Consider the following 72,089-nt stretch of genomic DNA (forward strand, 5'->3'; position numbering starts at 1 on the left):
ATTAATAACTTAAAACCATTCCAAAGGGTGTTACCGCCACAATCGTCACAAGCGATGATTGCACAGGCTAACAAAAACTCTAACTAAAGGCAAGTTTAAACAAACTACATCCGAACTTGGGGACTAACACCCCGGTCCATCACCAACAAAAACATCCAACAAAAACTAATTTCCAAAGTTTAATCAAACATATCAGGATAAGAGTTTAGACTACAACTAGCTCTCTAAGCTAACACTAGTCTAACTCGATCGCGCTCAAGATCTGGGCCCACCTGAAAGGGGTTAACAAACAAGCAAATAGAAAACAAACCGTTAGCACGAATGCTAAGTATAACGCCACTCAACCCTGTAAAATACTATAGAATATACTTTTGGAAAACATTTGACACGTACACTTAGATCAAGTATTCTCAATCACTTTAAACAACAACTCAAACATACTCAATAATAATTCTATATGCTTACAACCTAATTATCAAATAGGCATGCTTTTCCAACATTTAACTCATCAACAGTCTCATGCTTTCACAGATATATCTAATCATGGTGAAATACTCTACTCAAACTCAAGCTGGTAAATATAGAAATTCTTAAACTTTAACAAGCAAAATCATGCTAGCTATCAAGTTAAGCGATAAACAACAATATAAAGTCATACTTCTTCTCATACTTTCATGCAAAACGTGCAACTCATATAATCATGCAACAAGATCATCATGATGCTTTATGTATAAGTATATAGATATATATATATATATATATATATATATATATATATATATATATATATATATATATATATATATATATATATACTCGCTCTTTTGTAAAAAGGAACACTTTTTCTGTGTAGGTTTCTTAGAGTCGCAATGACTCGCTTTTCTCTTCTTTCTCTTGAGTCTCTTGACTCGCTTTCTTTCTTTCTTTCTTTCTTTACTCATGGGTGAGGTAGGAACTTCACCACAATGTGAACGGACCTATCTGGGCTCGGCATCTAGCCGGCCTAATACTCATCTCGCCCACAGAACCACTCTCTTGGTTCTTTTCTCAAACTCTATGAAATCAGGTATCGTACTTGTCAGTGTGCACCCCCTGACCGAGATTCCAAGCCCGGCGGCTAGTATCCAAACTAGTACCGTGGAAATACGCCGTGTTACTTCACATCAGATCGCAATGTCCGTTTCTTTCTTTACTTTCTCTTTTCTTCCGAAAGGACATAGTCCTAACGGGCCTCCAAAATCACGGTTTACTCACACTAGATACATATAGATATAGCTCATGCATTTCTTTCTCATGCAACAAATTAACTTATGCAAGCTCATGCACATAGTTTCTCAACAACTTCTCTTTCCCCACAAATTGGAAATCAAGTATCATGCAACTTCTTAATGCAACTAGATAATGGTTTTCCAAAACAGATATAGGTTTTTGAAAGAATACTTGGGCTTACTTAGAGCCAATGATGCACTTTAAATCATGAAATGCTAAGCATGCTCTTTTAATGTAAAAGTAATCTCAAATGCTCTTTCACTATGAATCAAGGAAACAAAATGCTACTTCATGCTTATAACTCAATACTTTGCAAAACTTCTTTCAAATACTTAACAAGTATTGATCATGCTCTTTAAACTCAAGATAAATACTTAACAAGTATTGATCATGCTCTTTAAACTCAAGATAAACTTTATACTCTTGTAAATTCCATTTACTGTAATGCTAAGAAATCAAACACTGGATATCTCAAATTCTCACATTCTTGGCATGCTACTCAATAAATCATAACAAATACTTAGGCATGCTATTCAAGCAAAACTTATCAAATACTGATCATGCTTCTCATTCAAATAGCTAAACTCAACAACTTATATTTTCCCTTCTCTGTAAACCAATTACTACCGTAAACAACAAGAATAAACCTCAACACAATTTCTACTGTAAAACAAGCATTTCAACTCCAAATTCAACGAAATCAACTTCCACTAGTGCGTTGTAACGAACCCGAGTGTCCTAGCCTTAAGGGCCCACGAGTCTCGGTCTGAACGACACGTAGCTGAGCCACAGAGGGCTCGACCAGTAGGCTTTTTGGCCTGGCGGAGCTTGGTGGCGGGGATCTTCTCCGCTAAGCGGCGGCCTTGGGCAACAGTTCTACCTGAGATCCGTGCCCAAGAGCCGGCTCTCCACAGGACTAGCCAGCGGTCCCTGACTAGGACCGTTGGCTAGTTTCGTGAACCTGTCTGGTGCACAAATAGTGTGCACCAGTGGGTTCCTTCTTCACCTGCAACAAACTCAGAGCAATCCAACACTCCCAAATCCTCAAGAACACAATCATAGATCAACAATAACTCACTAATAGCTCAACCAGAACTATAATCTAACATTTATAAGCATTTACACCACAAACTAGACTTCACAGAGTCAAATAAATAGTTGGGAGTCCATGGGTTATACCTTTGTTGCCTCTTCTTCTTGTAGGGATTCCTCTTTGTTCCCAAGTTAGCCACTACCCCCTTCACCACCTAAATACCTCAAACAAACCACACAACAACCCTTAAAAACAAGAACCTCAAAGATAGATAGCTAAAGAAGGGAAGCTAGATAGAAATTGATGAATGGATGAGGATAAGCATAAGAAACTTAGGGGGCGTTTACTAACAGGAAATTTTCAAGAATTTCCGAAAACTGAAAATTGAAAACAAGCAAAGTGTTTACTAGGGCCTGTTCCCATTTTCAAAACTGAGAATTAATTTCCCTTTTTGCAAGAATTTTGAAACACAATGCAAAGTTGTTTTCAAAAGTGAAAACTAACGGGTGAACAGTAACTTCTTCAACCATTGAATCCTAGCAGGTTCATTTTTCTTCTTTCATCCTTTTCTTCTTTCTTCTCTACTTTAATGTCCATCCAACAACCCCCATTTTCCTTCTTTACAGCAAATGTTGTCCGTGACAATAGCCACGGTTGTTGTAAATTTTTTACAGCAACCATGGTTTTTTTTTTTTTTTTTTTTTTTTTTTTTTGTTATTTTAAAAAGCAATTTTAAGACATTTTATGCAATTAATATATTTTCTAATGACATTTTAATTAGTCACGAAATAACTTATAAATATATGTATGTAGTACATTTTTAATTTAGTAAATGGAGAATCAATTTCGAAAATAAGTACAGGTAAACAAGTTTTCAATTTCAGTTTTCGAAAACAGAGAATAATTTTCTGTTAATAAACATGCCCTTACTGTTTTCTTCTTGGTTTTCTTGTAGAGTTCTGGCTGGGAAAACAAGGATGGAATCAGGATTAAATGGCTGCTAACTATTCATTTTATAGTGGCCCAAAACCCTAGGAAGATCAACAATGATTGGTGGAGGGCAAAGTGGTCTTTTGGTTGTGGTAGGGAATACTCCGACCGACATGCCTTTGTCATTTTCTTCTTGTCTTTGCAGGTTGCAGGTCGGGTTTCTTGTGAAGAACCCGGTCGGTTCCCGACCGGGTAGTGCTGGATTGGCGTTGCCGACCACCGAGCGGTAGCCCTTTAGCGAGAGACACGTGGCGACTCTACGCGTTGACAGGAAGGGCACCCGGGAAGGCGACACGTGGTTGCTACGTGGGCGACATGCCGGACGGCCGGATTTGTGTCTCCGGCTCCGCGGCTATAAATACCCGCGATAGCGCCAGTGTGAGGGACTTTTGGACGATCGATAGGTTGTTGTTAGAGAATCCCGACCGCAGTCAGTCGGTACTCAGAGCAACCATTTAGATTGTACTTAGGGCCTTCACCTTGATCATAAAAGATTTAATTTCTTTATTTGGTCTTGTGTTTATTTAGTTACCGCATTACGTGGCAATTAACACTATCATTTTGGCGCCGTCTGTGGGGACCCGTGCAAGCAAGCCAACGTTTGACGAGCACCCGGTCTCTTGGCAATCATGTACCCGTGGGCACAAAACCTCTGCGGCGACGATCAAGCGGATGCGGCCAGCTCATCCGATCATCAGCCGACCCAGCAACAAGGTCAGACAATGGACCTTAATCTCAACCTCTCACCACCCCATCTATCAAATACATACCCGGCCGCCCAACAGCCGGTCAACTACATCCAGCCGGGATATCCTCCGCCCGGTCAACAATTTCCGCAGCAGATCCAGCAGATCCAGTACCCCGGCCAATACGCATATCCGACTCCACCTCAACCGTACGGGTACTGGCCCGGTCAACCGATATACTATACACCACCGGTTGGCTACCCACCCTACACGCCTGCGTACACGGATCCAGCCGCCGCCCCTCCAGTATACCCGACTGCTCATATAGAGCCGCAGCATCAGCCCACTTCCCGGGCTCGACGCTCGGCTCGTTCGCGGTTGGTGTCGGGGGGTGCTGATGCGATGGAGGTACCACGGCAGGCCCCTGAAGCACAACCGGAGGTTCCGGACCAAGCGGAGGACCCCGAGGAAGTCAATCGAGCGGTGGCTTTTGATCGTCTCCGACCGGCGTTGCGACAACGTTTGGGACCTCAAGACCCGAGCCGCCAACCGGGAGACGTGCAGATGCAGGAAGCCAGCTAGGAGGCCTCGTCCAGGCATAGCGGGTCAAGATCACACCGTCGACGACGCGCTCGGGAATCAGCCCAAGCCGCCCAGACGGCCGAACTCAAGGAGACCCGAGGATTGCTCTACAACCTCCAGGCAGAATTCGCTCGGTTCCGGAATGAGAACCCCGTAACACCCCCGATTGACCAATCTTCCTTGCTGAGAACACCCTTTACAGCGGAGGTAATGGCTCAGCCATACCCGCTCGACTTGAAGGTCTTCGGGGAGAAGAGTTATGATGGCCGTACGGACCCTGAGGTCCACGTCAACGAATTTTACGGCAAAATGATGATGAAGGGCGTGATAGACGCCGTAATGTGCAGGGCTTTCTATTCCACGCTCACCGGTCGGGCCGCGGAATGGTTCCGAACTTTGCAGTCGGGCTCAATTGCTGATTTTAACGCCCTGGCGATCAAGTTCGTGAGGAAGTTCATCACCTCCAAGGTGGTGAGAAAGCCATATATGTACTTGGAGAAGGCCAAGCAACTCGAAGGGGAGAGCTTGACCGACTTCCTTATCAAGTGGAAGGTAGCGGTTGGGGAAGTCGAGCCAATGGACGACGCCACCGCCACCCACATGCTTCACTATTCTCTCCGGGCGGGTTATCTATATCAGGATTTCATCCTCCACCCCCCGGCCACGTATGAAGAGGCCCTTCGAAGGGTCACAGATTATGCCAACACCGGCGAGGCGAACGCTATGAAACGCTCGCAAGAGGTCGGGTCTTCGTCCCGTAAACCGGCCGGCCGGGCGGAACATTGATCGGGTGATGATCATCCTCGATCCCGCACCAGGCCTGGTGAGTTTACGGCCCTGAACCGGTTCGCGGCGGAGGCCATGTAGTACGCCCAGTCCTACAATCTCATCAAACTCCCCCATCCCGATCAAGACGGCCATGACAAGAGTAAGCATTATGCTTACCATCGATGTGCCGGGCATGACACTAAGGAGTGTACCCACTTGCGCCAACTGTTGGAAGATCTGCTCAATCTTGGGAAGTTGGACAAGTGTGTGGGGAAGAGAGAAGAAACCAAGAAGAATACCGATCGGAGGGATCATCGGCGTTCTCATCACCGCTCTGATCGTTCTGATCGTGAGGGACGCTCCGATCGGTCGGGTCAGGACCGAAGAAATGACCGTCGAGACGACCGACGGGACCCTGACCTTCCATCTAGCAGCCGACTAGTAGGAAAGCCGACCATCCACGTTATCTTTGGTGGATTGGATGACGCTTCCCGACCGAGGAATAATTGCCCGGTCGCCATAGTGGATTCCCGAGACACCGGGAAACGACAAAAAATGGAGCCCATAACCTTCTCCCTTGAAGATCAATCCAGCAGCGGTGACCACGGCATGGAGGCACTCGTAGTCATGATTGACGTGAAAGGGACGGACGTCCAGAGGTTTATGGTGGATACTGGGAGCAGTGTCAACGTCCTTTATTTGGACGTGTTTGAGAAACTTGGACTCGACAAGAGGGAGCTGACTCCAGTCGGTGTACCATTGTCGGGATTTACCGGGGCCCTTATCTACCTCGAGGGGAAAATCACGCTCCCAGTTGAGATCGGCACCTCCTCGAAGTCGATCCATACCGAGTTGGAGTTCGTTGTGGTTAATTTGCATTGCGTCCACAACATTATCTTGGGCCGACCCGCGATCATGAAGATTGGTGGGATAATTTCAATGCCCCACCTGTGCATGAAATTCCCCACCCCCAATGGGGCCGGTGTGGTCCGTGGCGATGTCCAATCCGCCCGGAAGTGTTACACCCGAGCGGTCAATAGGCGTGACTCTGGTCCGTCTTCCCGGGTGAACACGATCGCCAGGGAGGAATCTAAAAATTGGAAGGAACAACCTGAGCCTTCCAAGGAAGTTGAAGAAGTTCCCCTGTCCGAGGACCGACCAGATAGGAAGATAAAGATTGGCCGGGCCCTTACCCCCAAGCTCCGAGCGGAAGTTGTGGCAATACTCCGAGAGTTTGCCAACATCTTTGCATGGGGGCCCAAAGATATGCCCGGGATCGACCGAACGGTCATTTGTCATAAGTTAGGAGTCGATCCCGCAGCTAAGCCGGTCGTGCAAAAGACCCGGCACCTATCATCCGATCGCCGCGAGTTCGTCAGAGAAGAGGTCAAGAAAATGGCGGCAATTGAGCACATCCGACCGGTGATCTATCCCGAGTGGGTGGCCAATATTGTCCTTGTTCCTAAGCCCCCAGCTTGGAGGATGTGCATTGACTTCACCGACCTCAATAAGGCCTGTCCGCTCGATCCGTACCCGCTACCAAGTATTCACCAGATGGTCGACGAGACGGCCGGGGCCGAGTTGATGAGTTTCATGGATGCATTCAAGGGATATCACCAAATAATGATGCACCATGAAGACGAGAGCAAAACAACCTTCGTGACCCCGAACAGGCTGTATTGCTACCGAGTGATGCCGTTCGGCCTCCGCAATGCGGGAGCGACCTATCAGAGGATGGTCAATATGCTCTTCGCCGATCTGTTAGGCCGAACGATGGAGGCGTATATTGATGATATGCTGGTCAAGAGTCAGGACCGATCCGACCACACTCGGGATCTCCGGGAGTGCTTCCAGATCATGAGGAAGTACCAGTTGAGGCTGAACCCAACCAAGTGCACATTTGCGGTTCAGACCGGGAAGTTCCTCGGCTACACGATGACCAGGAGGGGAATCGAGCCCAACCCGGCCAAAGTTAAGGCAACCACCTTCAACCGTTCGGGAGGTCCAGCAATTGATCGGTCGGTTGGCAGCTCTCAGCCGGTTCCTCTCCAAATTAGCCGAGCGCGCTCTACCTTTCTTCAAGGTATTGCGGAAAGTTAATGGGTTCGTTTGGGATGACGAATGACGAGCGGCTTTCGACGAGCTGAAGGAGTATCTCATGTCACCAATTGTGCTGTCGAAGCCTGAGCTCGGGGAAGAGTTAGACGTGTACCTCGCCGTGTCCGATCGAGCAGTAAGCGCAGTATTGTACCGAACCGATCCGGAAGGGGTCCAGCGACCGGTGTACTATGTAAGCCACGCGCTACATGGTCCCGAGCTCCGGTACTCCCGGCTTGAGAAGATCATCTATGCCCTGTACATTGCCGCGAAGAAGTTAGCTCCCTACTTTCAGGGTCGAGCGATTCGCGTGTAAATCGATCAGCCGATCGGGCCAGTCCTCCGAACTGCTTCATCATCCGGTCTCCTAGTCAAGTGGGCGTTAATGCTGACCCAGTACGCGATTGAATACCGACCGAGGCCGGCCATCAAAGGCCAGACCCTTGCAGATTTCTTGGTCGAGTGCACCGCCTGGGACACCCGACCCCCCGAGGTCGCAGACCCTGAGGCCGAGTGGTGGTCGCTGGCTACTGATGGGTCGAGCAGCAAGAAAGGGGCAGGAGGAGGAGTGGTAGTCACGAGCCCGGAGGGATTCAAGGTCTACTTCGCCCTTATGTATCAGTTCCATCCGACCAACAATGAAGCCGAATACGAATCCTTTGTCAATGGCTTGCAATGTGCTCGGGACTTGGGGGCTGAATATATTCGGGCTCAAACGGATTCCGCGCTCGTGGTCGGGCAGGTCCTCGGTGATTATGAAGTGAACGGAGAACGACTGTAGCTATACCGAGATCTAGCCATGGAGAAGCTTGCCCAGTTCCGGGGGTATACCGTCCGGCACATACCCCGATTGGACAATGCCAATGCAGACATCTTGTCCAAATTGGCCCAAGACGCCCCGGAGCATATGTCGAAGATTGCTCGGATTTTGGTGATCCCGAGACACAGTATCCACCGATTGCCGGTCAATCCTATCCAACCGGTAGAGGACAATTGGATCACCGATCTGAAGGAGTTCCTTGAGCACGGTCAACTCCCAGACGACCCTCAGCGTGCTCGGAAGGCCAAGCTTAGAGCCCCGAGGTTCCAAGTCTTGGACGATCGTCTCTATAGACGATTGTATGGAGGCCCTCTTATGTGCTGCTTGACCGCATTTGAGGCCGATCTTGTCATGAAGGAATTGCACTCGGGCATCTGTTCGTCACATCAAGGAGGCCGATCCTTAGCTCAACGAATCATGCTGATCGGGTATTATTGGCCGTCCCTCCAGCTGGACAGTGAAAAACTCGCTCGGGAATGTGAGACATGCCAATTGTTTGCCCGGATGCCCGGACGACCGACCACCTTCTATCAACCGGTCACGACTGCAATTCCCTTCGCAAGGTGGGGGGTGGACATTTTGGGACCCTTCCCTCAGCTTTCCGGCCGAAGAAAGTTCGTTATTGTCGCAATCGATTACTTCTCAAAATGGATCGAGGCCGAGCCCTTAGCTACGATCACATCTCAGCAATGTGCTCGGTTCTTATGGCGCAATGTAATTTCCCGCTTTGGTGTGCCCGTGCATCTCATCAGTGACAACGGCCGCCAATTCGTAAGCCAATATTTTCAGAATTTCTTGGCCACGATCGAGACGACTCACGTCCGGTCGTCGGTGGCTTACTCGCAGGGAAATGGACAAGTGGAGAACGCTAATCGGACAATCTTGGAAGGTCTGTAGAAGAAGCTATACTCAGCTGGTCGAAGTTGGGCCGATGAGTTGCCTTATGTCTTGTGGACTTATCGGACGACCCCGAGAGAGGCTACTTTGGAGACCCCATTCGCCCTTGTTTATGGAGCAGAAGTCCGACTCCCGATCGAGGTATGGATCCCGACCGACCGAGAACGAACCTACAATGCCGAGGAGAACGAACACTCGATGGTCGTGGATCTCGATGGGGTCGAGGAGAAGATAGAGCTAGCCGCTCGGCATATGGCCGAATATCAGAAGAGAGTCAAGAGTACGAAGGATGTTCGGGTAAACCCTCGATACATTCAGGTGGGATATTATGTCCTACGTCGACGGGAAGCCAGTCAACCTTTGGAAGGTGGGAGGCTATTTCAGAATTGGGAAGAGCCGTACATCATCAGCGCTGTAGTGCGGCCGGGAACATACCGACTGGAGACAATAACCGGTCGGGTAATCGAGGGGACTTGGAATTCCGAGCACCTCGTTATGTTTAGGCATTAGTTTATTTATTGTAATTTTAGACAAAGTTGGGGCTCGGCCTGTGAGTCGGCCTCGTTCGTCATTTTTTTATAACTTGCGAATATTTTCTTAACCGCCTGCGAGCGGGAATGCTCAATGTATATACGATCGGTGATTGCTCGACCGTTTGCACACGGCGGCCCGATCGATTTTTTCCTTACCTTCGGTAAACGCAGGTTAGGTCATCACCATGCTATCTCGACCGGGCGAATCCATTGACCGGTTAAATGTGCTCCTCTTCGGCGGACATCTGGGTCACGCCACCGATCGGGAAAGCTAGAGCTCCCAGCATAATTCCCCGATCCGTCCAGCTTCTTTCCACTATCGCACCCACTCGTGCCTCGAGCGCACGATAGTGTGGGGGCTAGGATGAAGGAAGTGTTATAGGTCCGTCATTCGGGAACACCCCGATCGAAGAGGCTTACCAGTTTTCAAAAAATCGACAAGGCCAAAAGGTCGGGTAAACCCGATCGGGCAGGTCAACAGAACGTCGATGCTCCGATCGAAAGATGCACGACCGGGCCATAAGGCCGAGAGGTCGGGCATTAAGGGGGTGGAAAGATGCATGACCAGGCTATAAGGCCGCGAGGTCGAGCATTGGGTGTTCGGCGCATGCGTAATTGAAAATATAAATGCAACGAGAACGAGCTACACAAGTTGGACAAAAAATAAGTTTTATTAATATAAGAGGTGCTTGGTACAAACTCAGGACCGGGCTCCCGATCAAGTCCATTACAAAAGAAGAAGTTAAGTCTACTTCTTCGAAGGCTCCGCTTCGCTCGGGGTGGCCGCTGCAGTCCCGCTCGGCTCAGCCGTCTTCTCTTTCGGGTCGAACGGCGCTGGCCCGGGGTCGGGAAGATCTGGAGGAAGTGTGGTTAGGACCAGCTGAAGGTCTTCTCCTTGGAGCGCCTGTTCCATAATTTTCTGAGTCTTCTCGCGCATCTTCCTCTGGCCGGTTTTAAAGGCCCATCGGCCGAACGACCAGATTAATTCGTCCCCGACCGTTGTATCCCGGGCCGCCCGGAGGAACCGCGTGCCCGACTCTGGGTCCCGAAAGAGGAACCGGGCTAGCTCGCCCGGATTGTTCAACCGGGCTTTTAGTTCCGCAACCTCCCCGGTCGCCTGTTGGGCCACCGTCTTCAGCTCGGCGACCTCTCTGATCGCCTGTTGCGCGACCATCTCGGATAGTTCTCGGTCCTCCCGGCTCTTGTTTAGATCCTCCTGGGCTTTTGTCAGCTCCGCCTGGAGGTCCTTCACTTCTTGTAGTCGCCGATCGGCGACCTTTTTCAAAGCGGCGGCCTCGTTAGCCTGCAGGGCCCGTCGTTGCAGAAGTTGGGTCGCTCGGGAGATCTGCAATGCACATACGATCGGAATTAGCTTGAGTGGGGCTACTTGCGTATAAAGATTAAAGGAAAGAAATGTGTACCTCGGCCAAGTCGTAGCCGATCTTCTCGGCCACCTGGGTCGGGGTCATCTTGCTCAAGTCTTCCTTGGCTGGCCCGGCGTTGCCGATCCGGGCGAGAATGGACGAGCCGTCCTTGCTTCCCCCGATCGAGGGGCTCGGGCTGCGCTGTTCCCGCCGGCGCTTCAGTGCGCCACTATCAGTTGCCCTCTTCTCGGGCACCTTTTCTTTGCCCTTGGCGACCGCCACTCGGGCAACCAGGACGTCGGACGCGTCGACTACGTAGCCTTCCGGCGTAGTGATGGTCGAGGCGCCCATTGGTCAGGCAATCGGGATCTCATTCTCCCCGGCCGGCTTAGTCTTTGGCTTCTTCTTGCCAAGCACGATCTTGGTCACCGGGGGTAGAGGAGCGTCGTCATCACCAAAACCGGCCATCTTTGCAAGCAAATAAAAGAAGACAGTTAGATCGGGAATAAAGGGCGTTCGGGGTGTTAAGGTCGGGGAAGAATGGTTAGTGTTAGACCTTTTCCTTTCCTTTTGACCCGAGCGGGCGCCTTTGCGATTGTTACGCCCATTGGCTCGGGCTTGTACTTCTCGGTCAGATCGTAGACCGGCTCGGGTAGTTGGGCCGCTTCGTAGCTCTCGGCCGTCTTGAAGATCCTGTACTCGTAGATCTCGCCCCAGATCTTGGTGACCGCGTCCTTGAGGGCCTTTGTCTCGACCGGAATGACTTGTTTTCGGAAACGCTGGCTCCAAACCCTCTCAACCAGGAGGATCCATGGGTCGTACTTGACCGAGAATATCCGGTTCTTCCACCCCCGGTTATTCCCGGGTATGCCCTCGATCGAGCACATATCCGCCCGGGATTGGGTCATCAGGAACCCGCCCCCGTATGAAGCTGCCAGGACCTTCACCTGGTAGATAAAATTGAATAGCTCCATTGTGCAGGCCACGTTGTGCCGACCGCATATCTGAGGGAAGCACGCGATCATCCGGTGCGCGTTCGGGCAGATCTGTCCGGGCACGACCTGGTAGTAGCCCAGGAACGCGGTGAGAAGGCCCGAGAAGGGGAAAGTGATCGGGGCCATCAGGGAGTCGTAGTGCATCCCGATCCACTTTCCCCGGTGACGGTCGATTATGTTCCCGAGCTGGCGGCTGGTGTCGAACTCGACCCAACCAGCGAGTGTTGCAGCGATTTTAGCTGCCTCTCCCTTCGTCAGTAGGCTCGTCTGACTCTCGACGCTCTCGCTGTTGAGGAACTCGAACCCGTCCCCGCCCGGCGCCGCCTGCTCGGCCGGGTCTTCCTCGATCGGTTCCGCTGCGTCTCCTTGATCGCCCTCTTGGGGCTCGGCCTGAGGGTAATCCCCAATTACCCTAACAGGCGTTTCCCGAACGCCTTCGGCCGGGGAATTTCGTCCGCTCGTGGACGTCTCCCCGCTTTCACCTCTCGTGCTTCCCGATCCGCTGGAGCTCGACCCCGATGTCCCAAACGAGCTCGATGACCTTTGTTGCTCGGGGGCTCACTCGGGAGTTTGCTGTGGTCGTTGAACGACCTCCGGCGAGTAGGACATTATGTCCACATCCTCGCTGATTTGCTCGACCTCATCGTCATAATCTGCGACTAACGCGTTCTGGCTGTCCGAATCTGACATTCTTTCTACCTAAAGGTCGGTCGGGATTAGTGTGGGGCCCGGGACGTTTAGGTCGAGGTCAGTTTACCCTACCGCTACACGAAAATGTAAAGCAAGTGGTAAAGATGAAGAGTAGAGAACTTACCGATTGAGGAGACTTTGAAAGGCTTGGAAGCTGTTTGCTCGACCGCTCTGTTGTATTGCTTCGCTCGGGACTCTCTGAGTATACCGATTGATTCAGAAGGTTGAGGAAAGTTCAAATGAGGACCTCAAAGGCCTATTTATAGGAGAGCGTTTGGGCAGGAAACCAGTCCACTTGCGTGACGTGACCGCTGCTGATTCCGAGGCGACCGTTGCAGTCGTCGACACGTGGCAAGAGAGGGAATGACAGCTGGCCGGTCAGTTTGATGGCTGACGGTTGGGTTTCATCATCCCGTCCCGTTTTTCCCGGACGGTAAAAAAGGCACGGGCTGGGGGGATCTTGGTAGGGAATACCCCAACCGACATGCCTTTGTTCTTTTCTTCTTGTCTTTGCAGGTTGCAGGTCGGGTTTCTTGTGAATAACCCGGTCGGTTCCCGACCGGGTAGTGCTCGATTGGCGTTGCCGACCACCGAGCTGGTGAGAGACACGTGGCGACTCTACGCGTTGACAGGCAGGGCACCCGGGAAGGCGACACGTGGTTGCTACGTGGGAGACATGCCGGACGGTCGGATTTGTGTCTCCGGCTCCGCTGCTATAAATACCCGCGATAGCGACACTGTGAGGGACTTTTGGACGATCGATAGGTTGTTGTTAGAGAATCCCGACCGCAGTCAGTCGGTACTTAGAGCAACCATTTAGATTGTACTTAGGGCCTTCACCTTGATCAATAAAAGATTTAATTGCTTTATTTGGTCTTGTGTTTATTTAATTACCGCATTATGTGGCAATTAACACTATCAGGTTGATTCTTCAAAAGCATCAGACAAAGGCATTGGAAGTTTGTGGTCCACCATGCAATATGGACCAAAGTCTAGAAAGATATTTTTAAATAGTTTGGGGGTCAAAACACATTTTTCCAAAAATGATTTCTATATAATCACTTGGTTCAGGTTTCTCAGATTTCTCGCGGTTTTACTCAGATTGACTTTTGGATCAAAATTTAGGTACACAATGTACCCGAGAATTTAGGTTTTTGAAATAGAATAAATATCAGTGTCGAATTTATTTAAAACGTAATTCAAAATAATTAATTCAAGCACCGCTTTTAAAATAAATTTTTTGAAGGATGAGAAATGGCTATTTTGGGATATTGTAAAATAGAATTTAGAAAATTAAATTTTGGGTTGTCACATTCTACCCTCCTTAAAAGAAGTTTCGTCCTTGAAACTTAGAACGAACGAATGAGTTTTCTTAAAACGGAAACTTTCAAAAAGATGGTAAGAATTTCAAGATTTGGCTTAAGAGTTTTTCTTGGGATACTTGAAAGTTTAGGAATCTCTGAGTTTCAAGCTAACTCACCACAACTAAAACGCTACTCAAGATGAACGTAACTCTTTCATTCAGTTCTAACAGAAGAACGATTACAATAGTAAAGGAGATGCAAAGATGAAATAACTCCTAACTATTAGGAAAGCTATACAGGACTAAATCAACTAATACACAACTATGTAATATAATAATAATAAATAATAACAATAATAATAACATCACTAATACACCCCCTCAAGCTCAAGAGTGGTGAGAGACAATGTTGAGCTTGTCACGGAGCATAGAGAACCTCGGTGCAGGCAGCGGTTTAATGAAGACGTCTGCCAGCTGATCTTTAGTGGACACAAAATTAACTATGAAGTCCCCAGCAGCGACTCTGTCCCGAACAAAGTGGAAGTCAATTTCAATATGTTTAGTCCTGGCGTGAAAAACGGGATTAGCGCAAAGATATGTGGCGCCCAGGTTGTCACACCACAAGGTAGCCGGCTCGCCGGTGTGCAAACCAATTTCCCGAAGTAGAGACACAATCCAAGTAACTTCTGCAGAGACATCGGTTAGGGCTTTATACTCAGCTTCAGTCGAGGAGCGGGCAACGGTACGCTGCTTCCAAGAGAGCCAAGAAACAAGATTAGAACCTAAGAAGACAGCATACCCACTTGTGCTTTTTCTGTCGATAGGACACCCAGCCCAGTCGGAGTCCGAGAAGGCGTGAATAGTTGTGGAGGTCGAGGGTGACAGACGTAGCCCGCAGTCCAGAGTGTCCTTGATATACCGTAAGACTCGTTTCAAAAGCCCGTAATGATCGACCGTCGGTGAGTGCATAAACTGACAAAGGCGGTTAACCGCGTAAGAGAGATCTGGGCGAGTAATGGTGAGATACTGTAGCGCCCCAACAAGTCGCCTATACTGAGTTGGATTTTCGTACGGTTCGTCCGATGGTGTAACGGCCTTAGTCACAGCTGCTGGAGTAGCTAGAGGTTTGCAGTCCGTCATCCCAGCTCGCTGCAAAATATCATGCATGTAACGCCGCTGAGTAAGTAATAAGCCACTATCAATCGTTAGAGTCTCGATACCAAGAAAGAACCCCGGGTTACCAAGATCGCGAATTTTAAAAGCAGTGGATAACTGTCTGAGCAAAGTGTCAATTAAGGCCGAGTCGTTTCCCATCATTATGATATCATCCACATAGACTAAGAGGAATACCCGTGATGTACCACTCGACTAGTGAAAAAGTGAGACATCCGTCTTGGAGGCGGAAAAACCAGCTGATAGTAAATAATCATGGAGGCGTTTAAACCAGGCCCGGGGTGTTTGTTTTAAGCCATAGAGAGAGCGTTGCAGATGACACACGTAGTCAGGATGCGTAGAGTCTTCATAGCCTGGTGGCTGCTTCATGTACACAGTCTCAACAAGGTGGCCATTGAGAAAGGCATTGTGAACATCAAGCTGACGTAGAGTCCAACTACGTGACACGACAATGGAAAACAGCAGGCGAACGGTTGTAGGTTTAACAACAGGGCTGAAGGTGTCGAAGAAGTCTTCCCCTGCTACCTGATTGAACCCTTTGGCTACGAGGCGCGCTTTGTAACGGTCAACTATACCATCGGCTTTGCGTTTGGTGCGGAATACCTATTTACACCCGATGACATTCATATTTGGTGCAGCCGGGATTAGAGACCAGGTGTTATTATGTAGCAAAGCATTAAATTCTTGATCCATTGCATCCCGCCAGTGTGGATGCCCAACAGCTTGGGAGTAGCAAGTCGGATCAGTAGTGACAGTCAGGGCTTGGAATTCCTCCCCAGTGCCCCGAGTCATGTGTCGCAGTCGCATGACATGACCTCTATCTGGAGGCTGAGTGCGAGCCCTGCGACCCCTCCGTGCGGGAGGTGCTTGTATAGCTAGAACCGGGCTATCCCGAGCTAAGGGAGTGGGCTCCGGACTTAGCAAGGCAGGCCCTTGTGGTACAGGCTGATGTATATCAGAAGAGACTATAGGCCCGGACGCCCAGGAGGCAGGACCTGAAGTAGTCTGCGGTGTAGTTGTATCAGGTAAACCTGCAAAAGGAAAGGTGGTTTCGTCAAACCAGACATGACGACAGATAAAGAGTTTTCCACTCGTTAAGTCCATGCATCTATATCCCCTAAAGGACAGTGGGTAACCTAGGAACACACACGGGGCTGACCGGTACTCTATTTTGTGACGATTGTAGGGCCGTAGATGTGGATAACATCGGCACCCAAAGACTCGCAAGAATGTGTATGGAGGTGGTACTTTATGTAATTTGGTGTATGGACTTATGAACTGCAAGGCTGAAGAGGGTAGATAATTTATAAGACAACTTGCTGTTTCGAAGGCATAGTCCCAGTATTGTAATGGTACTGAGGCTTTGGCAAGTAGAGCTAACCCAGTGTCGACTATGTGCCGATTACGGCGCTCAACCCTGCCATTTTGTTCATGTGTCTAGGCACAATATTGCCTATGAACTATACCTAGGGATTGGAATGTTTTATGGAGTTTTTGATACTCACCCCCTAAGTCCGATTGAATTGACTTGATAGAACGCGAGAATTGTCGTTCTACCATCACACGAAAGCACTCAAAAGTTTTATAGATGTCTGATTTTAGCCTTAATGGATAAAACCAGCAAAAACGCGAGTAATCATCTACAAATAATAAAAAGTAACGAAATCCTGACGCAGAAATAACGGGGGCCGGGCCCCAAATGTCAGTGTACAGTAAATCTAATACATTTTGACTAGATGACACAACCCTATCTAACGGAAACCGAGATGATTTTCCGAGATGACATGCCGTACACGAACCCGATGCCTGGGACTTATTTTTGGTGGCCGGAACATTACGAAGAACACGACTCTGAACTTGATTATGCGGGTGACCCAATCTACGATGCCACACCCCTGGGTTGGCCCGGGAACTTATGAACGCGAAATGTTTTTGTGACACCGGTAACTTGTATAATCCACCCGAGGCGGGTCCCCTAAGTAGAATCGTTTTGGTGGCGGAATCCTTCACAACAAAACAATCCTTGTGAAACTAAAAAAAGACACCATTTTCATTAGTAAAACGATGGACAAATAAGAGAGGAACAGACAGGTTAGGCACATGTAAAATATTTGATAAAGATAACGGTTTAAATTGGGATGGAATAGACGCATGGCCAACTCGTGAAATTCTCAAACCTGTGTCGTTCCCGACTCGCAAAACATCACCGCTATTATACTCTTCAAAGTGAGACAACATAGATGCCGCCGGTGTAGCGTGAGTCGTCGCTCCTGTGTCCGGATACCAGGACTCTGCCGGAGCTGCTGCAGCATCGTCGCAAGCGACTACAATGTTGGCCTGCGCCGGTGGTTGCGGGAAATACCTCTTATAGCAATAGACTGCCGTATGAACGTGCGAACGGCATATCTGACAGCGGGGTGCTCTTCCTCTGCCACGACCGGAGCCACCACGACCTCGGCCATGCCGCCCTCGGTTCTATCTGCCGCGAGACTGCCCGCCGACGCCACCATCACCGGACTGCTGGCGTCCTCGCCCAGCGTACATAGCGGTCGGCCCACCAATACCTCCATCACTGGTCGCCGGAATCTCATCACTGATGATGAACTCGTGCGCCTGTAGGTAATCCAGAAGCTAAGGTATGGTAATAGGTGTACCTGTAACAGTTAACGAAGCAGCCATTGCCCGGAATTTCGGACGTAACCCCCTGAACACGTACATGTTCTGCTCATCAAGAGACAATGGCCGACCTGCCAATGCCAAAGCCTCCACGATCAACTGCGCTCTGCCCAAATACTCTGCTGTCGAATGGTTGCCCTGCCGAATCGATTGAAACTGCCCTAACAGATTCAAGGTTCGAGCACGCGTCGAAGAACCCAGAGCCGCAGTGATCGACTCCCATACTTCACGCGACGTGCTCCGGCCTACCGCAAGGTACATGACTTCGTCTGAAAGTGAGGATATGAGGAGAGACAGGATCGATTGATCCTGTTTAATCCACGCCTTGTAAGCAGGGTTTGGGCCGTAGGTAACCGTCGCAGCAGCCGAGTCTGATTCGCCGGAGGGTGGTGGTACTGCGACAGTCGCCGGTGGACACGGTGTATTGCCGTCTACGAAGCCGAGCAATTCTTGGCCTCGAACGAAAGGAACGAGTTGTGTCATCCAGAATAAGTAATTTTGAGAGGTCAGTTTTATGGAAACATAGTGGTGGGCGGAGGAGAGATTGGCGTGGGTGGTGGCCGGAGCAGAGGTTGGGGTGGTGGTGACGGTTCTTTCTGAGGAGTTGGTGGACATGGTGATCGGACAGAAATCGGAAAAAAAAAAGAGAGAGGAAAGGGATTGCGGATCGATGGCTAACTGATACCAGATGAACGTAACTCTTTCATTCAGTTCTAACAGAAGAACGATTACAATAGTAAAGGAGATGCAAAGCTGAAATAACTCCTAACTATTAGGAAAGCCATACAGGACTAAATCAACTAATACCCAACTATGTAACATAATAATAATAATAAATAATAACAATAATAATAACATCACTAATACTCAAAACTAACAACTTAAGTAAAGTCTACTAACTAAACTTAAAGCTTAACGATTTACCTTGATTGAAATCTCCGGGAGCACCACCTTGAGGCATGTAGTTGGGATCCCATCCATACGGAGTCCATCTTTGAACATTCTCCACTCCCCCATCTTTCTTCGAGAACTGCAGCCCTTTGATCAAGGTTTGCAAAACCGCACCACTTCTTCTGTGGTATGTTCAGACTAACCACGAATGCCATCCATTCCTCCATGGGCTTCTTAGCAATATCCGCCAAGGTCAGATATTTGTTGTCGGTGGTATGATACAGATCATAATATCTCATGTTTGCTACGTTAAGAGCTGTCCTTGTAGTTCTCTTTATCTTCTCTCCTCTTTCGGGTAGGTTCATCTTAATAAAGATCCAACTCAACACCATACCGTAAGGGAAATGCTTCCTATTCCTTGTCGATTTGGTCTAACGCCGCCCGTAGGAACTCTTATTCTCTATGGGACATTTAAACAAACACTTTGCCTTCACTTCTTTCAGGGTTTTGCCCTCTCAGATCGAAGACGAGGAAATGAAGAGGATCAAGGCTACCTGGATCTAGCAATCTCTTGCCTAGACCTAGGTTTCCAACACCATCCAAGGAGTTGGGCCCCACTCCAATCAATTAATCAAACATCACAAGATAAGCAAATCAAAGCATCATCACAATAACAATCTACACCTCAATCCTAACCACTAGATTTAGCCAAGCATAGTCAAGATCTCAACAAACAAAGGGCAAAAGGAGATATAACAATAAAGCACAAAGTAGATTTTATCACAATCGTTTAGATCCACTGAATACGAATCGTTGATGAAGATCTATTAGCCAAAATGCTTTCAACCGTCAAGCTTCTTTGCAAAATCTAGCATACAAGGTGTTTGCTATTGTAGATCTAAATCTCTCTCTCGAAACCTATTCTAACCCTACTAACCTCTCTCTAAAAATCTGATCTAACTAGTGAATTCTCTCTACACAAAGTTGACTCCCCCTTGCAAAATGAGATTTCAAGCTTAAATATGCCAATTCATTTCGGCATCCCATTCACGCACGGCGTCACGCCGGCGTGAATGGGGTATTAAGCCCCTCCGTTCGTAGCTTCGTCCGGCCTCCTTTAATGCTCCGTTTGCGCAGCCCTCACGGCGTGAGGAGGGGCGTGAGTGGGAAATAATTCCCATTCCGTCCTTCTTCTTCGTGCGTAGCCTTGGCGTGTTCGGTCCTCGTTCGCGTGCTTGCCTCGACTTAGCTTTTTCCGGCCTTTCTACCACGTTTCGAGTCCTAAAATGTCCAAAAATAGATAAAATAGAATTAGGAAGGTCTTTTTTTGTACTTTCGTGTTTTTACGATAATTTGCTCTATAAATAAGACCTTAGACTAAAATACACACGCAAAACCTTAGAAAAGCTCATAGAAACTTAGCATGTTTTGAGGCTTATCAGTGCTCTGGAAGACACAACATTGTGCTCTGGAAGACATAACGTGGTGCTCTGCAAAAGGAAGAACATGCACCAAAAGACAAAAAAAAAAAGAAAAAAAAAAAAAAAAACTTATGCAAATTAGGTATGCATAAACGCACCACACAGTGTTTTGAAACGCACAATTAGGTGTGGGGAGATATGGTGCATTTTTTTTGGGTGTGTGGTGCATTTTGTGATGCATTGGTGTATTTCATTGTTGTGTGTTTTCTAACACTATTGGTGCATTTTTACATACCCAATGGTGCGACCACACCGACTGTATGCTAAGACATGGCCGCATTTGAGCTGATACATACATACATACATACATACATACATACATACATACATACATACATACATACATATATATATATATATATATATATATATATATATATATATATATATATATATATATATATATATATATGGAAGGGTTCAGGTGCGGGGAAGGGTTCTCGTGCGTTTGTGCGAAGGACACACCTTAAGCATTAAAATGGCGCACCTTAAATATACAAACCACACACCTTAAGCACACAAACAAAACATCTTAAGAATACAAACCACACACCTTAAGAACACAAACCATGCACCTTAAGCACACAACAAAACACCTTAAGAGCACAAACCACGCACCTAAGGTTTTAAAATGATTCACCTTAAGTTTCACACAACTGACGCACCTACAAATCACGCACCTTAAGAAATAAGACAACGCACCTTAAAAAAAGAAACTCACGCACCTTAAGTTTCAACTACTTACATTAAGCACAAAATCCACGCACCTTAAGCACAAAACCCATGCGCTTTAAGCACAAAACTCACGCACCTTAATCACAAAACCCACACACCTTAAGTACAAAACCCACGCACCGTAAACACATAAAACCACGCACCTTGAATTTGACGTAGATGCAAAAATTACTAAATTGTCACCGTTTTTTTAATTTTTTTTTTTAATTTTGGTAATCCTGGACGTTGATTTAATAAAAAACAATGGCTCTCCTCTCACCACACAATCGCAACTGAACCTAATTATATATATATAGAAATGGGTTCCCATGCGGTTGGCTACGCCAGGTGCGATTGTGCGGTTAAATTTGAGCCATTGATCTTGCCTAAATCAATGTCCAGGATTAACCGTGATTTAAAAAACGCGTGTTGGTAATTTGGTCTTTTTGCATCTAGGTGAAATTTAAGGTGCGTGATTTGTATGTTTAAGGTGCGTAAGTTGTTGAAACTTAAGGTGCGCTATTTTAAAGGTGCGTGGTTTTTGTTCTTGAGGTGCTTTGTTTGTGTTCTTAAGGTGCGTGATTTGTGTTTTAAAAGTGCTTTGTTTATGTGCTTAAGGTGCGCGGTTTGTGTACTTAAGGTATGCCATTTGAAAGATGTGCCATTTCAATACTTAGAGTGCGTCTTTTTTAGTTAATCGCACAGGAATTTATACCCGCACCTGAACTTTTCTCTTTCTCTCTCTATATATATATATATATATATATATATATATTTATTTATTTATTTTCCAAACAATTCATAGCATGATCGCATCTCGTTTTCCGAAAAGATTTGTTAATCTTCTTATCAATAATAAAATATTCGCCCGACTTATATCATATGAATCATGCCCTGAAAAAAATAAAATTTATATGCTCCATCACATGGGCTACACATATCTTACAATATAAAAATATTTTTGAGGGCACAAATTAATCTTATGACGAATCTAATTACAAGATTGTATCACTGCTGAAAGTTATAGAATTTCCGACCACATGAAAGTGATCTTAAATCAAGTTGAAAGTCTTGTTCCGATCACTTTCGGTATTCGGAAAAACCTTTTTAGCTATTTTCAACCACTTTTTACTTTTGAATTGATTTAAGATCACTTTTAGGTGGTCGGAAATTACATAATTTCCAGCAGTGTATTGCTAAAAAAATAAGATTTAGTTTTTAAAAATATTATATTTTGATTTAAAAATGATGTTAGGTTGTAACTTTTAACATAATTAGTGTTCTGTCGTGCGATGTACGGTTTAAATTTAAATATATATTAATATAAGTTTTAAAAACAAATTAAAATAATTGAATAAAGATATCTAGAAAGTCAATGCCAATTTTTTTTCTTCTTCTTTAGCAATAGCGCAATGTTAAAAATCGTTAGGCGTCCCATTTATTTATTTTAAAGAATTTAAAAACGAAGTCGTTAAATTATATAATAATTACAATTAATTATTTTTATATTTATTTTAGTAATAATAATATAATATAATTACATATCAATTTTTCAAAGATAACTACAGACAAATGTTCAAAGATAACTACAGACAAATGTGTAATATATTATTTAATTAATCAAATGATACTTTTTCACTAATCTTATAATCAAATAAATGTAAACTTTCAAATATTAGAATTGTTTATAATTTTGTTTTTAATTTTATTATTTAAATATAATAACAACAAACAGTTTGCAAGCGTTTTTATTTTCAGTTTTTTAGTTAATAATGCAATGGTTTCACCTACTCATTTTTTGGTCAATCCCAAATCCCTACCTTGGTTTACGAATCACTAGTGGCACTTTTTTTTCTTTTTTTTTTTTTTTTTGAAAAACCAATCTGCCAATTGTATTAATTGATCAAAGCTGGAGTCAGACGGGATAGAATCCCAATACATAGAATGATCCTAAGCAAAAGCTAACGAAGCTAAAGTATGAGCATGCAAATTAATTTGATTGTCTAGGAACATAGCTTAACGAAACAAAATTAAATAAATACATAAAAGTTTTGCATTGGTCAATCATTACTCCAACATACGAGTGAATGGGTGTAGTTTGCTGCTGCATGGTACTCCGTAGAATCATACAATCCGTGAGAAGACACACTGAGAAAATATTCCTTTCTATTAGCCAAGAAAGTGCTTCCTTAAACGCCAGCGCCTCTGCCGTCAGTGGTGAAAAACAAAAAGGTGATTTATCATTCTTTGCCGCTAGGGGTAGAAATGGGCCGAGCCGAGCCGAGCTTTGAAAAATTAGGCCTGGGCCTGTTACAAATATCTAAGGCCTAGGCCCGGGCCTGAGCCTGTATGTAGGCTTTTTGTTAGGCTCAAGCCTGAGCCTGCAATTAACCTGGCTTGACATGAAGCCTTTTTAAAAGTCTATTTAATATTTAGGTCATTAAAAATGCTTCAAAGTAAGTCTTACCTTGAGCCTATTAAAGCCTACATTTTAAGACTTTTTAAAAACTTTAGTATATCTAAATAATATAAGAAATGTACCTAATACAAAACTAATACATAATTATATAAGTATATATCACCACAATGCAAACGTAATAGAAAATAAATATAAAATAAAACAAAACAAGTCACGACTTCAGCATACTCGTTAACTTGTTTAGAAATAAATTCAATTGTATTATTGTTTGTTATCCTATATAATATCGTAAATAATTAACAATCAACTCACATAATTAAGTTGTGACATTTCATTAAATATTATGATAGTAAGAACAGTTAATAAAAAAAATTACACAATAAGAACACTTATAGCAGGATTAACATCAATGTTTATAGTTGAGTCATAATTTAGAATGGAATTTTGGAGGTGCAGGGTTAGGGTTTGATAATTATATATACTTGGGGTTATATTCTAAATTATATATATATATATATATATATATATATATATATATATATATATATATATATATATATATATATATATATATATATATATATAGGCCAGGGCTGTAGGCCTGAAGGCCGAGCCTAGTATATATAGGCCTGGCCTATTTAGTTTAATAGGCTTTGAAATTGGCTCAAGCCTGGCCTTTTTACTAAACGAGCTAGGCCTAACTAGGCTTTAATTAGGCCTGGACATAGGCCCCTACAAGGGGCCTGGCCTATTCCCACCCCTATTTGCCGCTATGAAAGATCCCCCGGGCGATATTAACACAATTCCATACGTGGCCTCCCGGTTCTTTGTCGAAATCCCGCATCTACATAGCACCGCAGGTGGTTGCCATGCAGTTCCGGACCAGCCTGTGACGTTGGCTCCGGTCGTGAAGGGCGGCAGTGTGCACTTTCGTATGCCTGCAGCGACGTCGCCGCTCCCCTTGCTACGGCTTCTGGTCGCGGCATGGCCCCTTTCCACACGGCTGCATTGCGGCATCTCCATATATTGTACAGGACCCCTACCATAAGCTGTGTCTGCTCCTCCGTTAAGACCGCCATAGCCCCCGTTAGCCATGTTGTAAAGGAATCTGTAACAATATTTGTGATAGGAAATTGTGTTATATTCCAAACTAATGTAGAATATTCACAGTACACTAAAGCATGCAACACATCTTCATGATCTAAAGCACACATTGGGCATGCCGGGTCCACCTCCACCCTTTTTATAATCAAATTAGTGGTAGTGGGGTAGGATATCACATATTGCTCTCCACAAAAAGGTCCTCCACTTTGGTGGTACTTTCAACTTCCACATCTTTACCCATTTATCAAAATCACCTGGACTATTCTCAAAATCACCAATAATACGTCTGTAAGCATTCTTTACTGTATATGACCCTTTTGGGTCACCCATCCAATACCATGAGTCATCATAGTCCGGGCTAACTAGAATCATAACTATTCGGTTCACATCCTCAAGGATAAACAAATCAGATAGAATATGTGGATCTTATGTGTTTGTTTGTGGATCTATTAAACATGCAACTCGTGCCTCTCTTAACTCTTCTGGCATATCTGTTTGTATCAAGGGGCTAGGATTATCCGGGAGCCATAGGTGACCCCATATAAGAGTTGTCTGTCCATTTCCAATCCTACGTCGTACCCCAGCTGTCACTACTGGGTGTGCCACCATTATACTCCTCCAACAAAAACTTGAACAATTCCCAATAATAGCATCAACAAAACTAGTAGTGGGGTAATAACGGGCTTTGTATATTCTTGCTGCCAATGATCCTAGATTCGTAAGAAAACGACATGCTTGCTTTCCCAGCATGGCCAGGTTAAATGCTCTTAACTCCTTGAAACCCAAGCCACCAAATTTCTTAGGGACACATAATTTATCCCATGTCTTCCAATGTATCCCCTGTCCCTGCTACTTCCCCACCAGAATCTATTCATGGTTCTCTCTGTAAGTGTAAAATTATTGTATGTTAAACCTTATTGGCTATTTTATTTAGTAGTGGTATTATTAGTTTTTAATTAAGATGTTAATTAGAGTTGTTAGAATTAATTTTCCTTTGGACCATGTGATGCTTAAATGAGGGGACAGTATGCATTGGTGAATGAAGAGAAAGTCAGCAGCAGCGCATGAAGCTTTCAAAGAAAAACAAAAGGATGTGGCTATGGTTTATTCGAACAAGAAAAAGGCTAATATTAAGGATCAAAGAGGAGGCTTAATATTCACTATAAAAAGAAGCTACACCAAAGAGGAAAGTTGCCAATTTTGAGTCTACAATTCTGAGTGCACACTTTCCTTACAAAGCTTCCTGATTTATTCTGCTATATTATTTAATTGTTAAGAAGATTTAATCTGTAATACATGACCTGTACGTGGTACTGCTGAAGCATCTTGTGAAGATTGTTCAGGCTTACGTGTGTCAGTCCTGGATAGGTGTTAGAAAGAGTGGCAGTGGTAAAGGCTGGAGGCCATCTGTATTTACCTCTTGTAATACTCCTTTTGGTGAACATCTATAGTGGATTGGGCAGACGTGGGGTGCCCCGCAGACATAGGAGAAGGAGCTCCGAACTGCGTAACAATTCTTTTGTGTTTTTACTTTATTTTATGCTTTCTGTCTTCATTATTTATATTTGTTTAAACAAGTTTAATTAATGAACGTAACTGGTGCATAACTTAAAAACAAGTAAAAATACATTACTTTTTGATTTCAAGTCTCACGGTGCAATTTCACTCTCAATGGATTGGCAAACCGTTTCATGTAACAAAAAGACACTCATTGAAAACGTTGGCATAGATTGAGCCACACTTTTCAACAAAACCTCCTTACCAGCCTGAGATAATAACTTTTTATTCCACGATTCAATCATTTACTTGATTTTTTCCTCCACATAAGAAAAAACAGCTCTCTTATTTTTGCCCACAAAAGATGGGAGGCCCAGATACTTCTCAAAATTGTCCGCCTGCACAACCTCAAGGCAGTCAGCCACCTGCATTCTGTCCACGTGCTAGGTATTTCGGCTAAAACATATATTGGACTTGTTATAATTCACCACCTACCCAGATAGCTTCTCATACCTTACCAAACACTAGTGACAATATTTTAATTGTTTTAATTTCCTGTAAAAAATCATTCAACTAATCAATCACTCACGTGATGAAAACAAACAGCGTGAATATGAAAACAAACAGCGTGAATATGCTATTCCTTATTTATTAATTTATTTATTAATTAAAAATGAAATATGATATTTCCCCGCGAATATGACATTCCTTATTTATTAATTAAAAAAAAGATGGGGTTTTCCACTCCATTCTTTCAATATTTTTCATTTTATTCATTAGATATTCATTAATTAACTAATTGCACTAATGCATTACTAATTGAAATGAGAATTTAGCTACCAATTAAATGATACCATATCATAAGAGACAGATTAAAAGAAAAAAAAATTGTATTACTCTTTAAAAAAAATAATAGAAATAACCACTTTTAATTTAGAGCGGTCTAAATTTCATTCTCTCAACGAACTTGTCTTAATTCAAGAACCATTATATATTACTAGAGCCCTAAGAATGCTGCACCACTTCAATTCACTACTCTTCACTCTATCCACATCTGAAAATCTATCTAAATTTTAATTTGTATAAAAGCTGTCAATCATCAAAAATAAATGTGTTAATGTAATAAGTTGTAATACCAGCTTGTATATTGTGCCCTTTTTTTTCTTTCTTTTCCCATTTAAATTGTTAGCGGCCTAGTGCTATGGAATGACATGGTTAAATATAATTACATGCACATTATGTTTATTTTCTAGTAACTTTGTAAATTATTGGTAATTTTATATATTTTCTTTATTCAGGATGTATTAATTACTTCTAATGTGATTCTCTTAATAATTTTATTACCTTTTTTTTTTTCCTTCAATATTATTGGGTGGAGGCTAGTAAAGGTCAAGTCTAGCACCCGGTGGCTGAAGACCGGGATTGTTGGACGGAAGTTGATAAAGAGTTTAAAATGCCAAGTCCAGCACCCAGCGTCCCGAAAATGTGATGGCATTCTATCTATAAGGAAATAAAGTTGTGTCTTCGCTACTAGCTATAACTTTTGGCGTAGCGGTAACTCGATAAGCGTTTGATCTTAACAAGTTAAGTGATCAGAGCTAGGTCACGAGTTTGAATTCTAACAATAACATTTAAGACTGGTTGGTGGTGAGATGTGAAAATTGTTAGACGGATGCCAATAAAGGCCAAGTCAATAACATTTAAGAGTGGTTGGTGGTGAGATGTGAAAATTGTTAGACGGAGGCCAATAAAGGCCAAGTCTAATACCCAATAACTGGAGGATTTTTAAAAGACCAAGTTCAACACTCACAAATCTTTGATGCTAATAAACATTTATTCAACCATACAATATTTGTCAATTAATTAAATATGATTACATTTATTCAACCATACAATATTTGTCAATTAATTAAATATGATTGGTGCAACTTGTGCAGGGGAGTGCCTATTGGTGTCATAATGAAATGCACCGAGTAGATTCAAATATCGAGACATTAGAGGTTAATTTTTTTATTGAAATAATAAATAAGACCATGTTACACACTCAAACATTTATTACTAACAAATAGTCACTCCCTAATGTGACAATTGTATATTATTGATACAACATTTTGTCATGATAGAAAGTAAATATTTGTGAGTAATAATTGTAGTGCTTTTTAACAAACTATTATTTGTCCCGTGCGATACACGAAAAATATGTTATAAAAATATACCCTATATGAGGTTTATTCATATATAAAATTTTTGTTATTTAATAATTATTATGTGTGAATTCCTATGATAAAATTATGAACATAAATATATTTACAATTAAAATAATATTTAAGGTGGGTGATTACTACAAATCTTAAACTATATTAAAAATTTAGTACATAGTATTTAATATTACAAAATTTTAAGAACTTAGTAAATTACAATAGTAATTGAATTACAATTTTAGAGTCACCACGGATTAAAATTTTAAGACCTTTGAGATTTCTAACTCTAGAAGTAGCAACATACAATTGACATTTAAAGACCAAACAATTATTTATAAATATAAATGACTATTAATCATCATCACCATTTAAAAAAATAATTGTAACAATAATTGCTCACCAAACCATATGTCTATATTATAGTTAAGATTTCAATTGTTTTTTTAGAATTAAAAATGATTTTCAAGTTTTAACATTTACTTTCCTTATATGGTTTCTCCTTCACTTTTGTGTTCATTTCCCTTTGATATTTTATAAATAGTTTTCAGGAGTAGTTTTCCCTTTGATATCTGATTTGGCATCATTTTTAATGCTATATTATTATTTTTGTTGCAAAATTCACTATTTCCATGTAATTATATGGGTAATGTATCAGATCTTGTTGTATTGCACTAAATATTTTCTTCACTTGTTTCTTGTTATATATCATATGTTTTTCACTCATATAAAAAATGTTTGCTAAACTTGCTAAATCTTAACTATAATACCAATATATGTAATTAATACCAATATTTAATTATTAATATCAACATTTAATTTTCACAATACCATACGACTTTATTATAATTAAGATATTACTCCGTAGTAATTAACTGTAATTGTAAAATTGACAAAAAAAAAAATGAAAAAATACATATAATGCTAGGTTTGTTGGAAACTTGACGTAAGTAATTACTTACCGTGTTAACTTTCATATTGTAAACTTCATGTGATATAAGTCAGGAGAATATTTTATTATTGATAAGATAGCCAAATCTTTTAGGAAAACGAGATGTGATCATGCTATGCGTTGTTTGAGGAATATATATATATATATATATATATATATATATATATAGAAAGGGGTTCATGTGGGGTTGATGGTGTCAGGTGCGGTTGTGCGGTGAAATGAGAACCATTGATTTTGCTTAAATCAACGTTTAGATTATCAAAATTAAATTAAAAACGCGGTGACATTTTGGTAACTTTTGCATCTAGGTAAATTTAAGGTGTTTGGGTTTGGACTTAATGTGCTTGAGTTTTTGTGGTTAAAATGCGTGTGTTTGTGCTTAAGGTGTGTGTGGTTTGTGCTTAAGGTGTGTGAGGGTTGTGCATAAGGTGCGTGATGTTAGTGATTAATGTCAGTAGTTGTTGAAACTTAAGGTGTGTGAGGTTTGTGTTTAAGGTGCGTGGGGTTTATGCTTAAGGTGCGTGGGGTTAGTGATTAATGTAAGTAGTTGTTGAAACTTAAAGTGTGTGAGTTTTATGCATAATGTGCGCGAGTTTTGCGCTTAAGATGCGTCTGTTGTGTGCTTAAGGTGCGTGAGTTCTGTACTTAATGTGCATGAGTTTGTACTTAATTTGAGTCATTTTAAAATCTTAGGTGCATGAGTTTTGTACTTAATGTGCTTAAAATGTGTGATTTATGTACTTAAGGTGAGTAATTTGTGTTCTTAAGGTGATTTGTTTGTGTGCTTATGGTGCATGGTGATTTGTGTACTTAAGGTGCGCCTTGTTAATGCTTAAGGTGTGTCCAACCGCACGAGAAGCATCACCCGCACCTGAACCCTGCCATATATATATATATATATATATATATATATATATATATATATATATATATGTATGTATGTATGTATGTATGTATGTATGTATATATATATATATATATATATATATATATATATATATATATATATATATATATAACATGCTTAGCATATAATATAACATAAGCATAAATGCGCAACTCAACTATCAGCTTAGGCTTTTAGTTGAGATGGAGTACATGCTTCAATTTGGTATCAGAGCCATGTCAAAGGTCATGCGGTCCACGTCAATCTACTTCAAGGTCTCCATCGTCATTCGGGCATGCTTTGAAGTAGATTGCAGGGCTTCACTAGGTGAAGTGCATTTTTTGGTGTGTGGTGCATTTGTGCATTGGTATATTTATGCATATCTAATAGTGCAATCCGCACCACCCGCATGGGAAGCCTTGACCGCATTTGATCTTGAAAAAACTATGGACAAATCCACACCCTACATCTTGAGAAACCAAAGGTTACTATCTTACATACTATAAAGAGTAAATACCTAAAATGGTCTCTCGACTATAGCTAAATTCACAAATTGGTCATCGACTTTCAATTTCAACCAATTAAGTCCTTAACTTTGCAATTCTGACACGATTTGGTCCTCCATCTATTTGACCATTTTTTTACCATGATCGACGATCTCCAGAAGAACCTTCAGCTCTTGTCGGAGCACGTAGAGGCCTCCAGGATGACGTTGCACCGGTTCGGAAACACGTAGTCTTCTTCGCTCTGGTACGAACTCAACTACATTGAATCCAAAGGGAGGATGAAAAAAGGCGACCGGATGGTAGATTGCTTTCGGTAGTGGATTCAAATGTAACAGTGCGGTCTGGAAATGCAACCGGGACCTTAAAACCCCAACGATGGACCATGAAATTACATATATATCCTCAAAAATCACAGTCAACAAACGGTCAAATAGACAGAGGACCAAATTGTGTTAAAATTGCAAAGTTAGGGACTTAATTGGTTGAAATTGAAAGTCGAGGACCAATTTGTGAATTTAGCTATAGTCGAGGGACCATTTTGGGTATTTACTCTAACTATAGTTTCATTCGACATTATACAGTCAAATATGTTAAACTGTTATTCAGTTTCATTTTATATATACTATAGTTTCATTACAACGCAACTACAATATTATTTCAATAACTACAGTTTTATTGGACGTACAATATATATACACTCAAATATGTGAAACTGTTATTTAGTTTCATTTTATATTCACTGCAGTTTTATTTCAACACAACTACAGTTTCATTTTAATTCAATTACAGTTTAATTTGATAATATAAAAATAATATGTGAGATAATTTCATTTTAGATACACTGTAGTTTCATTTTGTAATTAACACAAAAAAAAAAAAAAAAAAAAAAAAAAAAAAAAAAAAAACTCCATTAAAATGTAACTGCAGTCGTTTCTTTAAGTACTTAAAGAAACGGCACTATTTTTGGACCATGGTCCACAATATAACAACTGGTTAGTCAAGTTTCTACGACCGCTCAAGATGATACAATTGGCACTCCAAGACAAAATAATGATCCTATGGATGAAAAGCATGCTATAATATGTGTCACAGAGAATGGCCTCAAAAATAGGGAAGAAAGTCAACACTGTATGAGGTACCATGATAATCAAGATGGTTATATCTTTGTTACGAAAACATCCTCAAGATATTCATCAGTTGATTTAGATGACAGAATAGAGAAATCAATATCACTCTATCATCAGAACAACATAATGAAGTCACATTGCCAAGTATTTATTTTATTATTGTGATTTTAAACATACGTTATTTGTTGAACTTGCATTAGAGGGTGTCAAACTATTAGTTATTTGGTATATGTCATGAATATTGAGATGTATCTCGCGCCTTATAGATGAAGCTATAAGCTGATTTTCAAATGCAGCTTTGCCCGGAAAGCTAATCCTTAACACTAATTATATGATAATAATTGCACTAGGACAATTTATATGATCCTAGTTCAAAAGTCTATTTACTGTGTTAGTTCTCGGTTATATGCTAATTATTTGTCACGAGTCTGGATCATTGAAAATCTCAAATCTTTGTATTTAAACAAAATGATAGTGCCTTATTTTTAATATAGTTTGTGCCTAGAAGGTAACTAAGAGCACTAAGCTTTCTCCAAAGGGGTTTTCCTTAATCTAAGGTTCTTAATGAGGCAACTAATATAAAACAATAATACACATATATCATGTACTCTTTTTCCCTCAATTAGATTTTTCTCACTGAGTTTTTCTATTGAGGTTTTTAACGAGGCATGAATATGATATAATAATATCAAAAGGGGAAAGTTGCAAATAAATACTTAAATAAATAAAACCCCTAAAATCCTGAAGATTATACCAAATCCTTTCCAGCAGGAATTTCACCAGCTTCAGATGTCAAATTAGGCGAGAGGCTATCATCATACTTAGCTATGACTTCCGGCATAGCATCCTCTACTACATACCTTGGTCTTCAAATAAGAGAGTCCAACTGTTTTCTTGTTTGACAATCTAAATCACTTTCAGATTCAGACTCAATGGTGTTAAGTGCATCCACAAAATTGTCAATTTCACTGTTAATGTCATCAAATGGGACATCATCATACTTTGACATTTGCATTTTTTTTTTTTTCCAAAACAGCCAAACTATTTGCCCTACAGTGCCACGAGTAACAGTTGCAGTTATTTGAGCATCTGTAGTCTGTACCAACATTTGCAGAATGTATTTCTAAATTTTCATTGCCATTACACTTGTGATGGATAATTTCCAATGTGTTCACTTGTACTGCAAGATGGATAGGGACAAGTTTGGTTTGGCGATTAATCAATCAATCACATAACAACCTCAAAATCAATACAGGTCGATACGTCAGCCTGATTGTGGCGATGTGCTTACTTTTTGGACTCCAAGCAACACGTGGACCATAGTCTCTCTTTTTCTCGGGTGACGACCTTTGGCATGGCTCTGATACCAAATTGAAGTATTGATACAGGACAACGCAAGCCAAAAGGAAGATAACGAAAAGAGCTTTGAATTGAAACACACTTAAGAAGGCTAATATATCTCTCTATGCCGTTACTGCTAACAGAAAGAGGATATATATACAAAACATAAGTACCTAGCTACATAAATGACAGAAGTAAATATAACAAGGCTCAAGACAGATACATTAATATAAAAGAAAGTTCCAATGCATTGTTGTTCATCTTTCCCATGCATGCTTGTTCATCTCCCCGAGGAATTTATATTTGCTGTCCTTCATCATTTTCCCCCACCGAAAGAGAACTCGACCTCGAGTTAACAACACTCGGGTACAACAGAGTATCATTAGCATGAAACTTGAAAATATCTGCCACATTGAAAGTCCTAGAAATTTTCCATTCATTCGGCAAGTCAACGATATATGCGTTGTCATTGATTTTCTGTGTAATCTTGTACGGGCCATACTTCTTAGGACTCAATTTATGAAAAGTGCCAGCAGGGAATCGTTCTTTGCGAAGATAAACCATAACATTGTCTCCAATATTAAAGACTTGCTTCTTGCGTTTCCTATCTGCAGCTGCTTTATACTTAGCATTGGAAGATTCCAATTTGGCCTTGACTTCTTCCTGGATGGTTGTAATCTGTTCAGCCAAAGCTTCAGCATTGTTGTGACCTTGTTTTGGCCTAGGAAGTTGAAGGAGATCCACAGCATGATTAGGCACCTTTGTGTAAACGACTGAAAAGGGAGTACGTCCAATTGAAGTATGGAGAGAACTATTGTATGCAAACTCTGCTTGTGCCAAAGCAAAATCCCATTGTTTGACATTTCCACTACACACACAGCGTATCAAATTACCCAAGGAACGATTGGTGACTTCGGTCTGGCCGTCTGTTTGTGGATGGGCTGAACTACTGAACTTTAAGCTTGCATCAAACCTCTTCCACAGGGACATCCAAAAATGAGAGAGAAACTTTGAGTCTCTGTCTGATGTTATGGAACGTGGAACGCCATGTAGTCGAACTATTTCTTGAAAAAAAATTCGTGCTATGTGCACTGCATCAGACGTCTTTTTACATGGTAGAAAGTGGGCCATTTTTGAGAAACGATCGACCACAACAAACACTGAATCAGCACCCCTTTGGGTCCTTGGCAGCCCAAGAACAAAATCCATAGACAAGTCTTCCCATATATTCTCTGGAACTGGCAATGGCATGTATAACCCAGTATTTTGCAAATGACCTTTAGAAGCTTGGCAAACAGGACATCGTTTAACAAATAAACCCACGTCTCTTTTTATTTGTGGCCAAAAGAAACGTTCTTCAACACTAGCTATGGTTTTATCACGTCCAACATGCCCCCCCAATCCTCCAGCATGTAGGTCTCGTATAAGTTTCTCACGCAAAGATATCCGCGGAATGCACAAGCGCCCACCCTTGAAAAGGTAGCCATCAATAATATGAAAATCCTGGGATGGTTCATGGAGTTGTACTTGTTTCCAAATATCACTGAAATCTCCATCTATCTCATAAAGTGATTTCAATTCTTCAAACCCAATAAGTTCTCCCTCCCTTTTTCTGCTAAGGGCATCTGCAACTTTATTAGAAGTACCAGACTTGTGTTTAATAATAAAAGTGAATTGTTCAAGGAAAGAAGCCCATCGTGCATGCATCTTGTTCAGGTGTTTTTGGCTTTTAAGGTACTTCAATGCTTCATGATCAGAATATATAATAAACTCACCATGTAGCAAATAGTGTGCCCATGTCTTCAAAGCTCGAACAACAGCATAAAGTTCCTGCTCATAGGTTGACCACTTCTCCCTTGCTGGACTTAATTTTTCACTAAAAAAAGCAACAGGTTTCTTACTTTGGGATAACACTCCTCCAACACCAATACCACTTGCATCACACTCGACCTCAAATGGCTTAGAAAAATCCGGTAGAGCAAGGACAGGTGCACTGGTAAGCTTTTCCTTTAGCTCATTGAAGCTTGCATAAGTTGTAGCATCCCACTGAAATCCTCCCTTACGCATGCAATTAGTGAGCGGAGCAGCAATGGTACTAAAGTTTCTAATGAATCTCCTATAAAATGTAGCCAACCCATGAAAACTTCTGACATCACCTACTGTTTTGGGAGTTGGCCAGTCTCGTATGGCTTTCACCTTTTCTTCATCAACATGGATTCCTTCTGCACTTACAGCGAATCCGAGAAAGACCAGCTTGTTAGTCATGAAGAAACATTTTTTAAGATTAGCATACAGTTTATTCTCCCGTAGGGCCTGCAACACCAACTTCAGATGGATTAAATGTTCTTCACGGTTATGGCTGTAGATAAGAATATCGTCAAAATACACGACAACAAATTTACCAATGAAATCCTTCAGAACCTGGTTCATAAGTGGCATGAAAGTACTCGGAGCATTGGATAAACCAAACGGCATCACCAGCCATTCGTAAAGGCCATCTCGAGTTTTGAAAGCAGTTTTCCATTCGTCCCCTGGCTTGATACGTACTTGGTGATACCCACTTCGAAGATCAATCTTTGAAAAAACAGTCGCCCCATAAAGCTGGTCCAACATGTCTTCGAGTCTTGGAATTGGAAATCGGTATTTGATTGTAATCTTGTTGATAGCACGGCTGTCTACACACATTCGTAGACTGCCATCTTTTTTTGGTGTGAGCAAAGCAGGCACCGCACAAGGACTTTTGCTCTCCCGAATGAGTCCTTTGTGTAATAATTCATTGACGTGTTGATTCAAGGCTGCACTTTCTGTTGGGTTCATACGGTAGTGTGGCAGGTTTGGTAACATGGCACCGGGCATAAAATCAATCTGATGTTGGATCTCCCTTAGAGGTGGTAGACCATTTGGAAGGTCACTTGGTGCAATATCTGCAAATTCTTCCAACAAAGAACGTACCTCGTCTGGTATGTAGGTTGGTGCAATGTTATGTTCTTTAGCTATTAGCACAAGGACAACATTGAGTTCTCCGGCTTCCTTGACAAAAGTTTTCCAGTGCTCTATTGTTGTGATGGCACAAGTCCTCTTCACTGCAGCATCATCCCATGCAGCCGGGGGGATGACTATTTTCTTCTTATTCCAAAGGAAGGAGTATATGTTCTGCCTTCCATGATGGGTCGCATCAACATCGAATTGCCATGGCCTTCCGAGCAAGATATGACAAGCATCCATATCTATAACCTCACATGTTATGGTGTCTTCGTAGCTTTTCCCAATAGAAATCGGAATGCGACAGATCTCTGTGACAACAACAGATGGCCCTTCCTTAATCCATCCCAACTTGTAAGGCTTTGGGTGAGGTTCTGTAGGTAGCTGGAGGTGTTGTACAAGAGACTTGGAGACTATGTTGTCACAACTTCCGTTGTCAACGATGAGTTTACACACCTTCCCTAACACACTGCAATATGCTCGGAAAATATTGTTGCGTTGTGTTGGCGTTCTTGTATTGGTAGTGTGTAGAATTCGTCGAACAACACAACTTAAATGATCACCTTCTTCCTCGGCAATTTCAGTTCCCTCATTAAATTCACAATCATTTTCATCACCTTCGGCTATCTGGTTCACCATGTTAACGGACTTTCGGGCTCGACATTCGTTTGAGCGATGTCCCGGTTCCCCACATTTGAAGCATTTCCCGGTCATTGGTCTAGCATAAGGATTTGGGTTTGAGTTTCTGTTTAATGATTCAACTGACTTCTGTCTTTGATTCCTTGAGGTTCCAGCATCACTTGTAGGCACAGGTTGAGGGAAGGGTGTATCAGTAGGTAAGTTGGGAGTGGTTTTGGGGTATGTGGAATAATTTAGATATCGTGGTGGTGCAATGGGTGTTGGTTTTCGCTGGGTTGAGGAGGAGATTAACATCTCAGCTTTTACTGCCATGTTGTAAGCTTCATCAACAGACCATACAGGAGCCAAAGTAATTTTCTCTTGTATAGTATACCTTAGGCCATTAATATATCGAGCTGTCTGTTGTTCAGGGGTTTCAGAAAGATTACAACGCGCACCAAGCCGAAAAAACTCTTCTGTGTATTCATTTACTGTCCGAGTCCCTTGCGAACATTGTTGATATTTTTGGAATAAATACTGCTGGTAGTCGGGCGGTAAAAATCGGCTCATCATTGCTTTCTTCATTTTCCTCCATGAAACTATGGGCATTTTTCCTTGTCGCCTCCTATTTGATTGTGTCATATCCCACCAAGCTGCTGCTCCACCTTTTAGTTTGTGTGCAACACTTTTAGCCTGCCTATCTTCAGGAATTTCTAACAGCTCAAAACAATTTTCGATCTCATAGCACCAATCTAAAAATCCCTCAACATCAAGTGATCCATTAAAGCTTGGTAAATCGACTTTGGGACGGTAGTGCCACTGTCTTGGGGCTGGGCGTTGTGGAGTTTCATCATCTGACTCGTCACTTTCATGCATCATCTGTCTTGGATGCATGTTTGGACGCGGAGGTTGTGGTACAGGTCTTTGCAAGTTCTGTCCATGGTTATCGTTTGGAACTGCGCCATGGTTGTCAAGTCTTAAAACTTATTGCAGTAAGCATGCCTCGAATGTCTCTAAGATCTCTGGTGACACTTTCTTCATGCACTTGAAAAGCCGCCCAAAGGGCTTCCATTCCATGGTCACCGCGGGAGTGGATGGGTTACTTCCGTTGTTGCCGTTTAGCACCATTGTGGGTCGAAGCAACGAAGCAGGGTTGTTGCTGCCTAGGAGTCAAACAGGCTCTGATACCAAAACTGATACAGGACAACGCAAGCCAAAAGGAAGATAACGAAAAGAGCTTTGAATTGAAACAAACTTAAGAAGGCTAATATATCTCTCTATGCCGTTACTGCTAACAGAAAGATGATATATATACAAAACATAAGTACCTAGCTACATAAATGACAGAAGTAAATATAACAAGGCTCAAGACAGATACATTAATATAAAAGAAAGTTCCAATGCATTGTTGTTCATCTTTCCCATGCATGCTTGTTCATCTCCCCGAGGAATTTATATTTGTTGTCCTTCATCAAGTATGTGCCCCATCTCAACTAAAAGCCTAAGCTAATAATTGGATTGTACATTAATGATGCTCAACAAATTCACTTAGAACACGCGTGCCGATAACATGTTGTGAATTTAGACGAATTCTCATGTGAATTGTTGCATGGTTCCAATGTGAGTAAAATAATAGGAAAAGCAAAAGGATTACCAAAGAAAGATGAATAACTTCACCCAGGAAAACCACCAAAACTATTCTCATTAGATAACCGCCATAATACCAATACAACATGAGTAATACATAATCTCTATAAATTCGATCGGTAATGGTCACATTAATTAATATATTTACAATATAAACAATAACAGTTTTCAATTTTTTATTTCTAATAAATTCTTATTAAGTTTTCAACTAGCAGGTATATAGCCTATTGAATTGGTGTAGGTTAACCTACAATCCGTAGAAGGGAGTTCATTTTAGAGCGGTGAGGTGGTAATTCCATTGGATAGAGAATTCTAAGAGATTATGACCCAACAAACCATATATTTTTTTTAAAAATAGTAATATTAATTAATTGCATAAAAATAATGTATGAGAAGTGTGTATATAAGCCGCAATGATAGCATGCAGTCCTAGATTGGAGAAGAATGGGTTTCATTTCAAACCCTTTCTTCCTTCTCTTTCTTCTTTCTTTTCTCCTGTTTTCAACATTTTCCTTCTCTGTTGCCAATCCCAATATCATTCACCCTTTTCAAGATGAACAGCTTTCTGGTAATTTTTTAAAAAAAATTTATTAAAATTATTATTATTATTTATTAATTGCTATTTTATGATGTTTTGGTTGTAATTTGCCATATTTAATTTGATTTTCTCACATTTAGCTTTTCCCAAACTCATATGTTCTTTCCCTTTGTATAGTTTACCTTTTGAATGCCAGAATTTGCATAGCAGCTGGAAATTTAATTACCTATGTTTTCTTGATTGTTAAATTATTTCTTGAATGAGATAAAGTTTTATGTATGTAATTCGATTAAAAAAAAGTACCAAAAACTAATGGTAAAGCAGCACAAACATATAATTTTAGATAAGTGGTTCTCATTTTCATAAATAATTTCCATAAGAAAGATGGTTGCTTTGATGATAAAGAATCTGCAAAATTAGTAAATCTTTTTATAATTTTGATATGGCAGACTGTGAATTTGAGGATATTCAAAAATGTATTAAATGTATTAAATTTAATTTTCATATATTATTTTATGAGATTGCATTTATTGATTATTTTTATAATAAAAATAATAATTATTTTTTTCTTTTTGGACTTGGGTGATTTTAATTTAGTCTTGGACGATGGATTGGGCACAAGAAGGAATAGCATTAAGGTCGCTGATGAGGAAACCTCTATCAAAAATGCAACCTATTTGATATTGGCAGCAGAGAGGACTCACAGAAGAGACCCTCTTACTGATTACCATTATTACAATGGTGGTTGGAATATTACCGATCCACATTATATATTTGTAAGTTTCATTTGTGGCATGGGAACTTAAATTTATATTCAATTCTTGAATAAAATAATAATAATAATAATAATAATAATAATAATAATAATAATAATAATAATAATAATAATTTATGGTTTATTAATTGCTTAGTTAATATAGTTAAATATGAATAAGCTTTTCCACAAAAATAAAAATAAAAATAATAATAATAAAAGAAAATAAAATTTACCACCCCTCCTTGCTTGGTTCCTCCATTATAGACCACTATCGATCTAGAATTATGGTTTGGGGAAATTCGTACAACTTTAGAAAATGCATTGCAACTAAAGCAAAAGATATAACTAGTAGTGAAGAACGCAACTTTATTTCTTTATAGACTGTCATAACATTTTTAAAAGGTAGGGTTTTGGACTTGATCTTTCACCCGCCTCAGCCCAATAACTCCTTAGCCATCAATTAATAAACTTATGCCATGTTTGGTTCATGGAATAAGTCAGAAATGGAATAACATTCATTGAAATAGACTTATTCGTTTGGTTTGGTCATTTTGCTTTGGGAATAACATTCCTAGAAATAGCCCCACCTTAGTATTAACTATTCTCATGCTCTTGAAATAACTTTTATATCACAAATATCAAAAATACCATTTACACATTATTTAATATTTATATTTAATAATACTTTAAATTTTGTTTGTTGTTTATGATGAAGTCGACAGGTTTTGCTTCCATGGGTCCTTTCCTCGTTGCCTCTTTATGGTTCATCTTGTTTGGACTATGGTTATTTTTCATGTGTATCACTTGTTGTTGTTGCTGCTGTGCTCGCAAAACTTATGGCTATAACCAATCTGCCTACATCTTGTCCCTCGTTTTGCTCTGCCTTTTCACTCTTGCAGTCCAGTAAGAAGCTAGCTATATTAATCTACTCCCACCCATCTAATATTGCAAATTATACCATGCAATAGGATTTACTTTGTATCGTAAACCATAGTCTAAAAATAATCTTCAGATTTTGTATCTGCAGTTATTAGTTTCTGTACTTGTAAACAATTGAAAACACATCACATGGTAATTACAGACACATGACATGATAACTATAGACACATAAATTGTTAACTGCAGATGCAGAGACATAACATGTTAACCAGCATTTTATGTGTCTACCGTTAACATATTGGCCCTATTTGGTAAATTGCTGTTAGCTGATAGTTGTTAGCTAATAACTAGTTGATAACATTAGCTGATTGTAGAAAGGTGTTTGGTAAATTAGTTGTTAGCTAATAGATGTTTGGTATAATTTCTTTTCTCAAAAAGCTAACTGAAAAAGTTGCTTTGAGTAACTTTTTGAATTTTAGCATTTTGGAATACAAAGAGCTAATTAACCAAACACTTATATTGATTTTTTAACCATGTCAAACAATTAATAGTGATCAAATAAGTCAAAATTAGTCTATAGACTAACTATTTTTTCAAACAGGACCAGGACCATTATGTATTTGCAGTTAACAATTTATGTGTGAGCAGTTATCATGCTATGTGTCTATAATTATCATGTTATATATTTTCAATTTATTTACAGATATAAAAATTCTTAACTGCAAGTACAAAATGTATTAACTGCATCACATAAGTTTTGGACAAGGGTTCACAATGCAATATAAACATTGATCCATTGTATAACAATTGATCTTATATATGTTTGGCTTTTAATTTGTGAATGAATATTGTTTCAGAATGGGAAGTGTGTTTATATTCGTTGGTGAAGAGAGATTCGAGTCAAGCGTTGTTAGTGTAATGATGTATGTTCTGGATAGAGCAGACACCACCATCATTAACCTTAAAAACTTGTTTGATCATATGATGGCTGTTAAGGATGTTGGGATTGGAGACCTCACTTTACCTGATGAACAAAAGCGTGAAATTGATCTACTTGGGTTTACAATCGATGAATTGTATCGCACTTTTCGCTCTGTTACTTCCCAGGACAAAACTGAAATAATAGACTTATTAGATCCCCTGTAAGAACTTCCAATCTTTCTCTTATTTCATCATCTTAAACATTATTGCTTAAGCATACCATTATGGTGTTTAATATTTTTCTTGTTAATTGTCCATCTATTTTATAATTTCTTCTATCTTCCTAGGAAGCAAATGCTCATTTCCGTTGCTATTACCGTGGTTCTTTTAGCGGTGTTTGGGTTCCGTAAGTTTCTCTGCTTTTTCTTCATCATTTTTATTTGGCTCTTGGATTCATTTTTCAAATGCTGTTTACTGAACCAGTGAACTAAGTCCGGATGTTTGACCTTGTCTACTAAGTCATTGAGTCACTGTTGATTTACATTCTCACTGCTGGAAATTATGGAATTTCCGACCACCTGGAAGTGATCTTATATCAAGTCGAAAGCAAAAAGTGATCGGAAATAGCAACAAATATTTTTCCGAATACCAAAAGTGGTCGGAACAAGACTTTCAACTTGATTTAAGATCATTTTCAGGTGGTCGGAAATTTCATAATTTTCAGCGGTGTCTCCACATGTTCTGTCGGGCCGTGATATAGGGTTTGAGATTCAACCTTTTGGAAGAAAAAAAATTTTCAAAAAATGCCCGCACGGGTTTAGCTCACTGGTTCAGTATATAATATTTGAAAAAAAGAAACCCACGTTCGAATCTTGACAGTTCCAATGTGGAAAGTATGTCTAAAGTGGGGCGCTATTTATTGAGTCAGTGAATTACCATAATTTACATCTTCTCACATACTTTGATCAATGAATAATTAGAAAAACAGATAACTGAGTCAGTGAATTACCATAATTTACATCTTCTCACATACTTTGATCAATGAATAATTAGTAAGACAGATAAAATGAGATAGAGAGACTAATTAACACAGTTTGATGATTTTTGTTTTTATTATCTTTTCTCATTCCGGTGAAATTTTGGTGGCAGTATTTTCGGTTACTGGAGCTAACTGTCTTATGTACACGTAAGTGTGAATTCTTTCATGCCAACTTTAATTTATTGGTTTATTATATACATATATATAGTTGATAATAGCTAATAAAGGAATGCATAATGATTCTTTTATTCGATGATATTGCAGCTTAGTAATAATGGGGTGGATTATTGTAACGGTAACATTTATTCTGTGTGGCATATTTCTTGTGGTTAACAAGTGAGTTTCAATTGTTTAATTAAATATGTTCTTAATAACCCCACAATTAAGTACAGAAATGAGTGACAATATATATAAAACACTGGTGCAGCCTGATTGGAGACACGTGTGTGGCGATGAGGGAGTGGCAGCTGAATCCAACGGCAGATTCAGCTCTGGAGAATATAATCCCAAAGGTAGACAACGAAACTACTCATATGATTCTGGCTGCGACCATGAATGTTACATATGGAGTGGTTGAGGTGGCCAATTCATATATTTTAACCGTCTCCAATGTTGATAATATTACACCTGATGAGGGGCCACTGTATTATAATCAATCTGGTCCGTTCATGCCACTTCTATGTAACCCTTACAGCAGAGATTATACTGATGATATGCAGCATTGTGGACCAGGTGAAGTTGACTTCAAGAATGCATCAGATGTGAGTAAGACTTGTTTCCATCTCTCAATCATCTCTACTATATATATATGATAACTGTTAAGATCAAGCGCCCGCCATATATTTTCAGATAAACATATAAAATTGTCCACTTCATCTTAAATGTTATTGCTGGCTGGGACTCGAACTAGTCTATTTGTGACCTAACTCTGATACCACTTGTTAGGACAAATATTTATTTACCACTACGTCAAGTTATAATTCCGACCTCCTCCCAGCACCAGTCTCACATTTTCGGGATGCTGGGTGCCCAAGAATTCCGACCTCCAACTCCTAGCACCAATCTTAAATGCTGGGACTTGAACTAGTCTACCCATGACCTGACTCTGATACACTTGTTATGATCAAATATTTACCGCTACGGCAAAAGTTACAGGTTATAACGAATGCGTAATGCCTCCACAATTTTTCGGGATGTTGGGTGCCCAACAATTCGGGCCCCCTCCCACCACCAATCTCACATTTTCGGGACGCTGGGTGCCCAAGAATTCCGCCCTCCTCCTCCTAACACCAATCTTAAATGCTGGGACTTGAACTAGTTTACCCATGACCTGATTCTAATACCACTTGTTAAGGATCAAACATTTACCACTACGCCAAAAGTTACAATTCCGGCCTCCTCCCAGCACCAGTCTCACATTTTCGAGATGCTGGGTGCCCAAGAATTCCAGCCTCTTCCCAGCACCAATCTTAAATGCTGGGACTTGAACTAGTCTACCCATGACCAGGGACTAATACTGTAAGTATTTTTCCTAATATAATTTATTATAACATATTGTATTAATTAAGTGGTTGTGGTGCAAGTGGAATATTAAGTCAGTTAGTGACTTAGTCTGTTAGGCAACTCAGGATATTCAGTTTAGGATTAACTGAATATCTGCCTACATTGATGGCATGTAGGCTTCTAAGCATAATGAGTCATCCCACAACTCCAGTGTTCAGAATACACGCACCATCAGGTATTCGGGAGAGAAGTGGTAGACAAAACACTTTCTACAGGTTTACCATTCCAGAGGCAATTTCCACAACTATGGCTAGGGATGTTCAAAGCCCTAATAATCTCTGCCCGGTTATTTGTACTCCTGCAAAAATTATTTCGATAATGGATATTAATCCACATATACATTTTCGTATGTGTTCCGTTTCGAAATTTGTTAGGATAAAACGCTTACCATCCACTACGCCAAAATCTATAATTCATAGCGAAGGTGAAGGTGTAACTTATTTCCTTATACAGTCACACATTTTCGAAATGCTGGATGCGAGGCATGACCTTTAAGTCTTTTATCTGCCTCCACCACCAGGTGCTAGACTTGGCCAGCTTAACCGGCCTCCACCCAACAATAACACGTATAGTTGTCCACTTCATTATATTCTAACATAACAAATTAATGGGGCATGCAGGCATGGAGTAAATACGTGTGCGAAGTTACATGGGATGGGAATTATTGCGTCACCCCAGGGCGGCTAACACCGCGGGCTTACAAACAGCTCATAACACTGGTGAACGCTTGCAAAGGTCTGTATGATGGGATTCCATTTGTGTTGGAGCTAATGAATGGCACATTTCTCACAAAAACACTTGAGGATTTGAGTATAGTATACTGTTCTCATCTGGATGAATACTCGCTGTGGGTGTACGCCGGCCTCAAAACATGCGCCACTGCTCTCATGCTCGCCTTGCTGCAATGGTTGACTCATTCTGGACACCGAAGGCGACGAGAATATACAAAGAAACTTGATGCTGCTGCGGCTATCTATTGGAATTCTCATGCTGCTTAATTAGCATGCAATCAGGGGCGGATCCAGTGTGGGGCAGTGGGGGCAGCTGCCCCCACTCACCCCATAGCTCACCCTTGTATATGTATATATGTATCAATGCAATTTTAGTATTCTCAGCTCGCAGCTGTTTGTATTTCAAATTTGGATTTTTTTTTTTCTGTGCTCCTACTTCCAGGCCTTTAATTTATTGCCATTATTATACTTTTTTCCTATCACAAAACTCAAATTGAGGATTCACAATTTCTGATGAGATGAGGCTGATTTTCAATTCTGCCCAACCCCATCCTATACAAAATATAAAGGATTGTTTACTTCATAAATTATTCTTCATTTTCTATTTTCTATTAAATATATTATAAAATTAACACACGTTTAATTTTTAAAATTTCAATTATTGTTAGACCTTATATTTAAAATATTTTTTGGATATGTTTGGTTTAATGAAATGAATATAAATTTTATTTTTAAGTTTAATATATGTAAGATTTTTACATTTGATATCTGAACAAATTTTTTATCGGTATAATAACATAACTAAAAAAACATATCCGAATCAATCATCTAATAAGTTCACCTAAAATGTAGTTTAATTAGATAATGTTGGTATTTTTTAAGCTAATATTTAAAATATTTTTGGATATATTCATTTGAATGAAATGTATATAAATAATTTTTACTTTGAAGTCTAATATATGTGAAATTTCAATTTGATATTCAGATCGAACTTATATTACGATATAACATAATTAAAAATATCCAAACCAATAATATATTGAGTTCAATCAAAATCAAAAACTTAATTGGTATAGAGTTCACTTTTTAATTGTGAAAATGTGAATAATGTCTAACTTTAAGGGTAAGCAAATAATTTATGTTTACCCTTAAAGTGAACTCGCACTCCATATTGTGCCAGCTATCAATACAGTCGGGTTCGAGATCAGTGTACTAATCAAAAGTAGTGCCCTTTAAGGAACGACAGACAAACTGTTTCACCAACATATCACCGTAAGTCCCTGTATCATTACAGGTCTCCACAAAGTGGTCAATGTGTTGTCAGAGATTCCATTTGCCATCAAACTATTGTAACATAGGAGTTTGATAGCCGAATGAATCTACAACTCTTCGATTCTTTGCGTGTAGGGCTTAGCATAGGTATATGAGGGTTGGCCTTCATCCAACTTTCCTCATTATGTAGTCCTTCAATTGGTCTACCAGTATCATGCATGCGGTGACTGGTATACTTTTCTTAGTTGCTGGTAGGCGGGAAGTAGCTTCTTGCCCATCGAGCTACTTTCCTTGGGCACGACTTCCTTGTCCCTCTATTATTCTCCCTACTCGGTCATCAAGGAAGTTAATTCGTTTATCTTGATTTTGAACGATAATAGTCATTCCTTCAAGAGTTTTAGCATTTCTAAATTGCTCATCCACAGATTCCGTGTTTCTCTCCATAGCAAGCATGACAGTATAGACATGCGTCCACTCAGATGCAACCTTCCATGGAAATGGCGGGGATATAAGGGAAGTGCTCCCGCTACTAGCATTCTCTTACATGGAAGTTGATCTACCACCATCGGTAGCTCCCTTGTGAGAGGGTGGACTTCCAACATAAGCAGTTGCCTTTTGGGGCGGTATGAACATCTTTGAGCCTTTAAACCATTCTCCGAGCCACGGAATTGGGTTCGAGCAGTTGCACTCCCAAGTTCTTTGCACCGTTCCAAGTCAGAGCGCCTTACATTTCCTGGGTAGTGCCAAAGCTAGCTGAAGGCATAGCCGCATAGACTTGGAATTGGTAGCTTGGGCATAGGTCCTCCTGAATACGAGGTTGTTTGATGCCATTGGATGTGTGGGTAATGATAGCGGTAGAGGTAGATTAGTAGTAAAGAGATGAGAAGCAGAACTATCTCATTGGGCGCGCCAAAATCTGTAAAAAAAAAAAAAAAAAAAAAAAAAAAAAAATTGAATTGTATATATATTCACAGTATCGATTACACTGAAATATCAAACAAGAAGTGAATGGATACAATCTCTGGATATGGGAAGTTCTCCGATTCTCTACTAGAAGTATTCCGAATCGTCTTAATTTCTTGTTGAAGGGCCTCTCTAGTTAAGTAGCTTGTTCTTCGATGAAAGATTTATATGCATCTTGATCTTTAAAAAAGGGCTTTCGGCACTCAAATGGCATGTTCCTCAACGCAGATGTATGTCGGACGTGTTCCAAATGATATCATGGCGGGATTCCGGCAGAGATTTGGTATTCAGACCTTCAGAGCTCTCTTTCCTCCAAAATGAAACCACTATTTGTAGTGGTGAGTATAGGAGAAATCTAACAAACTCTATCGCTTTGGATAATTCTCAAATTTAATTAAAATATTTGAATTAAATATGAAGAACGTATCGGGACATCATCACATCAAGATTCATGATCCATCCTATCTTGAAATCAATTAAAATTATCCACCATTCTCAAACTTATATGGTCCACATATTTCCAATCATTATTGCATGGACCATGGTCCACACAATTGTGTGGATCATAAATAAAAAAGTACATTTTTAATATACTAAGAGTACATTATTTATGTACGTAAAGTACATTTTTTTATAATATACTGATGGTACATTATTATATATAATGTATCTTCAGTACAATAATAATATATTTTCAGTATAAAAATAATGTACCTTCAATACAAAAATAATGTAATTTTAATATATTAAAAATATACATGATATTCATGGTCCACGCAATAATTTGCCCATATATTCTTGATGGCCCAAAATCAAGTCAAACTCATAAATTAAGCAGCCCAATTAATCCAAATAACCTAGTACAACTCAATTAAATATTCCTTCAATTTGGACCGAGCAATCCAACCTCCAATTTAACCAATTAAATATTTATTGGGTCATTTAATTAACCCAAAATAAATAAATATTTATCTAATTAACTCAATTAAAATAATTAATTATTATCCATCAATATCCAATAACACACAAATCAGCCCACTTAAAATTTCCATGCTTACAAATACTAGGTTGTTTATCCACAGGATCTTCGATATTTTGCTCCATCATTGGGGCATGATCCTTTAACATGTGTATTTTGCTCCAACAAGTTAGACGTAGGAATCTACGTTACGTTGTTGTATTGATGTACAGTAGTTTACACTTCTTAAGTAATGATCCGCTTTTTACTACTTAAAATAGTTTAAATTTGAACATTTATAGAAGATGTATTATTTTTTTCTCAAAAAAATAAATAAATAACAATTTGTAAATATACAAATTATATATACAGCTATATTGCTACATGCATAACAGTTACAAAATATTACTACGAAAATAATATTTTTGGAGAAATAACAAGCACAAGAATAAAAGGAATTTTCTGTTGGTAATAATGAACCACAATCGATTTAATATCCCAAAAATAATATTTATATATACACACACAAGTATATAAAATATTATTGGATATTTATCCGAAATATATATATATACACACACAAATATATATAAAACGGATCCAAAGGTTATATATACATGTATATCTACGAAAAAGATATACCAATATATATCAACCAAAATTGAAACTAATAATCATCAGATTATAAGTCCAATCCAACTAATATATCAAAAGAGGGAGAACGGATTTTTGCTTAAAAGCATAATCCAAAACAAGAAAGAAGGAGAAGGAAGAAAGAAATGTACGAGTTAGACGAGTGTCTTTCTTTCCTTAAAACCTTATTTGCCACCTCCCAAAAGTGCTAGAAGCGTTGTGGCCTAGATTTCCCAGGATAAAACGTACAACGGTTCGACGTTTGAGCACCCAAACGAACGAACCCGGCGAACAAGAGCACGGGCAAAACACAGCTTCAAGAATGGAGTAGAAGCAGAAGTATTTTGAGGCTGGAAAGATTATTTTTCTTGTGTGTTCAAAAAGCTACTGCTCAAATCCTTCTTATATAGGGATTGAGGAGTGAATAGCCTTTATTATGGCATTTAACGGCACCCCTACAACTCCTGTAACGACAACCATTAACATGGGTGTTAATTCAAAAATTAAAATTGAAATTAATCCCATAAGAGCTGGAATTAAATCCAACAGTCACAAAACAGGAGCTGCAGAAAACTGTGCTTGGCCAGCACAGTTTCCGCAAATTATGCTGTGCAACCGAATGCACCATGCGCATGGTGCATTCGGTCCAAAACGACGTCGTTTTTGTTAAAAAAACGCGCGTACCACTTAAAGAAGAAATCAGGTTCGATTCCCGGCAATAGCATTTTTATATATCCATAAATTCATAACTATATATCCATAAATTCATAACTATATATCCACAAATTCATAACTATATATCCACAGTGAATGAATGAAGTAAAAATCAACAACTATATATCCACAGTGAATGAATGAAGTAAAAATTCACAATGAATGAACTAAATATCCACAATGATTGAACTAAATATCCACAATGAATGAACTAAATATCCATAAATTCATAACTATATATCCAGAAATTCATAACTATATATCCAGAAATTCATAACTATATATCCACAATGAATGAATGAAGTAAATATCTACAATGAATGAACTAAATATCCACAATGAATGAACTAAATATCCATAAATTCATAACTATATATCCAGAAATTCATAACTATATATCCAGAAATTCATAACTATATATCCACAATAATGTTATTGCCGAGAATCGAACCTGATTTTTTTTTTAAGTGGGACGTGCGTTTTTAATCAAAACGACGTCGTTTTGCATCGTATGCACCATGCGCATAACTATTGCACAGTTGCAATGGGACACTTTGCATTGCAAAGTTTGGGCCATCCATTTGGCCACTTGCACACTAACCCCTACGTAAGTTTACGAAATTATCACAAAGTTTCGTGTTCTCCGGTGGAAAACGCGAAATTAGGCTTGGCCCAAGCCTTTTCGATCTCATTTTGGGATTTGATTTGCACCTCCCCTGCGCGCGAGAGAGAGCCTCTATGCTATACAATTCAATAAGCTTAAAAAGAGCTCTTGTATAAATAGTGGGGCAAATCCTCTTCCCAAACCAATGTGGGACAAAAGCTCACTTTTTCCCTTCATTTTCCAATTCAAATGGGTCTACTTTGAGAATCAATATCTCATTCACCCATTATCCGTTTTGAGCGTACAATATATCAATCTCTTCGTCTCACTACGAAGAACCCGAATCCACTTTGACCCGACCCAAATCGAAAGTGGACCCCACTGATAATTGTACTACAAAATAGCCACTTAATATGCCATTTTAAGCTATTTTTTCCAACAATCCCCACATGAATGAAAATTGATTTTCAGGGTATTTTGAAATTGGAAACAAACTGTGTTCAACGGTCGATCCCTACATAGGATAGGTAGGGATCACTATACCCTTTGAACCTTTCCTTGTAAAGATATGTTTACTCTACTGGTTGTACGGTAGAACGCGATGTCTTTGAACCGACTGCCGTTTGTGTAGACGATGACATATCTCACACAGGAACCTCCCAACCATGCTCTGTTCTCATGAGTGTGCCCATTTTGGTCGTGGGTCACCGTCCTGGTTCTGCAAGAGTTTGTGAAGAATTGTGCCCATCAATTCTCCTTTGAAGCGACCCTCACTTCTCTCTCACATAGGTGATTCTTTTCCGAGTATCCCGCATACTCACACATGTCAACCGACATTCGAATCATTAAAGCATCAACATGCTAACCTTGCGCGGGAACCACTGTTTCTAACGAGGAGTGGTACGGAGTCCGAGACCCTCACAGTGACACGCTCCGTTCCATAATTTAGTTGTCCCATTGAACCTAGGTGTCAGCTAGGTTGGGTATCCACTATAGAACTTTTAGTCCAAGGGCTTTAGACCCATTCCTCTTTCCAATTTCTCTATAACCATTTGCTTACCCTCCGGTTAGCGAGATAGCGGCCGCTACGTTATCTTTTGACATCACGTAGTCAATAGAGATAACCCCTGTTGTGAGAAATTGTTTAATGGTACTATGTCTTTGACTTATAAGTCTAGACTTACCATTCCACATTTAACTCTGTACTTAACCAATTTTGGCTTGACTATCGCAATGCACACAAATTGGGGGTACGAGTTCACCACTAGGAACATTCTCGAAATAATGGCATAGCCATTCGGCCTACTCGCTCGCGACACGAGTGTAAGGCTCTCAGCTTAGATCCCGTCGGATCTTAGCTATCACAAATCATTTCGAGAATTTCCACCTAACTAACTGCACTGGCCTACGTAAATACGTAGCCTTTAATGGACTTAGCGTCCTTTGATATCCGTGCTATACTATCCAAGTACGGCAAGATATCCCACGTAGTGCAGTCCAAAGTCACAAGCATACCTTAAGTATCTCATAACCCTCACTATTGCCTTCTAGTGCGCAACACTAGGGTTACTCGAATGTCTACCAAGTTCGTTAACCGCAAAGGCAATATCTGGCCTAGTACAACTCATTTGATACAATTAAACTACCAATAATCTGAATGTGTTCTCCACGAGAAGTACAATCTCCGTGATTATCGGCTAGTTGTACGTTAGTATCTAACGGTGTCCAAGCCACTTTATTATCATCCTTTACAAGGATTCAATCAACTCAATGAGATTGACCTACCACGAGACCATACAGTCTTCACACGATTTTAATCTCGAAGATTAAATATGTCAATCCCATGCATTCATGTCAAATTCGAATTTAACATGTTCAAGGTAGAATTGATCATGTGATCGTTACTGCCCACGTTGAGTTTATCGTATATAAACAATTAGTGATTTCACCGTCTATCGTACGCAATACGTAGACCCACTTGTCACTTTATTTATACTAAACTTGTTAGTCATCATTATATGATCAAACCTACATGCCAAGTACTAAGGCAATTGTCTTGAACCATACAATGATCTTAATTACACACTTTCTTTTCACAGCGTGGAACCACAACCCCTCAGGTCGTTCCAAGTCTACCAAGAAAGCGATACATTCATTTTGATGAACTTCCAAGTCTCGTTAAACAGCTTTGGCAAGTATCAATCTAATGGATTCCATTCTCATCACAAGAGAATATATATCGAAGTAACCGTGGCACTCGCGTTGCATGTAATTTACAATTACAAGCCTGACCATTTTACTTTAATATGACCAACCGGTTTTATCTTCCGACTAGTGATCCACTTAGGATCCAAAGGTTTTACAACCCGGAGGAAGAACGACCAGTTCCAAGTATGATTCTCTAAGATAGAATCTACTTCACTCTCGATAGCCTCTCTCGGGTTGGTCCATTTGTAGAAGTCACCACTTCTACATATGTTCGAGGCTCGTTTTCTAACAACCATGTCAGAAAATCCAATTTATTTTCTAGTGAACAAGTTAGAATATGCGCGTCACATTTTAGCATGTACGTCAGAAAATCTGGACCAAGGGATTTTTCAATCCTAGCTCTCTTGCTACGTCTAGCTTCGAGCTCGGGTTATCTTTCATACCCTTCAACCATAGCTAAGTCGAAAGTTCCTTTCAACGTGCTAGGTCCTTTATTGAACCTTCATAGAAATGCATCTTCTTAAGAACGATGAATTTCTTGATTCAATTTATTGTGCTCTTATGTACATCCAGAGCGTAGGACTCGTGTACTAAGAACCAAAATGCCTTTGGCAAGACACCCCCACATTTCAGGCATTCGTAGGAAAGCATCCTACGTACGCACAATTTGTAAGAATTTCATGCGGGTAACCTTATTTAAAAGGTACTTGTCCAAAGTATTGTCTCACCACACATACTTTGAGGTAGACCCGAACTTATCAACGTCTTGATATTTATGTTCGGCAACATCGTTCGATTGAGGTGAATACCATACCGTACTCTCGAGTACAATACCAACGCTTGAGCCGAAATCACCAATAGGTGTTTCACGTTCACCACATCGATCGTTCATAACCTCGTTAATCCACGATTAATTTGATTTTTCTCTTTTATTCTAATAAAGAATAAACATGTGCTACTCGTTAGCACACCTCGTAGAAGCTAATAGATTAGCTTTTACAAATCTATTCGGTTTTTGACCGAAATGCCACAAACCTGAATCAGTGCTTCCGAAATTGAAGCACGAATCAGTGCTTAGTAATGAAGCACGAAACATGCTATACCAAGCACGAATCATTACTGCCAAACTAACACGCCGATCCCAAAGCAATCTCTATTGCTTTAATTTATAAACTCACAACAACCATTCGTTGCTTGATTTATAATTCCAGTGCTGCTTAGCACTAGAATTATTAGTTAATTACACAATTAACCAAAACTTCCTATCGTGCTAATCACATAGCACTTTTATGACGCTAATTTTAATTAGCCACATACGAAAGATTTAAGCTAAGTAGATTAGCATTAAGACCAATCATAATCTAGCACCTTTATTGCTATTACCAAAGCACCAAATGCTTAAGTTTTCAACACCTAAAGGTGCAGCCACCAAGTGGCCGAAAGTGCCTAATTAGGCACTCTACCTAGTGCTTAATAGCACTGTTACAGTGTTTTAATTTGCACTTCAAAGTGCCAAATTAAATTGCACTTTCCATTAGTGCTACAAAAGCACTATTCACCAAAACACAATTTGTCTCAAATTAAATATACTAGTATAATTTGGAATTTTTTGATCAAGTTAATTATAACACAATTAACGAGAACAAATCAACCAAATTTTCCGACTAGTTGAATCAAACTCATATAACCGTTCTTAAAATATTATATAAAATATTCAACACTTGAGCTGTGACGCTCACGATTATATAGTTATCCCAATTTTTGACAAATTGATCCTACTTTGAAATCTGTATCGTTCAACATGAACTAGAACCGAAGTCCTTTTACGGGATTTCAAACATGTAACACGCTTGTTACATTTCATTCCGGCCGTTAAGCCGTTTTAGCATTTTCCACATAATGCTCCGTGATGCATTACGCATCCATATTGAATTATTTCATACATTTGACATTATTCTAACAAATAATTCGTATGTACCAAAATTCAACTCAATGGAACAATTATATTTTTATTCAAATAAAAATATTACAAGGATACTACAACATTTATTTAATAAATAAATAAATATGAAAATTACATTGGAAACCAATTTCCATTATTCCTATGTAGTAGTTCTTCGAACCCGTGTGCCTTGTTCCATTCTCAATCGTCCACTCCACGAAGGGTGGTCCATAGCGCACATCGGGGGTACCTTCGGTTTTGACCTCACTCGTCCAACCATCCACATGTTTTAAACATAGCGAAGTTATCCTCAACCTTCTCACCAGGATGACGATTCGCTTCATAGTGGCATTTCTCCTTCTTCTTGTAATTTCCTTGAAAGCTAAGCTTCCGCTTGAGTTTCCTTCGGTTACGGTTGAAGTCATTGGTAACACTACCATAGTCCTTAGACCATGTAGTCATTACACCATCATAGGATCCTTCGTGGCTTTTAACCGATCCCTTAGGCAACACAATAGGTACCAATTGTGTGCCATTAGCCACGGGTCTACCGGTTCGCGAACCAAAGTTCTCTGGAGCACCATCGTGTGTTTTTGCAACTCCCATGGAAACAACATTTCCAACGTTCCTGCCATCAACTGGCATCACAAAATGTGCAACATCGTTGCCGTTCCTACCATTAGAATGTGCACCACGAGCAACATTCACGGATCCAACACTTTTGGAATCCATCGACTTGTTCATTATCAAAAAGAAATAAGGTTTTAAGATTGTTGGTGATAATGAACCACAATCGATTTAATATCCCAAAAATAATATTTATATATACACACACAAGTATATAAAATATTATTGGATATTTATCCGAAATATATATATACACACAAATATATATAAAACGGATCCAAAGGTTATATATACATGTATATCTACGAAAAAGATATACCAATATATATCAACCAAAATTGAAACTAATAATCCTCAGATTATAAGTCCAATCCAACTAATATATCAAAAGAGGGAGAACGGATTTTTGCTTAAAAGCATAATCCAAAACAAGAAAGAAGGAGAAGGAAGAAAGAAATGAACGAGTTAGGCGAGTGCCTTTCTTTCCTTAAAACCTTATTTGCCACCTCCCAAAAGTGCTAGGAGCGTTGTGGCCTAGGTTTCTCAGGATAAAACGTACAACGGTTCGACGTTTGAGCACCCAAACGAACGAACCCGGCGAACAAGAGCACGGGCAAAACACAGCTTCAAGAATGGAGTAGAAGCAGAAGTATTTTGAGGCTGGAAAGATTATTTTTCTTGTGTGTTCAAAAAGCTACTGTTCAAATCCTTCTTATATAGGGATTGAGGAGTGAATAGCCTTTATTATGGTATTTAGGGGCACCCCTACAACTCCTGTAACGGCAACCATTAACATGAGTGTTAATTCAAAATTAAATTTGAAATTAATCCCATAACAGCTGGAATTAAATCCAACAGTCACAAAACAGGAGCTGCAGAAAACTGTGCTGGGCCAGCACAATTTCGGTAATTTCCATTTGGCCGAAACTTTGCAATTGCAAAGTTTGGGCCATTCATTTGGCCCAAACAAAGTTTCGTGTTCTCCAGTGGATGTGTCGGAAAATGAATACCGAGGTTTGGCATAACTTAACTCGCAAGGCCTGCCAATTTTCGGACGACATTCGTGCCCGGAGGTGCGCCAGGTGCCGGCGCACACGAGATTAGGCTTGGCCCAAGCCTTTTCGATCTCATTTTGGGATTTGATTTGCACCCCCCCCCCCCCCCCTTGCGCGCAAGAGAGAACCTCTATGCTATACAATTCAATAAGCTTAAAAAGAGCTCATGTATAAATAGTGGGGCAAATCCTCTTCCCAAACCAATGTGGGATAAAAGCTCACTTCTTCCCTTCATTTTCCAATTCAAATGGGTCTACTTTGAGAATCAATATCTCATTCACCCATTATCCGTTTTGAGCGTACAATATATCAATCTCTTCGTCTCACTACGAAGAACCCGAATCCACTTCGACCCGGCCCAAATCGGAAGTGGACCCCACTGATAATTGTACCATAAAATAGCCACTTAATATGCCATTTTTAAACTATTTTTTTCCAACATTTTCTAGTAGGTGGTTATTAGTACGAGTCGAACAAAACACTTTTTCCTTAAAACCTTATTTGTCACCTCTGAAAAGTGCTAGGAGTATTGTAGCCTAGGTTTCCCAGGATAAAACGTACTGCGGTTCAATATTTGAGCACTCAAACAAAAGAACTCAGCGAACAAGAATGTGGGATGAATACAAGAGGTTAAGAAAGAAGGAGAAGCAGAGTTTCGAGAGAAAAAAAATAAGATTTTCGTTGTGTAAAATCTGCTGCATGCTCAACAACAACTTATATAGGAGTTGAAGATTAAATAGCATTTAATTCGTGGCATTCAAATTGATAATAAATTAGCCATTGTAACTCCTGCAACAGCTGAGAATTAATTCTATAATTCAAAATTGGAGAATTAATTCTATAATTCAAAATTGAAATTAATTCCGTAATTGATGAATTAAGACTACGAGCACGAGTCAAGCCTTTTCAAACTCATTTTAGGATTCAATTTGCACCCCTAAACACGAGAAAAAGAGCCTTAATGCTATACAATTCAATGAGTTTTAGAAAAGCTCTTGTATAAATAGTGGTGCAAATCCACTTCTCAAACTAATGTGGGACTAAGGCTACTTTAAAGTCTTTCCCCTTCATTTTTTTTAACTCAAATGGGTCTACTTTGAGAATTAATTTCTCATTCACCCATTATCCATTTTCAACGTACAATATATCAATCTCTTCGTCTCGCTACAAAGAAACCGAATCCACTTTGACCCGGTCCAAATTGAAAGTGAACCCCACTAATAATTATATCACAAAATAAACACTTAAAATGCAATTTTATGCTATGTTATTCCAACAAAGAAATGCAATCGATAATTGAAATGCAATCTCTTCGTCTCGCTACAAAGAAACCGAATCCACTTTGACCCGGTCCAAATTGAAAGTGAACCCCACTAATAATTATATCACAAAATAAACACTTAAAATGCAATTTTATGCTATTTTATTCCAACAATATCTCCTTACTTTTCATTCTTTACTTGTTTTATGTGTGTCGATATTTTTCTCATGGTAATTTCTCACAATATTTGCCGATCACTCTTTAGGTGTAATTTTTATTTGGAATTATCCATGTTATCATCGTTTGATTATGTGCTGAATGGTTAGAGTATAAAAAGTCATCATCAGTTCATCACCCTCTAAAGTGTAAGTTTCATTCTCAACCTATATACTTGTCTTAATATACTTATAATTACAAGAAAATACATAAAATATATCTTGACATTTATCCTTACTGTCTTCATTTGAAGAAGAGAACTTTGAATCGTAAGTAAATACATGGTCGGGGCCACTATCTTTAGTTAGCATCTCTTTATTAACAAATTTTCAATTTTTATTGTAACTTTTCAGATCTTTGACAAAGGCAGATCAGAATTGAGATGCATAATAATACCTGCTTCAATTATTATTATTATTATTATTATTATTATTATTATTATTATTATTATTATTATTATTATTATTATATTTTTTTTAGGTTTAATTTGGGTTACAAGTTGAGTGGCAGATCTAGGAAAAGTTGTGAGGTGAAATACAACTAATCATATATGCGAAATTTCTCAATTTATTTTAAACCAACACATTATGAAGTGTCCAACAAACTAAACGCACCCACCAAATAAAATATAAACAAATGAATATGCTAACATTTCAAATCTAACATTCATGGATGAATCTAATTAAAAACAAAATAAAATAACCAACAAAAAGAAATTCATTATATTATTGAGGCGCACATTTCAATCCACTTACCTGCATCCTAACTCCATTACAACATATATATATTGGTTAACCTAAGATTCCATAATTAATAATGTCCCCATAATCATAAAGCTAGACAGATTAAATATTGAAAAGAAAAGAATGATACAAGAAGATGGCAATCCCAAACGGTAATGCCCCAACATATGTGGACAACTATGACACTACCCATGTGAACAAACCCTTCAATCTGCACCATTACACTTGCCCATGTCTACGATTATCCACAATAAATAAATAAATGGGCAAATTATGATGTGCAACCGTATGCACTATGCATGATGCACACGGATTTAGATTCATAATTTATATATTGTAGATTTATAATTTCTATAATGTAGATTCATAATTTTATAAATATATGTTCATAATTATAGAGCTATATGTTCATAAGTTTCGATGTTCATATTCCCAATTGTTGAACTCTGTATTCACAAATTACATAATTATATGTTCATAATTTGATAACTATATGTTCATAAGTTGATAACTATACAATTTAGAAATTATGAATTTATAGTACAGAAATTATGAATCTACAGTACAAATATTATGAATCTGCACTATAGAAATTATGAATCTACTGTATAGAAATTATGAATCTACATACTGTATTTAAATTATGAATCTACGATTTAGAAATTATAAATCTACAATATAAATTTTATAAATCAACAGTATAAAAATTATGAATTTACAATATAAAAATTATAAATCTCGACTCGTGTGCACCATGCAGGGTGCACATGGTTGCCCAACATAACAACTCAAATAAATGACAATCATCTTGAAGCTAACCTACACTGTACTCGTATTAAATCAATTACTTAGAGCAACCTCAAGATCATCAAGTTCTTATAAGATTTTTTGTTGCCACATATGAAAAAAAAAAAAAAAAAAAAAAAAAAAAAAAAAAAAAAGAGCATTAGTGTGAGACTCACAAAAAAACTTATAAAAGACTTCTCGAAAATCTCTACTGATTCTATGTCACATATTATATAAGAAGTGTAGTTTTAATTTCTGTCAATTTTAATTTTTTATTACGTATCATAAGTATATATATTCTCACATTAAAAATTAAAAAAAAAAGTTTCAATTTTAATTTCCTCGTGTAATTTTAATCATTAAGTTATAAATGAATAATAATTTTGGTATTTTATTATAGAACGAGAGGACCAAAATTACAATGCATGTGACTATAAATTGTACTTATCGAGTAATTTTAAGTTATAGTGAAATATCAATTTTAATTATTCATGGTTCAGCATGAGAGGATCAAAATTGCAACATGATTATACTTTTATAGTCTACTTTTAAGTTATAATTTAGTAGTGATTTTAGTTTCTCATTATTATATTTGGAAGGACAAGGTAAATGGGTGTGTACTATGTAGTCAATTAGTCAATTACTTTTAAGTTATAATTTAGTAGTGATTTAAGAACAGTACATCAATTGTTGTACATAGGACAAGTTAAATGGGTAGTCAATGTTGATAGGACAAGTTAATTGAGTAGTCTAGCAACTGGTTTGAATTTTTTTCATTTTTCTTAGGAAAAATGACACTTTTTTCCCCTTTGTTATATACTTATAGCACTTCTCCCCCTAAATTATTTAAGTGGCAGTTTTTCCCCCTGATATATTAAATGGACATATTTACCCTTAAAATAAATATTTCATTTATTTTTCTTCTTCAACAAATTATAACCACGATTTGAAAAAATAAAATACATTAAGTGTTAAATTTAGAATATTTTTAAAATAAAAAAAATAAAATTTTAAAAGAAAGTTTGAACCAACCGTTCAAATTGGATCCAAAATCGTGAACCGACGGTTCAAAATAAAACTCAAATCGCGATTATATATACTTATATGTGAGAGTCAATATAAATGCGGAAAAAAACATGCACTATTTGCAAATATTATAATTCTAATTTAAGTTATTGCTAGTAGTTGTTCCGATTTGAACCTCCGGTTCACGGTTTAGGATCCATTTTTTTCCAGTTCACGATTTTAATAAACGGAAACCCAAATATTGGGTTATGTTATGAATCATAACCGGAATTTTTTAATTTGATTGCTATAGTGTTTGGTTCAGTTCGAACCGAACCGTGGTCATCCCTACGTATAAGCAATAATTTGGTGAAGAAGAGAAATAAATAAAATATTTGTTTTAAGGGTAGAAATGTCCATTTAATATTATCAGGGGAAAAAACCGCCACTTCTATAATAATTGAGGGGGCAAATGTGAATGCATGAATAACTCAGGGGGAAAAAGTGCTATAAGCATATAACACAGGGGGGAAAAAGTGCCATTTTCCCTTTATCTTATTTTATTTTTCATATTTATTACTCCGTATTTATTATGGAGTAGTTAATTTAACTATTCTTTTTTTAAATTTTTAAATATTTTCTTACAACTTCTAAATATAATTTTTTTTTATATTTAATTCTACTTGTATTTTTTGAATATATAAATATTAAATTTGTAAATAAGTTCATGTTAATTGAAAGTATTTAAGAGAGATGAATTATTTAACTTTTTCTTCTTTTGAACAGAAGTCATTATTCGTTAGGATCTCATCAGCACTCCGAAATTAGGCTTGCATGGGGAATAGTGGTACTATAGTGAGTTACCCTGGGGAATTGAAATCTTATTGTGCATCCATATAAAGGCTCTGTGTGGCAAAGTTAACTGAAAAGTTTTAAACTATGAGCTAAAAGTTGAAAAAAAGTTGAAAGTTGAAAAGTTATAAGTTCGGAATTGAAAAGTGAAGAGCTGTTAAGTTAGCTGTTATAACTAAAAGTGTTTAATAAAATTAGCTTTTTGATAAGTTGATAAATATAAAAAGATTAAAATGACATCTTCATAAAATTTAAATTAGTTTGTTTACATATTAAAATTTAATATTTTATCTTTAAAAAGAAATTAACATTTTGAAATAAAACTATTAACTTCTAAACCTATTTTGGAGTTCTAAAATTATAAAATTATTTTATTTTATTTTGGGATTCGTTTGAACTTTGAATGAAATTAATTTATATCCGTAGGGGTTGAAATCATTTTAATGCAACATAATTGTAATTATGTTGTATTCCTTATATAATTTTTCTTTTTCGTCCGATTAATAAAAAAATATTGAAGAGAATATTTATTAATATTTACTTCTCTATATACAATATTTAAACGCAAAAACATTAATTACAAAATTAATTTCACTTAGACTACATGTTGCCGCCAAATGCCTTGCATGTGATCGAGCAGCATAGCTGTAGCTTCTCAAATGAGGGGTCTCAGGTTTGTACCCAGTGTGGGAGCATTGACTCTTTGTGCTTCAGTAGGTTGAAAAAGTATGTATAAAGAAATACTACATTGTAATAGAGTTAATAGCATTCAAAAAAAGACGATCATGTCCTAAGAACAAAACTATATATGAACCAATTTCAATCTTACATCTGTAAAAATTGAACGGATCAAATCAAAATTTTTAAAAAATATGTAATGTCATTATTATATTTATTGTCAACTTTTTAAAAAAATGCGGTGACTTTATAGTAATTATTGTCAATTTTACCGTGTAACTTTTAACACTATACAATACATTTTTTAACAATATATAAACGAGCAAATACCAATTTTAATCTTACAAGTATTAACAAAATGACAATTTTAATCCACATGTTTAATTCATTTATTTTTGTCCCTAATTATTGAATTTTCAGCTTCAAAGAAGACTCTTTACAATAATATTCGTAACATTGATATTGGAATTTTTATTATTTAGTCTATAAGGCTATAGTTTTTCCTCTTGGGTGCCATCAGCAATGGTGATTCAAAGACGTGAAAGCATAACAGCGGTTTCAGTCAACTTCAAGATGGTGCAGGCATCGGGAAGCACAAAATAAATTATCATTCCTATTCTTTTGTGGTTAATTCTAATGATTTGAGGATTTTAGTGCCTTTTGGTAAGTGGGGTGTTATGATAATTACAGTGGTCATTTATAGTGATCGGGTTTCAGAAATACACCAACAGTGTTGATAACATGCACCAATAGTGTAATAAAACACACCACAGTGAAACACACCAATAATGTATTCCCGAACACTGTATGGTGTATTTATTCATATCTAATGGCGCGTTTTTGGTGATGCGTACCTTATTTGTGTATGCTTTTTGCTTTGCATTTCATAACATGAATGATGTATATTTGTATAACAATTGGTGCGGCCGCACTGACCACACGGGAAGGCGTTGCCGCACCTGAACTTAGCACCAATGAGAATCTACAAATACACCAGAGTAAAGCTAATAATACACAATTACACAAATAAAACACACAACAATGTAATTTTCCCTATTTCGGTGCTCTATGATGAGTTTACCCTTGCAATTCGCTGGGTAGAAGAACGTGCGCGAAAATATTAGAAGAATCTTGATTAATGTGATTCATTGGATCTATCTAATCTAATGGCCTGTAATTGACCATATGACCACACCTAATAACATGTCTGCACTTGATCTCCCCTCCCTCTCTCTCTCTCTCTCTCTCTCTCTCTCTCTCTCTCTCTATATATATATATATATATATATATATATATATATATATATATATATATATATATATATATATATATATATATATATATATATATATATATATAGGTGCAAATGAGAACCTTCGTTAAGATGCGGATACGCGCATCATTGTGCACCGTTGATCTTGTTCAATCTTGTGGTTTATATTGATTTTGACCTGGTAATATACATTACTACGCAACTGCACCATTCCTTAGATCTCGACCGTCCAATCTCACATCTTAACGGTGCATATATAGGAGTTCACAGGTTCATGATGTGAGCTAAGTTGTGCATCTTTAAAATATTAGAAATGTTTATAGTTTCATCTTTGTTTTTATTATCTAATATATATATAATAAAAATTTTATCAATATATCGCACAGATAATTGATATATTGGATATTAACTCTTATTTTATTCAAATTCAAATAAAGATATCGATCCAATATATTTTATGTATTAAATTATATAATATTCGTTGTTATAATTTATATAATTATATATTATATATCGAGTTAAACAATTTTAAAATATTATAACAAATCTATTCTGATAAAAAAGGGGTAAAAATACTATTGAATCTTAAATTAAAATCGTGATCCGTGAAAGAATAATGAATTCCTGAAAATGGCGGGACAGATATACGTGGAATCTATCGGGAGTGAGTCAGTAAAGTTGATTAAGTACGTGTCAGTGGCACGACTAAACAGTATGCCACAATCAAACGGCTGCTCTGCTCTGTTGTCCATTTCTTGGCAGCCCAAGGTTTTACCCTAAATCTGTGGTCAATTCCCACTGCATATATGTTAGCCCCACTTATCTAAAATCCATTTCAATTTCACCCCCTCCTCTTCAATTATTTTGGATTTTGATCACCTATACATTTCACATAAACAAATTTATTTTTATCGATATTGCTTATTTGCCTCCTACTTTAATAACTCTTCTCCCAAATGGTTGAATCCTTAACCCCAATGACCCTTACACACCGACCTGACAAATCATATAAGAGAATGTAAATTACGCTAATTCAGTGACTCAATAGATAAAATCAAATAACGATGCACATAATGAATTTGTCAATTTTGAGCATATTTCTCATATTGCTGTTGTCGAATTTCAAACATTGGTATCTTCGCTCAAATATGACTTACTGAATCAGTGAACTAACTCGTACGTGCACCTATTTTTGTAACTCAATCAAACCAATATATATCTTTAAACTATGATAAAATGTCATTAATTCAATACTTACTTCAACAAAAAGTATGTACCTGTATCGTTTGTTTTATTTTAGAATCAAGCTCCAATAACTTCAATTGTCTTTTTGGCATAATTATCAATTTCTTCCCTATTTTGTTACTTTTGTCACAATTTTTATCGTATTCACTTTCCCATCAAAACTGTTATAATTTTGATAACATTCGTGCCAATTACTGTTTTATTTAAAAACTTTACACTTAACACATTTTTTATTGACCTAAGACTACTACACAAACAATCTACAGACTACTCTAAAAATTACGGAGTACTATTTTTTTTTTTTTTTGAAAGTTACTGGCTCTATTACATTGTAGTATCTGTTCATATACTTTCTCAACCTATTGAAACACAAAGAACCAATAACGCCTCCACTGAGGCTCGAACTTATAATCTTCCAAATGGAAGTCCAACCCGGATACCATTGGACCACATAGTCCTGGTAAAAAATTACTATTTTAATTTTACATAATTTTCATATTAGTTTGTTAAAAATAATTTTTAATTAATTTTATTGAAACATTTAAAAAAAAATTTAAACACAATTTTATTTCTAATAAATGGAAAATTTTTAGCATGGATCATTAATTTGATAAAAATAATATAGAAATATTTAAAATGTCATATAAGTAACTTAGGTATAACGGTATAATTTTAACTTGTTTGAATGGTTAATTTCACCAAATTATTTTACTTTAGAAAAATATAAAATTGCCCTCCAAAAATAAAGTAAATGAAAACTATATGGTCAATAATAAAATTTGAATTCTTTATAGGCTGGATATGAAATATCTATAATTCTACGGGCCTACTGTGCAATTTCCTCAAACTTTATTGCTATAAATTAGCAGCCCGAGTGGAGCATAGGTTTGCCAAACCAAACTGCCCAAGGCGGCTTTTTCAGGATAAGAAACAGAAAATAAAAATTCTTTCTTATCTTCTTTTTCTCTCTCTCTCTCTTTCTCAGTAGCTGTTAAATCAACCAAAAATGGCGGCTTCTTCTAGGCGATCAACCGGACCGATTCTCCGATCACTCTCGCCGGCAGGTAGATTATACTCTTCCTCTAAGAAAACGTCGTCGTTTTCCAGCTCCGCTTCTGCTTTTGCCTCTTCGACATCAGGTTTTGCGGCGAGATCTTCGACTATTTTACGCAGGCCGATGTCTCCGACCCGAGTGAACGTTTATACCGCGAGGAATTCGGCTCCGACTTCGTCCGTACGCTTTTCGCTAGACCGGCCGATTTCTCCGAGCCGATCTATTTCTGTGGTAAATCGGGGCCGCGAGGTGGAGAAGGCTGGGAGTGGAGGCCGGAAGCGGACGTGTATGTGCTCGCCGACTACGCATCCTGGCTCGTTCCGGTGCAGCTTGCACAAGAATATGAACGTTTCCGGCGCCGGACACGCTCCGGCGGCGTCGGCCTACAATTCGCACCGGCTGAACATGAGGCGGTCCGCGATGACCAACTCGCTAGTCCGGATCGGGACTGTGGAAGGCGATCTAGTAAAGCGAGCCTTAGGCGCTCTGATTCGACCTTCGTCGCACCATCAGCGCCGCCGCGCCGGCTTCCAGCCAGGGCCTAGCCGGCTTTCCGTCATGTCAAAAGCATAGGATCCTTCGATATCTATATTCTCGACCTAAGGAGCGGTGGTGGCGTCAGCAACGGCTTTTTGACGTCATATTCAAGTCCACAAAACACTCCAGGACTTGGTGGTGGTCGAGACGGAACGGTTTTTTTGTGTACTCCGGTGGCCGAAACCCTAAGATCCGATGACTTTTTGTACATATGAAATTCAATTATAGAAGATAATTATAAATTATAATTTTGAAACAAAAAAAAAAAGTTTTGCTGTATGCAATTTCAAATTCAAGATTAAAAATGAATTTCCATCTAATTAAAACTAAAAAGTCCCACTCATACAAATCTCTTCAAAATTCTTTCATCTCCTTGTGCGTTTTACTCCTTATTTTAAAATTTAAATGGAATTTTAATGTGTAATCCGTAAATAGCATTTCCCCCCTATGTTCATTTATTATTTATTTTTATTTCTAAAAATTTTATCTTTATTTTGCAGGTAATTTTGCGTTGGACTGAAGGGAAAATATTTGATAAATGAGTGTGCTTGTCATTATCACAGTTCTGGACAACGAGGAATCAAGGATAGCTGATGTGAGTGTGGGCCATAGCAATTATGGACTGAAATTGAAAATAAAAGCGATAAAACCCACTTGATCCTGAAAATCCTTTATTATATAAAGCTATATAGTTTGGAAAATGATTAATGTTATAATCAATGCCACAACATCTTTTATTATTAAAAAAAAACACAACATTTAAAAAATAAAATAGTTATATATTATATAATCATATAAAAAATATAATTTTGAAAAATAAAATAATTACTCCGTATATATTATATAATCGTATAAAAAATGTGTTCAATTAGATTTTAAATTTATACATACAAAATTTGAAATTTGCTTTCCAAATGTAATTATCTTAGTTATTATTCGTATTGTGAAAATTATAGATGAAATATAATTAAAAATAAATCAATATAATTATGTAAATTATATCTCTATAAGTTTATTTGAATATGCACATAATTAGAGATTATATTAATCATACAAAATTTTAATTTTAATTTTAATTATAATTTTGTATTCTATAAAAATAATAAATATTTGACCAATAGAAGTTTACAAATATTATTATATTAAATAATTTAAAATATTTTAGTTTTTTATTTTTTATTTATATTTATAATAATATAATTTTGTTCCGTGCATCGCGCGGGTGAATTATTAGTGGAAATAAAAACGATAAAACCCACTTGATCATGGATGAAATAATTATGCTGCGTTTGGTTCAGATTATTTTAGATTACTTAGATAAGATCATTTTAGATTCAGATCATTTTAGATTACCTGGATAATGGTAACTGAGTCATTTTTTCAGATCATTTTAGATTCAGATCAAAATATTTTCTTAAAAATGAGTCATTTTTTCAAAAAAATATTTATCATAAGTAATTTTCCAGGTTTCTAAACACACCATAAAATTATTTTGTTATTTTAAATTAAATTTAAACCATTTAATGTGGATTAATACGGTTTGTGATATGCTACTATATCTACTTAATTATTTAATATGGTTTGTGATGTGCTACTGTGTCGGTTTATTTAGAATCGACATTGTTTATCATTATTAGGTCGAATTAATTAAAATTAATTTATAATTTGTTAATATTAAATTAAATTTATCATCCTTTATTATATTTAAGAATTTTTGTTATTAATTTTAAAAATTCACATAATATTATGTGTGTATGTGTGTATTTATTTTTTTTAATTTTTTTTTTTGTATTTTAGTTTTTTTTTTTATTGTAACGAGATAAAAGTTTTAATATTGATGGTGACATTGGACTGAGTTGTTATACCATGGATCAGGAAACGTCGTATAAATTGTGTATTTTTAATATTTGAATTGTGAATTTTTAGAATATAAATTGTGTTTCTAAGTCAAAACACATAACAATTGTAGAAGAGAATTTGTGAATATAAAACAAGGTCATCAAAAATCCTAATCTGTTAATATCATGTGACTGTCGTATTTGAAAGGAATTTGGAATACAAAACAAGGTAATCAATTATGTGACTGTCGTATTTGAAAAGGAACTTGGAATACAAAACAAAGTAATCAATTATCCTAATCCTAATATGTTAATATTATGTTACTGTCGTATTTGAAAGGAACAAGAAGTGCCTGCAAAACACTTTTAGCACTGAAAGGAAAAACTCCTTCATCAAACCGAACATGCCTGCATACATATATCTTGTTAGTCTATAAGTCCATACACCTATAGTCCTATACCCCTTAAATGACCCAGGATAGCCAAGAAAGACACAAGGAGAAGATATGTAAGACATTTTATGACGATTATAGGGACGTAGGTAAGGATAGCATAGACAGCCAAAGACACAAAGAAAAGAGTATGACGGAGGGAATTTATGTAACATTAAATGATGACTTGATTTATTTAACATAGTAGATGACATTTTGTTAATTAAATAAACCGCAGTTTCAAATGCATAATCTCAAAACTTAGGGGGAGCAGAAGCACGACTCTAGAGAGCTAAACCTGTTTCAACAATGTGTCTATGCTTTCTTTCAACACGACCATTTTGTTCATGAGTGTATGCACAAGATTGTCTATGAATAATGCCTAGTTGAGCCAATGTGGAATGTAACTTTTTATACTCAGCTCCTAGATCAGACTATATGGATTTAATCTTACGATTGAAGGATCGCTCAACCATAGCATGAAATTTATCAAAAATTGCATACATATAAGATATTTGTGCCATAGGAAAATACCAAGTGTAACGAGAGTAGTCAGCAACAAAAATAACGAAGTAACGATAGCCATTAGTAGAGAACATGGGAGCTGGTCTCCAAATGTATGTATAAACTAAATCAAGAATACACGAAGTAGAAGACTCAACATGTGGTAAAGAAAAATGTGTAGATTTCCCTAGTTGACATGCATTACACAGAACAGAATTACACCGAATAATATTTCTAGACCCACTAATCGAAAGAGACGAAAGAATCTAACTAAGAACACGATGGTGCGGATGACCCAAACGATCATGCCAGACTGACGCGAAGGCCCGAGCTGAAAGAAAGGCAGTAGGAGATGGACTTGGAATGGGAAGCTTGTAAAGCCCCCCATAGCTATTGCCCCATTGAAGAATTTCTTTGGTGTTGATATCCTTTACAACAAAAAATGATTGGTGAAACTCAAAAAATACTTTATTATCTGATCCAAATTTTTGGACTGATAATAAAGATGTAGACAAACTAGGAACATGAAGAATATTAGAAAATTGAAACGACCTAGAAGGGGTATTAAATATAGCATGACCAACACAACTAATAGATAAGCCCATACCGTCACCGAAACGTAATGTGTCATTACCATTATACTCCTCCGAGAAAGGGCAGCTATGTTTGGGGTAGCATGATTGGTTGCACATGTGTCTGGAAACCAAGTATGAAACCCCTGAGGATCTGAAGGAGATTCTTGATATAATATATTAACCTGAGGATCTTTGACATATCGGAGATAACACGTGACCGCAGTATGACCAAGCACCCTACACAATTGACATTTAGGCTGCCAATTACCATTCCTGCCGCCGCCACGTCGTCCACCGCCACCACTATACGACTGACCGGAGTGGCCGTTGTTCTGGACGGAGTTGCGACCGCCTCCACCACGAGACTGGCCGCCTTGCCCTCGCTGCTGTCCTCCACGTTGCGCCGTAAAGACTCCCGGCGAGCCACCGCCTAGACCGCGACTCGGCATAAACTCCTCCGCACCAAGAAGATCGGCGAGCTCCTAGAACGTTATTGGTTGGCAGCGAACATTGAAGGTGGACATGAGTCCCCGAAACTAAGGCTGTAACCCTCTGAGGATGTAAAGATTATGCTCCTCGAGGGAAGTCGGCCGGCCAGCAAGGGTAAGCTCCTCAATCAAAACCCTCGCTTTTCCGATGTAGTCGGCGACGGATGCATCTCCTTATTTAAGAGATTGCAGCTGGCCGAGTAGGTTCAAGTCGCGAGACCGGGACAACAATGCTAGGGAGCCGACGACGACGGTCCAAACTGCCCGGCTGGTGTAATGTCCGATGGCCAATGACATCACCTCATCGGATAATGACAATGTAAGCATGGATAAGAGGGCCTGATCCTGTCGAACCTAAGCTCGATGCACGGGATTCGGTTGTGCCGGCATACCGTCGTCACCGCCAGAAAGAAAAGCCAGCAATCATGGGTTCGTACCATCAATGAACCCCTTCAAATCATGACCATAAAAAAAAAGGAGCAACTTGGGCTCTCCAAAACATGAAGTTCTTGTATGTTAGTTTGATACTGATAAAGTGGTGAGCAGTGGACAAAGAATTCACGATCGATGTGACTGAAGAGATACCAATATTAGAAACAGTCTGTTCCGAAGATTCAACAAATCCGTCAGCCATCCATTTGAAAGAAACCCTAGCTTAACTGATACCAGATGAGACTGATAGAATTGTATTAAGTAATGTAATTATAAATGTACATATTGCAGGTTTATATAAAGAGAGAGTCACAAGGAGACTGGATAGGGAGTCCTAATCTGACTACACAGAGTCCTAATATTAAAAATGAGGATTTTTGTTTTTAATAATATTATTGATTGATTAGATTAATAGTAAAATAACGCCCTGTAATTTTAATCTAAGTTATTAATAACCGAATCTTTTTCATTTTTTTTTTTTTGCAAAAGTTTCTTTATATTCATATTCATTAGATTAATAGTAAAATAACCGGTGGAAATAATTTTAGAACATTATGGCTTCTCGAATTACAGATTCTTTTCCACTTTCCCTTTTTTACTGCTAATCTTATTAATATTAAGTGTTTGGACGAGAAGTTAAAATAGAGGATTTTGTTGTTAATAATAGTATAGAGTATAGATTATTAAGAGTGAGTTCTATTTTTGGTCTTGCTGTTATAGGGGCGTTTCCAATTTTAGTCTACCTTAATTTTTTTGCCACTTTATAACCACTATTATTGAATGTGTTTCACTTTTAGTCCCACCGTTAGTATTTTCATCAAGAGGCCGTGTAATCTAGGGGTATTCTGACCTGTAATTTTATTCTAAATTATAAATAACCGATTTTTTTTGCAACGTTTTTTCTTATATTCATATTCATTAGACTAATAGTACAATAACGCGTAGAAATAATTTTAGAACATTATGCCTTTTCAAATTATGGATTTTTTTTTCTTTTACTGCTAACCTTATTATTATTAAGTGTTTGGGTGGGAAGTTAAAAAGAAGGATTTTTTTTTAATAATAGTATTGATTGGAGTAGTGATGCAATAATATTCTTGAATAGGAATATGAATTTTAATATTGTTGTATTGTATTACGAATATGAATTATAATGTAGAATTGTAGTACGAATAGGAAAGAAGGAAACAATATATTCTATTAGAAATTGTATTACACTACTAGTTTTACACGCGGATCGCGCGAATGAGTTAATGCCCAATGTTTTTAATTGAATAAATATTTGAAAGTATATCAATGCAATATTATATATGAGAAGTTCATACATAAGTAATTTAATGTTGAATTTGTTTATTTAAATATGTAACTCATAATATATGAATACAATGTAATATAGGAGATTCATTATAATTATTACTAAACTTTTTTTTAAATAGTAACCAAGTATTTTTGTTGCAAATGAATCAACGGTACCGGTCCTTTAGGTGTTTTGCTCAGTGTTCATTTAGTTCAACCATTATTGTTGAATAAATTAGAGTGAATTTCATTTTTGGTCCTATTGTTATAGGGTCTTTCCACTTTTAGTCCACCATAATTGTTTTTGCCACATTACACCCACTGTTATTAAAATCATTCCATTTTTAGTCCACGTTAGACTTTCCGTCATCTTGCTGTGATTGAAGGAATATTTCCGTCATTCTCTTTTGTTTCTTCTACTTTACCCTTTGTTCCCCAAAACAGACGATTTTCTACTAAGGAAATCAATAAAAAAAAAAACCTAAAACCTAAATCCCAACCTGTTTGACAATCGAATCAACAACGCATCGATTGTCAAACATTCTTCCACGAAAATCCCAACCAAAATTGATGAAATTGGAAAGCTAAATCAACGAATAGTGACAGGAGAAGCAAGAACGATGGATAACAAAAACCTAGGTAAAAGTCGCATTTTTATGTTTTTGCTTTCATATATTTTGAGTTGTATGTGTATACAATGAATAAAGTAACCTAGGTAAAGCATGTTAATGTCATTCAAGTATTTGTCATTGTCCTTTATCGTCTGCCATTGCTTAGAAATCACAAGTGAATATGAACACCAACTGACATTTATATCAGGTATGACAGTGCATTCATTTCTGTACACTAACTTATATATCTTGTACCTATATGTATTGAAAGATAACTTGTTTTGCAAATAAATAGAAAGGTCTTCTCCCAGCATTTGAAGATGTTCTACCACATGCCTCACATAGATTCTGTGTGAGACATCTTCACGGAAACTTGAAGGTGGCAGGATTTGTTGGCAAGACAATATAATGAAGGATGCATTATGGGCAGCTGCCAAGGCCACCACAGCGAACATGTTCTATGATGCCATGGCAGAAATCAAGGGCTTAGATGTGGAAGCATATCAATGGGTAGCAGAGAAGCACCCTTCTGAATGGTCAATGTCTCATTTCACACCTTACTCTAAATGTGATGCTCTAGTGAATAATATTTCAGAAAGTTTTAATGCCATGTTATTAGA

At 38.5% G+C, this 72,089-nt stretch overlaps 3 protein-coding genes across 3 annotated transcripts; 2 read left to right on the top strand and 1 right to left on the bottom strand.

The window, feature by feature from the left end:
- Nucleotides 1-14,414: 14,414 nt before the first annotated feature.
- LOC109164083 (uncharacterized mitochondrial protein AtMg00810-like) lies at nt 14,415-15,341 on the bottom strand. The gene has a single exon (XM_019312837.1). The coding sequence runs from the start codon at nt 15,339-15,341 to the stop codon at nt 14,415-14,417; it is 927 nt and encodes a 308-aa protein (XP_019168382.1).
- A 23,353-nt stretch (nt 15,342-38,694) lies between these two features.
- Nucleotides 38,695-44,972, top strand: LOC109164080. The gene is made up of 9 exons (XM_019312835.1): nt 38,695-38,807; nt 39,375-39,553; nt 40,250-40,437; nt 41,271-41,555; nt 41,682-41,740; nt 42,484-42,520; nt 42,638-42,709; nt 42,801-43,134; nt 44,557-44,972. Exons 3-9 carry the CDS (start codon nt 40,268-40,270, stop codon nt 44,932-44,934), a joined length of 1,335 nt encoding a protein of 444 aa, XP_019168380.1. The 5' UTR covers nt 38,695-38,807; nt 39,375-39,553; nt 40,250-40,267; the 3' UTR covers nt 44,935-44,972.
- Nucleotides 44,973-64,579: 19,607 nt separating this feature from the next.
- On the top strand, nt 64,580-65,555 carry LOC109164014. The gene has a single exon (XM_019312759.1). It carries the CDS (start codon nt 64,710-64,712, stop codon nt 65,328-65,330), a length of 621 nt encoding a protein of 206 aa, XP_019168304.1. The 5' UTR covers nt 64,580-64,709; the 3' UTR covers nt 65,331-65,555.
- Nucleotides 65,556-72,089: the final 6,534 nt, after the last annotated feature.

Source organism: Ipomoea nil, unplaced genomic scaffold (genome assembly GCF_001879475.1).
Source record: "Ipomoea nil cultivar Tokyo-kokei standard unplaced genomic scaffold, Asagao_1.1 scaffold3056, whole genome shotgun sequence".
Classification (NCBI taxonomy): Eukaryota; Viridiplantae; Streptophyta; class Magnoliopsida; order Solanales; family Convolvulaceae; genus Ipomoea; species Ipomoea nil.

Bases quoted from the DNA above. Each gene is read 5' to 3' on its own strand.
- LOC109164080 (XM_019312835.1), top strand. From the start codon at position 40,268: ATGGGTCCTTTCCTCGTTGCCTCTTTATGGTTCATCTTGTTTGGACTA. The intron at 40,438-41,270 runs GTAAGAAGCTAG...ATATTGTTTCAG, and splicing joins CTTTTCACTCTTGCAGTCCA to AATGGGAAGTGTGTTTATAT. The intron at 43,135-44,556 runs GTGAGTAAGACT...TGGGGCATGCAG, and splicing joins ACTTCAAGAATGCATCAGAT to GCATGGAGTAAATACGTGTG.
- LOC109164014 (XM_019312759.1), top strand. From the start codon at position 64,710: ATGGCGGCTTCTTCTAGGCGATCAACCGGACCGATTCTCCGATCACTC.
- LOC109164083 (XM_019312837.1), bottom strand. From the start codon at position 15,341: ATGGGAAACGACTCGGCCTTAATTGACACTTTGCTCAGACAGTTATCC.